This window comes from Pteropus medius, unplaced genomic scaffold (genome assembly GCF_902729225.1).
Source record: "Pteropus medius unplaced genomic scaffold, Ma_sr-lr_union100, whole genome shotgun sequence".
Lineage (NCBI taxonomy): Eukaryota > Metazoa > Chordata > Mammalia > Chiroptera > Pteropodidae > Pteropus > Pteropus medius.
The window spans coordinates 20,127,302-20,190,114 of record NW_024346667.1 but is presented as its reverse complement, the minus strand read 5'-3'; the positions used below and the strand labels follow the sequence as shown (position 1 = coordinate 20,190,114).

The following is a 62,813-nucleotide window of genomic DNA, read 5'->3' as shown; positions in this document are numbered from 1 at the left end:
ACTGGCATCCTTATAGAAGAGGTCATGACACAGGCACACGTAGAGGCAATGCCATGTGAGTACACAGGGAGAAGACAGCCACCTACAAGCCAAGGACAGAGGCCTCAGAAGAAACCAATCTGCCAACAGCTTGATCTTGGACTTCTAGCCTCCAGCACTGTGAGGAAATAAAGTTTTGTTGCTGAAACCCCTCAGTCTATGGTGCTGTGTCGTGGAGCCCGAGTTAATATACCCCGTTTGCAAGCCCTGAGGTGGGGCCACCACCAGGACCTTTGTAGGGGAGAAGAACAGGGCCAGGCCTCTTGCCTCTGCGCCTGTTTCCCTTGGCTGTTCCTAATGGGGGCAGGACCTGCGAATTCCATGGCTGCCAGCTCCATTGCCCAAGGGCAGAGAGCTGGGGAACCACGCCATTACCTCAGACTCCCTGCCTGTGAAAGGCAGGGCTTGCTGGGGGACAGTGGTGGTAAGCCTTGGGGCTGAGGGATGAAGAAAGCACTTATCAGGTTAGCTGCTCTCCCTTCTCCACACTCACTATCCCAAAGCCCTAGAAGGATGTTCAGGGGCTGTGGCCAACACACAGGGTGAGCATCAAGCCCAGGGGACAGAGACCGAAGGCAGACATGAGGGGGGAGTGCTGAGGGACAGCCTGGTGTCACTCTAAATAACTATTTTCCCACTCACCCTCAAGCCCTGTCCCCACAACTTCAGGCAAGGTATGCCCTGCTCCCACCCACAAATGCCCCCTTTCAACTACAGTCGGGCCCAAGTTTCCTCCTTTTGGTGAATGCACTCTGAGCTGGGATGTTCCGGAAGATGGGTTCATGGCTGGGGTTGGGCCTGGGAAGGGACCCCCTTCCTTCCTCTGCTGAGATTTCCCAGAGGCTGGAGCCACACACCAAGCTTTTTTACACCCTGAACTGCTGCCCTTGGATAGAATGCTTCCTCCTCCATCCCAAGCCAGTCGCATCAATTTTATAAATTGCCTTTATTGAAGAAAATAAAATTACATGGAAAGAACTATAGGAATCAGCAAAACTGTTGTATGCCAGTTAATTCAGTCTGCATTGCCACCATCCCGTCTGTTTGAGGTCGATGGTTTTACTGCCTATTTCTTGTCTGAAGGACGCATCTCATTCAATAATTGCTGAGTCTTAACCTTTTTCACACAGTTCTTGGCAAGGGAAATTCATGTTACTGTTTCGATGGTCGCTGAACCGTTTTTTGATCTTTTCCCCTCCTGTCCTTATGAATCAGTGAGAAGGAGCCTCTTCATGTACAATTTGTACGTGATAATGTAACACATTTCTCTGAAACACGGAGAACATTAGGAAATGTTTAATGAGTTCTGATCTGCAGATCTTACCTCCTTGTCCCTCTCAGCCAGCTCATTCTGTTAAAATATGATGTAGGGCATAAAGTTCATTCAACACATAAGACTAAGTGGAGTGGCACTTTGGGGGTTCAGAACAAGTCACCCCCAAGATATGCCTTGTGGTATGTGGCCTGTTTGAGTTAAAGGCAATCGAGACCTTGCAAGCTCAAGAGAAACTTCTGCCCCACCCCTCTAAATTATCTAGAATTTGAATTAGGGTCCTTACCCACAGTGAGATTATCAGAGATAACTTTTCATGACCTATCTACAGGGCAGGGCAAACCTCTAATTATTGAATATCTGCTCATATGGTCCTACAATGACCTTCCTCCATGGTGACCTGAGCTTACATAGCCATCTTCCTTTTCTGTCTTGGAACGTCTCACACACGTGGGGTCTCTGACTCTCTCATGTATGCGGGGTTCCCATAGATAGGTATATAATGAAATTTGGTCATTTCTTTCACTAATCTGTCTCGGGTCTATCTGATTACTAGACCAGCCAAAAGGACCTTGAAGCTAGAGGAGTTTCTTCCTCCCCCACGACACTGTCTAGAATATCCCCTGTTCTCACAGCTTTCTCCATCCGAACCCCGGAAAACTGATAGAGGCAACAACCTAATATCCATCCCCAAATGGCAACAAAGACCACCGTTTTGTACTTTCTCTGGAATTTTCTTACCTTGAGTTGCAAAAACAAAGAATTGTTTGTCTTCCAAATGCTGACACAAGCAAATAATCACACAAGGTCCCCACTGCTGATACATTCTGCCCTTTCAACTTGGCACTTACATCGTGGAAAACGGTGACGAAGTGCGTGAGAAACAGATGTAGGTCCTAACGTAGGAACTTTTACACATGGGAGTTAATTTTAAATTGATTAAAAAGTGAGCGTACAATCTGTGGAATGGGAGAAAATATTTGCAAATCATATATCTTATAAGAGATTAATATCCACACGAACACCTAAAACTCAACAACAACAAAAAACCTGATTTAAAAATGGGCAAGGAAATTGAACCTTTCTCCAAAGAAGATATACAAACAGCCAATAAACATGTAAAAAAGATGTTCGACATCACAAAGCATTAAGGAATTAAAATCAAAACCACAATAAAAATCAAAGCCACTTCCTACCCATTAGGATGGCTATTATAAAAAAAAAAATGACAAATGTTGGTGACGATGTGGAGGCAATGCAAAACGGTGCAGCTACTATGAAAAACAGCACGGTGGTTCCTCAAAAAATTAAGCATAAGGTTACCACAAGACCTAGAAGTTCCACTTCTGAGTATAAACTCTGAAAAACTGGAAGCAGGGACTTGAAGAGATACTTGCACACCCATGTTCACAGCAGCATTATTCACAACAGCCAAAAGGTGGAAGGCACCCGAGTGTCATCGATGGATGAAGACGTGGCATCTACATACAATGGAATATCTAGTCTTAAAAAGAAAGGAAATTCTGACACATGCTACAATATGGATGAGCCTTGAGGATCTTACACTAGGTGAAATAAGCCAGTTACAAAAAGACTACAGTGATTCCACTTATGCAAAGTAGCTGGAGTACTCAAATTCAGAGACAGGAAGCAGAATGGGGGTTGCCCAGGGGTCAATGGGGAAGGAGGATGGGGAGTCGGTGTTTAATGGGGACAGAGTTGCTGTTTGGGAGGATGAAAAGCTTTTGGAGATGGATGGTGGTGATGGTTACAGAGCAACGTGAATGCACTTAATGCCACTGAACTAACTGTACACTTAAAAATAGTTAAAACGGTAAAATTTATGTTATGTATATTTTACCACAAGAAAAAAAAGTGAGCTTACCAGAGTAGGAACATGATTGGTATCCTTTCAAAAGCAGGCACTAGCCTCAAAAACCATATTTAGGTAAACTGCCAAGATGACTCGCCTCGTACCTTACAAACGTGAAAGCTGGGAATGTCTACAGCAGCAGTAAATGCGTCAGCTGTGTCGTTAAAGTAATTTTTATACTTGTGTTTCATGCAGCAGAGACCCACTGAGACCCACCAAGGCTTGGAACGGGGAATAAGCCAGGCGGTTGGCATCCATCTCAGAAGGACATCGAAATCAGGAATTTGAACATTAATTTTTCTATTCAACTATTTATGCTTTCCTTGTCTGATTTCTTCAGCAAACATCTAACGAGCATCTCCCAAATGCCAGGCACGTGCTGTGTGAGGGTCAAGGATGTATCACCTAGACGGGCAGCCTCCAATGCCAAGGCCCCACAGCCTAGCAGGGGGACAATGAGCTGCCGGGTGCAGTGGCCAACGCTCAGGGCACGCTTCTACGATTGCTAAGACGATATTTGGTCGTGTGTGGCAGGAAGCCCCCTCCTTGGTACAGCAGAGCACGGTATTTCCCACCCGATTCCTGTTGCAAAAGCCCCTGAGCTTCTGACCTAGATATTTTAACCACTGTCTGCTGTCACTTTTTCCTCCAGGTGGTACTGGAACACTGGCCTACAGTCACTTTGAGGCCTAAAACCATGGGTTCATTATACCCCAGCAGAGACAAAAACAGCTTTTTGTCCCGTCTAACAGATTCACTTTTATTTTTTTTATTTTGTATTATTTTTCATGCCTACAGCACCTGGTCTTCCTAGGTGGTCTCCCATCCGGGTACTAACCACACCTGACCCTGCTTAGCTTCCAAGATCAGACATCGGGCTTATTCAGGATGACATGGCCGTAGACCAGGGACCGTGGCTCCACTGGGGCGCGAACCCAGGACCTTCTGTGTGTAAAGCAGACGTGCTAACCGCTACACTATGGAACCATGTCCCAGACTCACTTTTAGAAGACATTTCTCCTGGGAACTTCGGACGCTGCCAGGTGACAGCCATTAAGTGCAAGGATAGGACCTGTGAGCGACCTCAGCTCCCGCTGGGTAGTTCCGGGCCCCCGCTGAATGCGGCTAAGAGAGGGAATATGGGTCTGCCATGGCGATTTTTAAAAAGGTGATTTCCCTTAGCAGAGATGAATACATTTGTTATTTACATTTTTTTGTAGTGATGAAATAAGTGTGACATTTTGTAATTAAATCAACATGAACATACTCCCAGTAACTTGCACTTAAAATGGCTTCTGAAAATCTCCCCTGTCCTATTACGGGGAGATTAGCCCTGTGGCCCCACAGTTGCAGCAGGTGACATGTGGTCTGAAGTGCCCCAAAGCGGCCTGGAACACACAGCCCTGGGCATTCCTCATGCTTTCTTGAATAACCGGAAGAACTTTTCTAGTCTAGTGTCCTTTATGACACCAGTCTTGTACGACTGGTTATATTTTTGTTGCAATGCTATGGACTCCATTCACTTAACCTTTATTTGCCGAAAGAGTAGAATTTCTGAGGTGCTTTTGATGGTTTATGGGGATTGCTGGATAGAAGATTTGACACAGAGACAAATGAGTTTGCCCACTCGTGTTTCCTCCCACGGAGGATGCTCTCAGAGTCCCCGTTCCTCTCCCCCATCCCCTCCCTCACAAATTATTTCCGACATATTACAAAACAGTATCAGGCCCCTGACGTTATCCGGCACATGTAGTCATTCCCTCGGGTCACACATTCGCCTTTAAAATGAGCCCTTTAATTCTCTGATCCAAAAGGAAGGTGGTGGAAATTCAAAGCCCTCACAGGCCTTGTGCTAAGACTGACGAGAGATCTTACAGCTACTCCTTCCGCTGTACTTCCTCTGTGCAACATCTTTCTAAGACCCAGCATATATTAACCCACTAGTGCTCACAACCACCTATGAGTTTGGCACTGTTGATAGGTGAGGAAACTGAGGCACATAATTTTAGATAGAGAAAAATTAACCATCAAGGCAAACGGGTTTGCCCACGGGGTCACAGCGGTAAGTGGCAGACTAGGAGCCTAATCTAGGTAGTCTGACTCCAGACTCAGAAAGGAGAAGGTTTTTGGTAGAAGGAGCTTGGCCTCTGGAACCAGAGAGCGTGTGTCTGAATCTAGACCCTTGCCCTGTGACCCTGGGCAAGTTACCTGAACCCCAGTTTTCCCATCTGTTCAATGGGAAGGATGAGAGACAGCGTATGGAAAGCTCCAGGCTCACAAGCGTACTTAATGATGGCCACACGGACATTTCCGGCCTTCCCTTTGCTTTCTGCACGCACATGGACATGCATACCCTTTTCGCCTGGTTATTTACACTCATCACAATTCATAATTCAGCTTGGAGAGACCACCTCCCTGAGCTTTCCCTGCAGAAAGTGTGGCAGAGGAGGTGAGCATATGTCTGCGAGCAAACCTTGCTAGGGGAGCAGGGAGGAAGCGCAGGTGACCCAGCCTGGGGACTGGGTGGAGGAGAGGGCAGGCAGGAACACCGTAGGCCCGAGGACCCATTAGCTCAAGCGGAGGCCAAGGGCCAAGGAGAATCAGCGTGCTGTGTGTGGGGACTCGGGACGGGTGACGCTAGAGGGCAGTTAAAAATCAGGGCGTGATGGGGACAAGCTGGGGAGATGGGCGTCACTCAGGGGGCCAGCAGCACCCTGGAGGCGGGGGGTGGGGGGGGCCGTCAGGAGGCTGCTGCTGGAGAACTCCGGGGGAGCAACAACGGTAGGGGACAAAACCGTGAGATGGCTTCTGGATGTGGCAAGTGGCAGGTGAGGCCAGAGGGAAGTTCTTCGAACAATTACTCTGCCTTGCTCCTAAGAACACAAGCGGCAGTGTCACAATCATCTTAGATTTATTGAGCAAAGCCATTCCAACCTCTGTGGAGATGTTTCAAAATTAACTGCTGATTAAACCATGAATTTGCTTCAAAATTATGAATTGGTTAGTCAAAGAGAAATCACCCCGGCCATCCCATTTTGCCCCCGTCCACAGAACACTAACCATGCTGAGAGATACAGAGATGCATTTATATCCAGGGAATTAATCACGTTATTTTTTCTCTATCTAAAATTATGTCAAATTTGTCTCTTTTATTTAAAGAAAATCACTCTTTGTTGCAAACCCCTTCGGAACAGGCTGCTGGTTCTCAGGGACGCAGGTAAGGCCCCGTCTGGGCACCCAGAGCAGCGGTCCAGCCCACGAAGGTGCTGGCGTGCCTGCTGGGGGCCGGCACGCATCGCCCTAAAGCTTCGAGACCCGCGGCGAGTCCCTGGCATCGGTTTCTAGCCACTCAACGAGGATCCGATTCAATTCGGTGGGCCTGGAAAGGAAATAAAAGGCAATTCGCACTTGTCCGGACCCCTCACTCACATGAAGGCTGAGGGGATGGCGCAAATGGCCACCCCCGGACGCCTTTCCTGAAGGTGAGCAGGAAGCCCTGACCCCACCCCCACCCCCCGCACCGAGGGACCCTCCATCTCCTTACTTCTCCATCTGTGTGAAATGTCCACAATCCTTAATGTGTCCCCTTTTCAGGTGGGGGATCTGGAAGAAAACCCCACCCAGAAAAGTAAATGGCAGTGCAAATGGGCCTGGTTCAGGTTAGTGCAACGTGCAACCGAGGCCCCTGGGAGGGGCGCCTTCCTTTCTGCTCCCCGTAGGTCACACCCCTGAAAAACACTGCATTCTTTAGAAAAGGAAGAACCATTTATTGAGCTCCCTATGTGCTAGGTGCCCTACACACATTGCCATATTTAACTTTGACTATGGGGTAATATGAAGGCTCGGCGAGGTTGGGTAACCTACCCAACGCTGCACAGGCTGACAGAGCTAAGATTTAAATTCAGGGCCGCCTCACACCCATCACGACGACTGTCTCCCTTCAGAATCATTAGGCCTCAGCTTGTTCACTGCCCGGAAAATGCTTGGTCATTTGAGTCTCGCCACGCAGATGTGACTGCGTCCCCTCGCTGACGGTCTGCATGCAGGGCCGTATGGCTTCCCTGAATCCCCACAGTGGGTGACAGCAACAAGCACCGAGGAATGAGAGGGAGAGCAGTGCCGCAGTTAGGGACATGTGCTTTTCTTCCCGACGCAGCCTTGAACGGTGACAAGATGTGGGAAATGCTGGGGAAAAAAACGTGGCCTTCCTCCCAGAGGCAGGAGCTGCCCCTCCCAAGCCCACAAACCTCAGTGAGGTTAGCGGGCAGTTCCAAGGACTGGCCATGCGAAGGACCGGTGTCTCTACAGAATCTTCAGGGGTCAGGAGCAGAGAGATGAGCCCCCGAGGGCTCTCAGAGCTTTCTAGCTCTTCATCGGCTGGATCCAGAGCCTGTGAGGGGCGGCCTCTGCAGCATCCGACTTAATGCACCCTCTCCGCTGTGTCTGATGGTGCTAACAGAGCTACAGCCAAGGGCAGACAGGCTGCTCTCAGCATTTAGCCAGCCCGCGGTCAAGCACTTGCAGGCCTCCCTAGTGGCTACCGACCACACTGTGCAAAGTGAAATTCCCACCTACAGTCTGATGCCCATCGCGCCCCATTCAGTAGCTCTCTGCCCACTGGGTCCACACAGCTCAGCCTGGCCCCACGGGCTCAGCAAGGTCTTCAGCCTTATCAAGCTCCTGCCATTCTCCAAGCATGCACGCTCCTCGCCTCCCGACACCCTGTGTCCTTCGCCCCGTGTTCTCTCTCTCTGCCCTGCAAGGCCAGATGCAATGTGAAGCCCTCTGTGAAGCCCTCGTTCCCAAGCATGCCCTCTTCTTCGCGCCTCTCCCGTGTACGGGATTAGCAGAAGGACAGAGCACTCCCTGAGGGTGCAGATATCACCGCGGTATCTAGCACGGTCCCAATACATTTAAGTGCACAGTAAAAGCCTGTGAAATGAACAGATGAGTGAATGAATGAGTGAATGAATGAGCCTCCATCAGTGCAGGATAAAGGAAGCGTCAGCCACTGTTGCTCCCAAGAGGTGACGGCGATGCTACTGATGAAGCCCCTTGTCAAACAAGTTCTTGAACCAAACATCTCACTGTCGTGCCTCTGAGACCCCGTGCCCTCCCCTGGGAAGCCCCGACGGCCCCAGCACAGCGCCATTCCCTCACCCAGTCCTCCATGTGCTTGGACATCTTGGGAACAAGCACTATGTCCTTCTCTGCGGTTACCATCAAGGCCGGAATCAGGATCTGGGGAGAGGCGACAGGAAGTAGGTACAGCTGGAGAGGGAAGAAATGTCTTGCACCCTTCACGACTCAGGCTTTCCCACCCACCACCCCCCACCCCCACCGGGGCGAGGACCTGCTTCATTTTCACACTGTGTGGCTTCCTTTCCACTAATTCCTTACCTCTCTTCATTCTCCCCCAACACACACACACACACACACACACACACACACACACACACACTTCAGCAGTGCCTGTATCCCAGCTTTGTTTCTGGCATGCACTGTAAAAAGGAGGCATCATTATTACTGGAGATCTGGAATGATGGTGTAAGACAGGAGCAAATATATACATTGGCTGCTGTCTCTGGGTCCTGGCGCAGAGCTCCTGACACCCTTGGAAGTTCCTAAATGACACAAGCACTGGGAGCATCTTTTCTAATATTTGCCTTTGACCCCATTCCGGACATAGGGCTCCTAAAACGCTGGTAAACCCCTAAGTTATAAGACCATTGGGAGCATCTTTTTGTTCCAAATGAGGCGACTTGGCGGGCGGGGTGGGAGGGGTGGGGTGGGTGGGCCTTTGGTATGTTTTCAGGAAGAATTGTATGATTAGAAGTTGATTTCAGCTCACTTTTCCACTTTTTCTGGTAGACAGGGAAGGTTGGATATGTTGGAGGATTTATTGCCACTTACATGAGGAAGTTTGCCAAAATTCATCACTAAAGTGGGGTTTGAGATTGGCTACTACTGGTGAAGGCGTATCTACGAGCCGGGAGTGTGACGCATCGAACTCTGTTGCTGTCAAAGTTTTTCGTCTCTGGGACCCGCAGACTCTCATTTTCTACGATTCTTGATAAGTGGTTGCTCATTCTGTGGTATTTTTTTTTTTTTTTTTTTTTTTTTTTTTTTTTTTTTTTTTTCATCTCCGGCCCTATTCTTACAATTTACCTGGTACGGCAGAAAGCTTGGCGTTTCGGTAGTCGTTTTAACAATAAATATGCATCAAAACCTGAGGTGGAGGTCATAGGAACCTCAGATCTATAGCTGGTTGGTCAGAAGCACAGGTGACAACCTGTACTTGTGACTGGTATCTGAAGTGTGTGTGTGTGTGTGTGTGTGTGTGTGTTGGGGGTAGTCTTGTGGAACTGAGCCCCTACCTGTGGAATCTGACATTATCTCCAGGTAAATAGTATTAGAACAGAGTTAAATTGTAGGACACCAGCTGGTATTACAGAGAATTGCTTGGTGGGGGAAAACCTTCACACGTTTGGTGACCAGAAGTGTCAGAAGTGAAGTGTTTTGTGTGAAGGAGACACAGAGGAGGAAAAGACTGGGTTTTTCTAATGTAGATGGGCTTCGCGGTGTAGGGACCAACACGGGTGTATCTGTGCGCGTGTGAGTGTATAAAGAACGTGCATGCTGGTCCACTCTGTGTGACTCATATTCTTGGAACCAAACGATGGCACCAGAAAGGAGGAAAGATGTCCTTGAATGGAGATCAATATTACTTTTCTCTGCATTAAATGAATGCTTAAAAAGGGCAGCCAGGACCCTACAGTGTATGGATCAGCCACAACCATTATCCATGTGACATCAGAGGCAGCAAGATGGCTTTCCTTTTATCTACTGATGAATGAGGCACTGTGAGGCCAAGGAAGCCTCCATTCATTCTGTTATCACTCTACCATTATAACTGACAGCTCCAGTTTGTCCCTGATTAAGGAGTTTGCACTGTTTTTTATCCATAGGCAGAACTATGTGCTTCTCACTGCACTGCCCCCTCCGAATGATGAAGAAGCGGGGGACGTTCAGAAGTGCTTTTGTTGCCAATGCTCATCCTGAGGCTGCTGTGGGGTGTGTAAACTCTAGATTGTTCCAAGTCAACATGTGACCTGGCAGTGGGAACATGGGAGAAGGTGGGAGGGGAGGACGATCTGGAAGGTAACCGCAGGAGGGGTTCCCAGTCTCAGCGCCATCGACGGGCACCTTCCCAGAGCTTCATTATGTCCCTCCATGCTCTGAGGGGTTTTGCCTATCAAACTGCAGTTTTGTAATTTTTGTCAATCACAGATTAGAGTGATGATAGAGATAATGAGCATTAATTGAACTACTATATGTGCCAGGCACTGTTCTAAGCATTTTACACGCATTAACCCATTTTATCCTTACACAGCTCTATGAAGTAGGCACTATTCTTGTCATTTCCATCTGAGAGAAGTGGCAATAGAGAACAGAGTGGTTAAGTGTCTTGTCTGAGGTCACACAGGGATTAGACCCCAGGCCAACTTGCTGTCCAGCCTGCCCTTAATCACTGTGTTCGATACTGTCTGCCTTCAGACCTGACCCACAAGGTCAGCAACTGATCTGTTTTATTCAGCTGGTATCTCTACAGCCTAGAACAGTGCCTGACATGTAGAGGGCATTCACATTTGAGTAAATCAGTGAGATAACCAGGGTACTGAGTGAGCTGAGGAACGTGAAAATGCAATTTCCCTTGAGTTCTGAACATTTCGAATGTAAACTGTCCCGGGACCTCATTACTCCCCTCACAGACCCAAAGACTGGAAACCATCTTCTGCCTGACAAAGAGAAAACAGATTCAGACTGACTTGGTCAAGGTGACAAAGCTTGAGGCTAAAGCCCCTCCCCATTGAGAACCTAATGCTCCTTCTGAGGATTGGGGGCTCCACGATCCTAGTCGCCCTGGACCTTCCAGACAGATGCGGCAGTCACATGGACAGACCCTGGCTCTGACACTACCCCCTACCATTCCACGAGAAGCAACAGGAAGAGAGGTCACGAGGGCAAACACGAGTGGAGGCACTCCCAAAAGCCCAGAGGGAGAGGACGGAAAGGAGGAAACCAGCAGGTCAGTCTGTCCACCCCTAGCTCTGACCCAAGGGCAAAGTAGTCAGCGAACAGAAAGCCCGAGGGGGCCCATGGTGGGGAGGGGCAACACCGAACCAGCACTCACCTTCCGCTTCGTGCCTTTGCAGCCCCATTTCCAGTTCCTGTCAATGTTTCGATACCAGTTTAGGGGACCTCTAGGCGGGGGCAGATCAGGGAATAAAAATAGGAAAGCTTTTAGTAGATGACTACGCTACAGACCCCAGCAGGAACCAGCTCTGCATTGAATCAGTCTTCCCAGGAGGAGTAAAGTTTCTGCAGGGGAAGGAGCACAGAGCCCAGGAGTCTGGGCCATTGCCTGGCACCATCTCCATGCTTTAATGAGCAAGGCCCAGTGAGCACAGGCCCAGGGCTGGCGGGGAAGGCTGACAGCCTCTGAAGGCGGCTTCTGGGGACACTGAGAACCTAGCTACACAGGACTCTCCACGTTCTCCCAGGGCTGTCCCCTAAGAGGGCGGGGAGCTTGGGTTAGCGCCCTCACCATCCGGAGGCTGCTCCCCTGCCCCAGGAAACCACTGAAAAGGGACATCAGGAGGTGGCATGGAAGCGTCCCCCTGGGCCAGGCAAGCATGGCTCTAGGACTATACCTAGAACATGCTCCCAGTCCTTAGGCAGGGTTGGGGTTGGTGCCCTCAGGCCTCGAGGCTCCCCCAGTGGCTCTAGAAATACCTTGTGGAAATACCTTGGACAAGCCACGTAACCTTTTGGCACGTTTGATTTTCCCTCCTGAACAACAAGGGGGCAGGACTAGATTATCTCTACGTTCCCTTCCAGAGCAAAACTGTCCCCCAATCCAGGACTTGTAAATTGTCTCCCGCTTAAAAAAGAAAAGCTGCAGAACCTTAGGGAAGAATTATAGGTTGTGGTGCAGGAGACGCTGGGGGCTAAAGAGCTGCTGCCACAGGCGTTCATGGCCAAGCCTGCAGCACTGCGGACTTCCAGGGCTGAGCCGATAAAGGCAGTGCTCACTGCTTGGCTCTTTCTGCGCCCCTGGGTTTGAGTGAAGGATGGAGATGTAAAGAGAGAGGCATAAGGGAGAGGAGGAGAATGGAAACGTGAAGAAACCATGAGCTTCCAAGATTTGCAATATTTAAATAGTTGAAGGGTTATGAAGAAAAGGAGCTGTTGGAGCAATGGTTTGTGGTCCCAGAGTAGGGGCTCTGAACGCCAGTAAAAAAAATCGATCTGAGAAAAGGGAATGAAGTGCTGACACAGGCTACAAAATGGGTGAACCTTGAGAACATTAAGCTAAGTGGAAAGAGCCGGGCACAGAGCACCACATACTGTATTCCACTTATGTGAAAGGTCCAGAACGGGCAGATCCACGACGATGGAAAGCAGAGTGACGACTGCCTGGGATTAGCGGAGGGGTGAGGGGAAGTGGAGGGGGTGACTGCTGAAGGAAACGGAGTTTCTTTGGGGAGCGATGAATACGTTCTAAAATGGGACGTGGTGATGAATGCACACAGCTTCATAAATGAACTAAAACCCAGTGAAGTGTACACTTTCAGCGGCTGAATTCCATGGTCTGTGAGTTAGAGCACCACAAAGCTGTTATTAAAAAAAGGAATAGACCTCAGAGGTCTATGACTGTCCTGGAAATGTACGCGATTGTGAATTTCTGTGTTTCTTGTGCTTTTCTAAAGAAAGTACTCAGAGCTGTCATCCAATTCTCGCAGGGATCATAACTAAAAAATGTTAAAAAAAAACCCAAACATCTGCCCTGTGGGGGGTGGGGGCCCACAAGCATAAGGCAGAGCGAGGTGAGCTGACAGACCAGAGCAGACAGCATTGTGAGGTGGTGAGCCTCCTGACACTGCAGGCTTTTAAGCACAGGCTGGCCACGCACCCGTGGGAGCCACGGTGGAGGGGAACTGGGCCTCGCCCCAAGAATGTGAAAGCCCCTCCTTGCTGACCATCTCTCTCCTGAGTCTGGGGCACCACTGTGTTTACCTGAAACCAGACTTCTTGAACTGCTGCACGTAGAACTGGATGTCCTCCTCCGTCACCATCCTGCTGAGGCTGGGCTCTTCTGGGGTTCTCACGAAGAGTCCTCCTGCAAAAAGCCACTTGTTTCCTCCCCCACCCCCGGGCCGGGCGTCCCAACAGCTAATGCTGGCATTCTCAATCGAGGTGAAGCTCCTAATTGCCTCTGACGTCCCCATGCTCCTTCATTCCTTATCTCTTTTCCACAATGAGCCCATCTCCACTTAAGCTCCAAGTCTGTGCTGGCTCTGTCATTCTAGACCCCAATGGTATCTCCGACACACAGGCCTCAACTTCCAGGACAAACTCTAGGACTGACCGTACCCATCCTCTCCTTCGAAAACTTACAGCTCAGTTTCACGATGACACCTCTCTTTGCCTGTCCTTCAGGCCCTGCCAGCTTTCCAGCTCTCCCTCTCCCTTAGACTCAACTTCTAAATAGTTTAATGAACTATGTCCCTGTTTAGATATCTCCACTGAGGTCCTTGGAATTTTCACAGGTGCATGTTCTGAGTTTCCTCTGAGCCTGGAAGAAAATGCAGGACGGAGCACACATGCGATTGCCCTCTGCACGTCCACGGACCCTCCGTGGCGTCCTCGGAGTGGAACCCTATCTTGTTTTCAGGGGTGTACATTGTGTCCTGGCAGTCCCCAGTCCCATGGAGGGTGACCTCCTGACGATGACTGGCAGCCCAGGAACCACTGCCATTTCACAGGAGACAGCCCCAAGGCCTGTGAACACTGGTGCTTGAACAGAGCTAGCTCACCATTTTCAGGCTCTCGAAGCCTTGGAGGTACTGGAGCTGGGCGATGCAGACTTTTGTGAGACATATCATAGGGGCATGTGATCAGGGTGCCTCCCTGTGATGAAGCAACCTGAGCCTCCCTGGAGGCTGGAGCTCCTGGCTCTCTGCTGTCTCAGTGGGAGCCTGGCCTTCTCCCTCCCTGCATGACTGCCGTCTGCCTTCCCAAGAGACCATGGGCTCTCTGAGTCCGTTTCCTGTGTTTGGGTATCTGCCCCTGTCTCACACCAAATGTGTATTCAAAATATCTGAGAAATGAAGGAGTGAAGAGTGACTGTGCAAACGAGTGAAGGAATCGAGGGAGGAAGGGGGAGAGGGAAAGGAGAGGGGGTCTAGCCCAGTGAGAGGAGCATGGCCTTGGGGCAATACTTTGGCTACTTTGGACAAGTTCCTTAACTCTCTGAGCCCCATTTCCTTCATCTGTAGAACAGAGATAATAATGGGGTTTTTTAGGGATGTCATGAGGATTATAAATGATATAGCTAAAGGGGGCTAGGCCAGCATTTGATGCACACAGTAGGTGCTCAAACAAGTGGTAGTGATCACTGTTATTAATAAAATACAAATGAATAATGGCAAGGCCCCAGTGTTGGGCAAAAGCAAGTTCTGTGGGAGCACTGCTGATCTCGGAGCCGTGGGCTGAGCTCCAATCTGTTCTCGGCTCAGCTCTGACTCCTTACTTGTATCCCACCCAGGAGGGAGAACAAAGGTCGTCTCAGTGAGATGGAACCGGAATGACCAGAACATGGAATCAAGAGAGAGGAGAGTCCAGTGGACTATGACAGAGACCTGGCTTAGGGTCAAGTCCGACTCCCACTCTGCCTGCACCAGGTGGCCTGCGTCTGTTCCTATCATGGGTCTCGATCCTTATCAGTAGAGGGTAGGACTGCCCGACAAGCTCTAAGTTTCTTTCAAGCTCCAACTGTTTAAGATCTGAAACCCAGAGGTCCCTGGAGGAAAGGAAGCCAGGCTGTGTGCTCAGCCCAGGGCTTGGGTAAGTGCTATTCGCCTGTGAGGATGCTGTATTAAGCAAGTCATAGTTCAGAGCTGGCAAGTGGCTACTTCTGCCTACTTCTACTATAGCAGTCAGATGCAGAAACACTCATTTAACATTCAGCTGGTTTCTGCCACGGCCCTCCTGTCTCCCTTCCCTCCGAAGAATGTCTCTTACCCATCTCACGGACATTGCTCAAGGAGAGAATAATCTGTAGAGGGAAAAGTTAGAAATGATGTCATGGGTGGAACAGGTCATCTGAAAATCCTATCACATCAAAAGATCTACACATGCCATCAGACTATACAAACATGCTAAACTCCCAAGAGTGGTAGGTAGGTCTTCAGGGGTCACAGCAGAGGCAGCTAACAACCAAAGCTCTGGGCCAAGGCTGCCCGTCTTTCGTAGACAGGTGGTCATTTAAGAGCTTGGGTGTATTAACCAACTGGAACAAGAGATGAAACCTTGGGTCTGGATGAGAAGATAAAAATGAGACCCTTCCCACCCCTCCACAGTAAATCCAGTAAATCTGTGGTCCTCAGTTAAAGGATAGACCAGAAAAAATCCACCCATCATGACAAAGAGATGTCAAAGGAGTTGGTCCATTCAGTTTGGTACTAAGAGGAAACCAAAAAAACTCACTTAGAAATTCATAGCTACAAGCCTGCCTTCACGAGTGTTCGGATTTGAATTTACACTATTTGCATGATCCGGAAACCCCCAAGATACAAAATAAACAACAACAATGAAGTGAGCCATAGCTGGTAACACCACTAGAACGCCTGGCAAAGCAGCAAGTGCTAAACCACAAGAGGTCATTTCCTTAATCCCAAGTGAAGCAGATCAGTGCAAAGTCAGTGCTGCTGAAGATGAGCTCACAAACCAAAATCACAAAACTCTTTCTATCTCTCTCCCTTCCGTTCACCGCCACCCCCTCCACCCAGGTCCCATTGCAAGACAAAAACAGCAAGCATAGCAAACAGTAAAATAATGCTCTCCAAGAATATCTAATAATAGAACTTGCACTGAGGGCAGGGGGAGAGAGAAAGAGAAAGAAAAAAAGAAAGAGAAAGAGAGAGAGAGAATGTGAAAGGAAAATGAGTATGCTTAAAATGATTAAAGACATAAAAGAACTGAAAAACAAGAACAGGAAATCAGAATGATTTGAAAAAGTACCAAATACAACTTTCATAAATAAAAAAACTGTTCACTGAAATTAAAAAAAAAAACAAAAAAAACTTCAAGAATGAGTTAAACTGCAGATTAGACATCGTTAAAAGACCAATAAGAGGGTAGGCCTGAGGCCGATTTCTCATAAGCAATGGACAGAAGCTTCTAAAAGGAAAAAAATTGTCAACCTAGAATTCCATACTCAAACTAGTCTTCAAGATTGAAAGCAAAATAAAGGTATTTTCAGGCCCTCGAAATTATGAGTTTATGACTGACGGACTCAAGAGAACTACAAAGGAAGTTCCTTCAGGAAGAAAGCAACTGAACTCAGTGCGAAAGAGTGAGATGCTAGAAATGATCAGCAGAGGCACTAGCAAACATGGGGAAAAAATCTAAGCAGGCACCGAGTCAACAAAACAGCAGTGACAGTGACTGTTGACACCCAGGACAGGAAGGTGGAGGTTATGGGAATAAAGCCTTTTAAGGCTTTCTTGAACAACTTTGATTGTTCAAGAAAAAGGTTAGAGATAGCAACTGGTTTTCAACTTTGATAAACAATTATGCACATTAAAATGGTAATGTAATAAAGGTGTAATTTCTAAACCATTGCTAGTATAATCATTCTTTGATTCTGGTTTCAAAGCCCTACTGGGGTGTGGCAGTGAGGGTGTGACCTTTCTCCACTAATGAGGAGACCAGCAGAGTGAAGACTCTGTCACCCTGACTACAGAAGTCCTAGAAAAAGGCCAACTTGCTCATTCCCAGATCCCTGACACCCCCGTTTCCCTGCCCCCCATTCTCCTAGGGAAGCTATCTGGAGAACTTCACATCTTTACAGCCCTCTCACCCCACATGCCTCCCCCCTCTCCCCCTCCTGCCCCATGCCCCTCACCTCACCTCATCACTCGCTCTAAAGAAGGTTTTGAAAGTCCGACTCAGGTTTCCTTCCAGTTCGGCCTCAGCTACTCCCTGAAACAATCAAGAAAGCGAAATGACGGACTCTGCAGAAATCCTGGACACTGTACCTCTCCCAATCTGACCGAAAGCAAGAAAGCCCCCAACCTCTGTCCCATCCAGCCTGAGATTCATTAGAAGTGCATGCATTTAAATTTTTTTACTGAAACGCACATTTAAAAAAAAGGGGGGGGGTTCAAATAAAATATAGGATGCTTGCAGTGGTCCCCCCGGGAGGTGGGTTTGTGGATGTTGCTTTATTTCCTTTTCTGTTCTTTTCTGTTTGCAAAATTTCTATGATGAGAACATATTACTTGTAATGATCCCATTAAGGGAATGGGAGAGGGCTGTACAGGACTCTGGGAAGCGGAGGAAGCCAAGTGGAAAAGCCAAAAGCTCTTCCATTCACTCATTTTGCTGTGGTAACTTTGAAACCAACTCCTTTGATTTGGGGCTAAATTATTAGACCATCAGACTGCCCGTGGATTGTCTACCTATGAACAGGGCAGCAAGGCTTCCCTGTTGGGACACATGTTCTCTGTGCTGACAAATTCTCTGCCTCATGGGAGTGTCACTACATTTAATTGCCACATCTGTACATGGTTCTTTGGCCATTTCCAGGAAAACTGGGCTAAGAAATGCTAACGTACAAAAGAGAAGTCCTGGGGGTGGGGCGAGGGCTGGATGTGAACTGAAGCAAAGTTCCTGAGTTACTGATGCATTCTGTGGGCTGCGGAAGATTCTGGAAACACAGGGTCTCGATTCCTCATCTCTCAACCCCTCTCCCTTCTTACCCAAACCTCCCATCCAGGGGCATTTCCAGACACTAGGGACAGGGGCCAGGTAGCAACGGGCTTTAAGATCCATTGGTAAATCCTAATCTACTGGCTCAGGTCTCCTGGGTCCATGATTTTCAGGGCAGAAAAGAAAAATTTTAATCCAATCTGTATTTTCTAGGAACTGAAAGCTGTGGACCTGAAAGCTGTCACAGATACAGTGTGAAAAAAGACAGTCAGCTGTTCCTGAGGCACGGATCCACCAGGACAACTGCTCCTAAATAATAAAGGTCCTTCCCCAATACAGCCCCTTGAAGGGACCAGCGTTATGGGAAGGAACTGAGCATGAGTATGGCAGTGTGTCTTAGTCCGTTCAGGCTGCTATAAGAGAACCATAAATTGTGTAGCTTATAAACACAGACATTTGTTTCTGATAGTCTAGAGGCTGGAAGTCTAATATCAAGGAAGGCACTAGCAGATTCCGTGTCTGGTAAGAGCCCACCTCCTGGTTCACAGATGGCATCTTCTGGTTATGTCCTCACATGGTGGAAGTGGGGAGGGAGCTTTCTGGGGTCTCTTTAATAAGGGCACTAATTCCATTTATGAGAGTTCCACCCTCAAGTCTCAATCATCTCCCAAAGGCCCCACACCTCCTAACATCATCACACATGGCGGGTTAGGATTTCAACTCGGACTTTTTTCTTTTTTGGTGGACGGACACAAACATTCGGTCAATAGCAAAGTGTCAAGCTACTATTTTCTCCTCCTTTCCAACTGCTCACCTGAATATACCCAGGTAACAGCTAAACCGAACTGCAGGGTGTTTTCTGAATGGGTACCCTACTTTCCCACCTCCCTGGTTTAACGTTTTGCAACTTCCGCCAAGAACACCTACTCCCCTCAGTTTGGCCTGCGACGCCCATCCCAAACGCTGCGTGAAGGCCTGCCTTCCGCGGTAACGTGACTTCTCCGATCCCGCAGAGGCTTTAAGGTGCTCTCCTCCGAGCATCCTGAGAGCGGAGATGCATCCGCTCCAAGCATCTGTGACTGCTCCTGGGCGGAGCCGAGGCCTTCTCCTCTGGTAACGCTCCCAGAGCGGTCTGTAAAGCGTTCTCGTGACAAGCAGCCCTCCGACCTTGCCACGTTAGGGGTCCCCCTATCACACCTCACTGCACATCACGAGCACTCTGGATCCATGAGATGGCAGCACGGCAGGAAAGCACACACCGTCAGGCAGTGCTGGATCTACGGTTTGAGATTTCTGAGGAAAGCGACGTTGGTGTGTTAATTACGATCTCCTCGCATTTGTAAGATTCGATTAGGATGGAGAATGAATGGTGGCCCTCTGCTAGGTGATGAAATGTCTAGGCACGAAATAGCCACGGAAGGACGTGCATTTTCTGTGATCGATGAAAGCCCGGGTCAGCCCTGCACGTCGCCATGGGTCATCGCTTTTATTTATTGAGCGGCCCCCATCCCATAAACCACGGCTGTGCATGAGCTCAGGGGTGCGTTTCAGTGTGTGGAGGAATCTCCACAGACCCAGAGGTCTGGACAGGGCTTCAGCCCTCAAATGGTCCTTAAAAGAGCAAACGGATGCCAAAGGGGTCAATAAAAAAATCAAAGGGAGCAAAAAACTAAACAAGTTTCTCTACCCCACGAAAGTACATCAGGCCAACAGGGAGAATGAGGACACGGGTGAGGGCCAGAAAGGAGAGAAGATAACATTTGTACCCTGGTTGTGTGCCCTGGTCATACCATCTGACTCTCTGTAATTTATAAAAGGTGATACCCTATTTTTAAGGCCTATGGACTAAAGACAAGTTTCCCGTCTGTCCAGCTAGATGAGGCTCCTCCCTTTGTGCTCCTGAGTACAGGACTTAAAGAATGGACTCAGGAATCCAACAAGCACTGTCTCAAGAGCCAGTACTGACAGCTATTAACTGGGCAACTTAATCTTCCAGAGCCTTAGTTTCCTCATCCATGAAATGAGTTTTGTTTTCTTACAATCTCTGACTCGTGGGAAGGATGCCAATAAATGGTTATTATTATCATCATTATTATGATCTCTATCATTAAAGTTATCGAATTGCATCAGAATTGTCTACTTTTGGATGTGGTCTCCTCACCAGCCTGTGAATTCCTTAGGGACACACAGTCTATCTCATTCATCGTTTTATCTCCACTGCCATAGCATGGTAATAGCAGGCACCCAACAGCAGCTAGATGGATGGGAAAGAGAGAGAGAAGAGAGGGAAAAAGCAAAGGAATGTGAGATAAAGACTTTGGTGGAAGTGTCTTCTAAGTGACCACATAAGTTGTGGCTTTTATTTTTCTGCCCTCCAACTGCAAGCTCCTTTTAACCGAAGTAATTCACCTCCAGCTTGAGGTGGAACTGACCAGCAACCCACAGAACATGTCAAATGCAGGCATCAGCTCTACTGTTACCCAAAAGCTATTACCTGGGGTAGGCAAACTGGAGAAAGCTCTAGGTTCTAAAAGAAGCTCCTAGAATTCCATGAATTTGGAATTCCATGGGCCTGGAGCTTTGTCTCATGGTACTCCGAGGCTGTTTTAGGGATAAAGATTTCCTAACAGTCAACTGAAAAGTGGTACGAATGACTTAAAGAATAAGAAAACAACCTTGGAGAATTCACCAGACTCTCTTGGCCTCTCTCACTAACTAGTCCTATTTTTCTCCCCCCACATTTATCTTAAACTTGAAATCACAGATGCTTGAAGCTCGAAGGAAACTTCTAATTCTTTCCTGTCTTCCATATCAGTATCTCCAGCTTCACCCTTACTCCTGAGACATATTTCCAACCGTCTGATAAACATGTGCATGTGGACATCTTGTCACACTCCCAATGTGATTACTACAATTAATTTTAAAAACCAATCAATGAAATGTAGTGTTTGATGAAATATATTTTTCATGCATGGCCCAGCACATAACACCTCACCACAGTGGCCCCCCAAAAAATATGTCCAAGACCATACCCGTGAATGTGGCCTTATCTGGAAATAGGGTCTTTGTAGATGTAATTAAGTTAGGATCTCAAGATGAGGAATGGAGTTATAAGGCAAGGAGTGCCAAGGGTTTTGGGCGACCGCCAGAAGCTAGGAGAAAGGTGTGGGATGGATTCTCCCTCAGAAACCCCAGAGGGAACCAAACCTGACAACATCTCCACTTCAGACTTTCAGCCTCCAGAAGTGTGAGAGAATTCAATTTCTGTTGTTTTAAGTTTGTTACAATAGCCCTAGGAAAATAACCCACCACCTCGAGGAGGCTCTCGATTTGAGGGGTAGGCAGAGTGAGGGGTAGGCAAAGAGGGAATGGGCTAAGAGTCTGCATAACCTCTGGGCTCCATGGGGCCCACTAGGCAGCAGGGTGACAAGTTTGCTGACCACAGTGTGGGGGGCCGCAGGTTCCCAGGACAAAGCACCCAGATTTGTCCTACTGCCTCCCCCCGTTTAATCTCGTTGCATGTATTCAACTCACTGTCAGAGGAGCCCCAGAAGGGTAGGGTACTATAGAGAAGACCAAGTTTGCCTAGAGTTTATACCCCAGTGCCAGCGGGGGTACAGCTCTCAATCAATTCATTTGCATGGGAGGCTCCTGCAGCTAGGAGGGCCACAGCAGGCTGCCTCCTCCAACTCGACCTCCTCTGAGAGGCATCCCTGCTCTTCACCATCCCAGTGGAGCTTCCTTCTTGTTCTTTCCCAGATGTATTAGAGGTCTGCTTCTGAAGATGCACTTAATTGGGTCTATTGTTTCATGGCTAAGACAGTGGAGACAGTCACTCAAATCAAACGGCAGCTCTCACAAAGCATGAGCTCGGGCAGCTTCTATCCCTCTACAGCTACGACCACAAGACTCTGTCTCAAAGAGAAGACGGGCCATCCTTCTAATCGGTGGATTGGGGCCAGCAACTCCGCTTCCTGTTCTGTCTACCTGGATAACAATCACTTGAATTCCTCTGAAACTTTGAGGCAGAGTTCTCTCAAAATAGGCCAGAAAACATGGCTGGGGTAGTTGTCCCAGGGATGAAGATGCCGATGACAAAAGAAAACTAGACTGTCTGTTGCTGTCAGGCCTCAGACGCCGACGCCACTTGCCCTGTGCCGACTCTTCTCTCTTCACAACAGCACTGGGCTGGGAAGGCCACGGTGCAGCGGAGACGCAGAGGCTGAGACGTGACCTTGTGCAAAGTCAGGTGGGTTATACATGGCCAGGCTGGAAATGAGAACTCCAGACTTCCAGCTCCTCAGTATTTGGTTCTCTTCACTATAACATAACATTATTTTTGTTTAAGAAAATAAAAATAAAATGCCCAAACCAGGATGGTTAACGATTGATGAGTAAGGTAGCACGCAGTGGTACTTTCTTTTCAATGTATTATGCAGCTGTGAAAAATCATCAAAATCATGTTCTGCATAGAGAATTGGTTAAATTCTCTATGCAGAACAAGCTTCATAATACAGACGGACCATTTTTCCATCAGTACATATAGATCTACCTCGTTAAACAACGAGGTAGATCTATATGTACTGATGGAAAAATCAGTCTAAGATCTATTAAATAAAAAAGCAGAGTGATTCAATTTATATTAAAAATTACATATACTCATGTACACATGCATACGCACACACTTACTTAAAATCGTATTTGAAAAACATATCTGGGAAATACCAAACTATTTATTCATAGTGTCTAGTTCTAGGTGAGGGAAGGGGAATTTAATTTTTATTTTACACAACTCAGCGTTGTTTTTAAATAGCAAGCATAAATAACCTAAACATAAATGATTTAAGTCACCAGCTGTGCCTGTAGCCTGAGGCTAGTGTGTTGGGGTGGGGGGCAGATCAAGGAAGACTCAACGCATGAAGGAGAAAGAAGAAAATCACTTGTGGATGTTGGGGTACCATTCCACCAGGAGGAACCCCCTCTCTTGACTACTACCTAGAATTTTCTTTCCCTGCATCTCTCTATTCCCTTGTTTCTCAGCTGATTAAATACTCAAAAGTAGGTTTCGGTGCTTGAATGCTTGAGATCTGCCTCTAGCTTGTTATATGGTTTCAGACACATTCGAGCACACAAAAGTGCAACCTATACACCCCCTCCAATAAAAATACATACATACATACATATATATATAATATATACACACATATACATACGCACACACACACATATGTATATGTATATATATACTACCAAGGAGATGTAAAGAGGAACAGTTTGGGGAGGTGGAAGAGGGCAGGGTTAACAGGACACACTAGACATGTTCTGATTTGGGGGCACATGGACTATGAGATATCCTCAGGCTAAGTGAGGATTTGAAGAATCTTAAGATTTAAAGAATGGAACAGATCTCATGGAAATTACTCAGCCAGATCTTTGTCTTGGCTGACAGAAGCTGCCTCCTCCTCTCTAACTATACAAAAGCAAAGCCTATTATCCCTTCTCTGAAAAGAAAATAACCCCACACCTTTAAATATAGGTTTCCACCTGACTTTGCAAATTCTTGGGACAAGACAGTTGACACTTGGACTAAGGGTTCAAAGAGCTGGGGTGGGGGTGGGGCAGGGGCTCGGGCTGGGGCTGAATGTAAACCTGGAGTTTGTCTAAGCCACACCCTGCAGTGCTCAGCAAGCAGGAGCAAGAGGTGGGAGGGCTAGGCGCACCTACACAGAAGCCTTCCTTAGGCTGAACAGGTCTGCAATGACCTTGAGCGCTCAGGCTCAGGGATGATTCCTGGCTGGAGAGCTGTGGGCTGAGTTGGGAGGAAAAAGGCAGGAAGGAGGGGCTGGCCCCCAATACCCACCCTTGATGCTATTACGTGTTTGAAGACCATCCAACCAGACTATCCTTTTTCAGGTGAGGAAACTGAGGCCAGAGACAGGAAGGGCCTTGCCCTGTTACTGAGCAGGCAGCAGACATGCTGGCAGGACCCCCGTGAATGGTTTCTTCTTAAGACCCCAACTTGGCTGCTGGATTCACCCCAGGTGGGTTCCTGGATTCCTTTTAGTGGACAGATCTAACATTTCCCTGCAAGAGGCTCTGTTCTTAAGCACAAAACCATCCCCAAACTCTTCTTGCAGATTTTAAACCCAGCTGCTACAAGAGAATAATAGAGGTACCCATTTCCCCACAATGACTATGTCAACCTTTGAAACCTTCCAACTATGGCTGCAATTAGTGAGAGTCCTTCCCCTGAGGTCACTTGTTCAGTCAGGACTTTGAACTATCCTGGTTTGCTCCTCCCCACTCTGCTGGGATGAGAAGCGCACACAGAATAAAGTCCAAGCTCTCTCCCAGGGGGCACATGGGCTCTGAAGTCAACATCCTGACCCAGTGACACACCTCGGGCCAGTTAGCGAGCCTGTCAGAACCTCAGCTTGCTCAGCTGACATGAGGAAGAGACACCATAGTGCTGTTGTGAATAGAACTAACTGGCACATTGCACACACAAAAAGCGGTAGTTGCAACCCAAGTGTCCGTCCACGGATGAATGAATACAAGGAAATTGGTCTACATGTACAGTGGAATATTATTTGGCCTTAAAGAGGAAGGAAGTTCTGACACATGCTACACCGTGAACGAATCCTGAGGACATGATGCTAAGTGAAATGAACCAGACATAAAAGGACAGATATTGTACGATTCCACTTACATGAGATACCTAGAGTAGTCAAATTCGTAGAGACAGAAGGACAATGTGGTACCAGGGGCTGGGGGGAGGGAGAATAGGGAATTCGTGTTTAATGGGTACAGAGTTTCAGTTCTGCAAGATGAGAAGCGTTCTAGAGATGGATGATGGTGATGGTTGCACAACAATGAGAATGTATTTAGTGCCACTAAACTGCACACTTAAAATGGTAAATTTACATTATGTGTATTTTACAATTTAAAAAAATAATTAAAAATTATTTTAATGAGCTAAATTCCATTGATAAATACTCTACATGTAGTTCGATCAAAACACAATATATAGTGAAACTATTACTTCCCCTTTCTAGCTCCTACAATTACATTAATACAACTTAAAAAAAAAAGTAGTATTTCTCAAAGTGTATGCTATATCCTTCTCACTCTCACGCTCTCATAAGCACTGTGGAGTTTTCCAGAGGTTCTACATGTGCTGTTCCCACAGACTGAATGCAGAGGCCGCCAAGAGAACCAACCAGCTTTCTCCGTTAAGCCAGACATTAAAAGAGTTTGAAAAATGTTTAACAATACTACTCTCACTAAATTTTTTAAGAAAAATAAAGTTTTCTAAAATAAAAATGTTATTTACATTAACATAGGCACATTACTGTTTATTTTTTAAATGAATTAATAAATATTTTAGAATTTCAACTTCTAGTACAGCAAATATCAATAGGAATAGACATAACCCACATTAACTAAAACTCTTTGAAGTCCTTAATAATTTTTAAGAGTGTAAAGGGGGCCTAGGACCAGAAAGTCTGAAGACCCCTGCAATAGAGGGAACCTATATTAGCGAGACAGTCAACTCCCCCCATGATCTGCTCCAGCAATCCTTGACTAGAGCCAGCTGACCAGAGGTCTCTAACTCACTGACAAGGATGGCTGTCCACCCAGCGCTGTCTGGAAAATGGCTGGGTTAGCCCCTCCCCCAAGGCTACAGTCACAGTTCTCAAAGTGTGGATCCAGGACCAGCAGCAGCAGCATCACCTCAGCTTGTTAGAAATTTGAATTCCTCAAAAACCTACTGTATCAGGACTCTTGGGCTGATGAAAGTTAGGGACTCTTTCTTTGGAAAAATTTGTGCATACACTAAATTCTGTGGACAATTTCAAGACGTTCCAGACCTTCTGAAACTCGTCTTGAGGATCGCTGACTACTTCGATAGAACTCTCTCTCATCTCCCACATTTATCCCTGGGTTAAGCGAGTTTTATATGCAACTTCGGCCATTTGTCCCTCAGGCCAGAAAGGTCTTCTCTCTCATATCCACCCACCCAAATACTACTCATCTTCCCGGGTGCAGTTCAAACGCTCTCTCTTTTGGTAAAAATTAACTGTGTTTTCTTGTGGGCTCCCAGAGCACGTTGTACCTCCATTATAATCCTTTACACCCTCTTATTCTCCAGGTATGTGTTATCTGCCTGTCTCCCCAGAAATCATTTAAACCCTCAGAAATTTTTACTCATTTCTAGATTCTCTCGTGAAACTGGCATATAATAGAAGGTACATACGTATTTGCTATAAGAACTAGTGCAGAGTAATTCTTCCCAAGTAACACTAATTAAAACATTCCTGATGTTTAAACATATTTGTAATGCCCAACCCCTCACACACATCGCAGGGCACCTCTGTTTTGCAGCAGATAGGAGTCTTCTTACAAATGTTAAATTCAAAAGAATGAGAAAGAGAAAAAGGAAAAGGAAAATAAGGTGGGAGAGAAAGCAGATGCATGAAACCCCACACCCTCTCTCTCCCTCTGGATTGTCCACATGGGGCACCCAAAGGTTGGGGCAGAGTGTTGAGGGCCTGTTGAAACTTATACACAGGGCATGGGGGATAGGTTAGAGGAGAAGGTAGAAGGGTGAGGAGCGACTAAGAATGGGCATTTGAGGTGTTAGAGGGCCTTGTGGTGAGGGGCCCGCTGGGTGGGGAGCTCTGAGCATACTGAGGCCAGTGGGAGGGGGTTGGACTGCTGGGGTGGGGGCCAAGCAGAGCCAGAGATTGAGAAAGGGTCAGATAAGAGGTGAGAGGGACCCAAACACTAGCTCCCTAATTTTGTGTGGGACTCTGTTCCCTCCTCAATTCCCAAAGGCCAAGGCAGCTGCCACTCAAGAGCCTAGACCCACCACTTTGCTCCCCTTTCCCACAGCAGATACTTCTCCAGTGTGAGCTGGGTATGGAAGAAGCAAACACCTGAGAAAGGGTGACAGGCAGTACGCCACACCTTAGACTGGATGGGATCCTCTTTCCTACTTCAGCTGACAGAATTTTCATGGGGCCATCTGTGACGGGTGGGGTGACAAACCCACAGCGATTCTCTACTGCTTCTGACATCAACTATAAACTCAGAGCTTACTTTCCAGGCCTTGCACAAGGGTACTTACCTCCCTCCCATCCCACTCACCCAGGTATCATTCCAAACAGGTCAGTTTCTGAAGTCTCCACCCTTCACCCCCACTGTCCCATTCCTGTTGCCATGCTCCTGTTTCTTTCACAAGGGACACTGTCCCTCTGTTGTGGGCTGAATGGTGTCTTCCCCAAATTCCTATGAAGTCCTAACCTCCACTACCTCAGAATGTAATGGTATTTGAAGACGGGGTCTTTAAAGAGGTCATTAAAATGAGGTCTTTAGGGTGAATCTGAATCCACTGTAACTCGTGTCCTCATAAGAGGAAATCTGGACAGAGACACACACACAGAGGAAATGCCATGTGAGAACACAGCGAGAAAGGGGCCATCTAGAAACTGAGGAGAGAGACTTCAGAAGAAACCAACCATGTAGACACCTTAATCTCGAACCTCTGTTAGATAATACATTTTGTTGTTTAAGCCACCAGTCCATGGTACTTTACTATGGCAACCCTACCTGACTAATATGTCATCTAAACCATAACCATCCTTCAAGATCAAGACTACTTCAAACTAATTAAAGACATTTCGATTTAATTAAAGCCAGAGGAAGCTCACTGCTTTCCACACTCTAGACTGTGGAGCAGTAGGGCCCGGCTTCAGTGAGGAGCACCTTTTTCATCATCTTACTGGAGGCTTCTGGTGTCCTACTGCACGAATCAAGTTCCTGCCTGAATCAAAAAGCTCCTCTTCTGAGGTGCCATTTTATCAGTTCTTAGAAAACAGTTCTTAGAAAAGAGTTACTCGCTGAATTGAAAGTGGGGTGTTTGTGACCATCCCTGGAAAGGGTCCCGACTTGGGATGCAGAATGGCAAGTGGGTGGGGGGCAGTGAGAGATGTGGGAAGATGCTCTTATGCTCTTTATTAATTAATCCAATCCATTCTTCTCTCTTCGGAGTGATAAGGAAACTTCCTTTATCCTCTCGCAGGAATTAACCGGACGTAGCTGGACACTAGGGCCCAGAGCCCACAAATGAAGGAGGAGCAGGGGCCCTCACGAAGCAGTTGGGGGTGGCAGGCCAGATGACACTGACTCACGATATCACTCTCAGTGAATCCCAGTAAAGTGTAGCAGTGACACCCCATCGCACACATCACCTGAGCTCCAGGGGCCATCTAGGGTTTTGTGGTACATGGGGTGACACTAGTAACCCCCCGCATCTCTCTAAGCACATCTGGGGCTGGGTATAGGGCTTTTAGGCTCTGATGCTCCCTGTAATCACAAACCTTACTTCTCAGGAAGCCAAGATACCAGGTTCCTGGCAAGAGGTCAGAAGCTGTCCCAGAACGACATGGATTCCGCCAGCCTCTCAGCCAGACCACTAAGAGGGGACAGCTCCAAACTAGTGCTCAGGCCCCTACTCCGCAGTTTCAGAGAAGCGAGAGGACCCATTATGCCATCGTCCCCACTCCCATTCCTCAGAAATGTGTCATCACATGGAAAAGACCATCTGAACCCCAGAACCAGATTCACCTGAGCCCATTTGTGAAATCATTTCTGACGAATGCCACAGAAAATTAAAGGGGACAGAGATAAATCAAACCAATGGGAGAAGGAGAGAGAAGGAGGAAAGGAGAGCAATACCTTGCTGGGGTCATTGTTCTCTGGGCCTCAAACTTACCGGTTCTTGGAAGTAGAGCTGGTAATCAAAAACAGGATTGGCTTTGATGGTCTCCATTAGGGACCTGTTGGGGTTTGCCGGTATGTAGGGGGTATTCAAACTGGCCACTGCCCTATGGAAAGAAGAGGCACTGAGACACAGACGCAGTAAGAAGACAGTCTGCAAGAACCAGAAAAGACCTTATCTCAGTAGAAAGCCAAAACCAAGGATCCAAAGAAATATTCCACGTCAAAGGTAGACTGTGCTTTCTTTCATTATCTGGCTAGAAAGGCGAAGATCAGCATTGCTAACAATATTCTTAAATAACAGGATGCTGCTTGGCTTCCTCCCGCCCTCCCAGGAATGCAGCAGGAGGGCGGCTTTGACGAGAGCAGATGCAGAAGGAGCAACCACCACCAGAACTAATGAAAACAGGGTGGAAACAGACAACGAGAAGAGGAATGGGAAACCAGAGCATGCTAGAGTGTCTCAGATCCGATGTTATTCTTCACTTGGCTGATGTTAAATACTTTAAATTTTTCACAGGAGAGCTAGGTTAAGTTTAATAAAACAACAATAAGGTGTTTCACCTTTCTCAAGGTCGACACCTTAGCTCGTCACTATATTTCCTTTTGTTCCCTTCAAGAAGCATCTAATATGCTCTGGAGAGTAACTTTCTGGTGAACTCAGTTCCTAAGAACTGAGCTCTTAATTTGCCTTTGACAGAGAGGACACAGAGAAAAACTAAAGAAATCATAAAGACAAGAGTGTGACCAACTTTTAAATATTTTAGGAAATGTTTGATTCCTCTTAGTCTTTTATACCAGCCTACCATCTGAGCTAGGGTTGAGGTGAACCAAGTTTTCTGGTGTTTCTGTTCTTATAAACTTAGCCAAATAAAAGTAATTTAGTTAAGGAATACAGAAGGCTATTAGGGATGATGTTTGTTTAATTTGCTAAGATCCCAGGCTGAAGTGGGAGGTCAGACAGGCTTTAACTTTGATTGCCAGCTCAAATGGGGTGTGGCTGCAAAGCCACCTGACTCTCTGGGTTCACAGCCCATCATCTGAAAGCTCCCGCTGGTGCCCTGAAGTGCCATTCTAACCTGACATCTGTACAGCATTTTGCAGGCTGTACAGTCGGGTGGGTGTGACCATCACCACTTTGTGGTTGAGGAAACCAAAGCCTAATGGGTGAACTGATTTGTCACACAGCCAGTTCAGGACAAAACTGAAAGCCACATTTTCTGACTCCCTATCCAGGACTAAGGTCTGTCCTGGTGCTTAATACTATGAACCCGAATTCCTTGCTGCCTCACCCACTCCCCTTGAAGTCTATCATCATTCCCCTGCATGCCCGCTGAATACTCTGGTCCTGAATTATTTGTCCCATTACCAGTAACTGGGACAGGTCTCACTTCCTAAGACATTAGCTCATTAAGCCCTCCTTCTTAATGTGTCAGTGGACCCTAAGAAGCTAAGTAGGCACCTTCCCAGATGATCTATGTGTTTTCTAGAAGTTTTCTGGGATTCAAGACCTGAGGAAGGATTCCAGTGGGAATTCAGTCCCAGTCCTACCCAAATTCTTGATGCCCACAGCCAAATTACCTCACTCTCTCAGGGTAGAAGAGAGCCATGTTCCACACCAGCATGCCTCCCCAGTCGTGGCCAATGAACACTGCTTGGGAGATGCCCTGGCAGAGGAAAGAGACGGGAGTGGCTGTGGGCAGGTTTCTGGGGTAGGCGCTGGGAGCCCAGGCCTTGTGTTCTCCTAGGCCCGACCCTCAGCGGCAACCCCTCTCGTCCCCTCCACTGACCACGCCCCTCCAGACATCCCCCCGCCCCGGAAGCCCCATCCTCACACACCGGCCCCGTATGCCTTCTACACATGTGACTGGCCCTTTAAATTTTGTTAGAAGATGGAGGCCGCTGGCCATGAATTCCTTCTCCCTTCTCTATTTTCCTTCAAATCAAAATTTGTTTCACCTTTTCCCCTCTCTTTTGTTTTAAAGTTGGTATGACTTACCTCCCCATAGTACATGTTCATCTTTCATTATGATTATGATTACGATTTCATTATGAGTGATTATGATTCTAATCCCCACTCTTTTGGGATCTTCCTTCCCTTAACTAACCACTAAAACCTCAAAGTCATATTTAATCTCTCCCTCTGCACCTTCCTTTCTTCTGCTGCTACTAAAAATGACAACAGCTCCTTTTCATTGAGCTGCTACTGTGTCTCAGGCGCTGTGCTAAGTGTTTATATCCATTATCTGGAATTGTCCCAATAACATCTAATACACGGTTTACAAATAAGAAGACAGGCTCAGAGCAGCTAGGTGACTTGTCCAAGGCTGCACAGATAGTAAATGGAGGAGCCACAATTCAGATCCAGGTCTCCCCAACTTAAAATCAGGCTCTTCCTTCTCCCCGACCCTGCTGGCCTCGTTCAGTCACAGCAAGGCCTTTCAGATCCTCTCCTGCCTCACCGCCATCTTGAAAAGTGGTTCCCTACCACACTGTTCCCTACCACACTGTTCCCTACCACACTCCTGTCCCCTGTGTGTTCCCAACTTCTCAAGATGTCTACACCAGAGGCCTCCCTAACAACCTCCTTACATCACTGTAGTCTGGTTTCTTCCCTGCTACCCCTGAGCCATGGAAACGTCCTTCCTAAAGGCTAATCATCACCACTAAGAGTTTTTTTTCCTCTTGGTTCTCACTCTTCTGACTGTTCTACAGCAGTAGACATTTCCTTCGGCACCTTCTTCCCTTGGCTCCTGTGATGCTATGCTTTCCAGACTCATTTCACTGAGTCTACTCCCTCCTCCATCTCTTCTGTGAGACCATTTCACGGCTCGGCCCTCAGGCCTGCCCTCAGGAAACTCGTTAACTCCAGTGACTTCAACCACCCCCTCCTGTGGAGGGTGACCACCTCCTCTGCAGCTGACCCAGCCTCCTTCCTATGTGTCCCAGTAATGACGGAGCCAGGGATAGACACCTGACCCAGCTGGCCAGCAGCTGCAGAGGCTCTCAGTAATCAGAAGATGTTCTCAGCCAGTTGGAAAATTTCTGGATTGGAGGTCGTTATAGTGTCAAGACTGGGGTGGCCACACTGAGCCATGTCCTCTTTGATGACCCCAAAAGTTCCAACACCAATTCCATGGCACCGAGAACAGCGGAGGGCAGGGCCATGCCCTCTTCACCTCGTTTATGCGAGCCTGGCACTGAGCCTGGCTGTTGAACTGGAATTCCTTAGTCAACTCGGATTCTTCCCTAGACTCACAACCAATTAACAGGTGATAAATCCCACTGCTTTTGTTTGTTTGTTTGCTGATTTTAAATCCCGCTGCCTTGAGGTTCTCTCTTAGCTCCCCCTTCCCCTCTCCACCGTCCCTGTCCCTGTCCTGGCTTCGCCCTCTCCACCTCAGTCCATGCTGCATTGCTTTCGCTCTGCACCGTGAAGTGACTGCGGACTGGGAGGAGGCTGTCTGTCCCCAGTTGCAATCTCTGGAATAGTACGTGTGCTCTGCAAAAGCATATTCACAGGTCACTGTCGTCAACTGGAGTCTGACATTCCGAACAACATTAAATGAAGGCATTCGATTTTAAATATTTCAAAAGAAATGTAAGCTTTAAAAAGTTGTGAAATATTAGCCCTACAGGGTATTTTCCAAACATCTTGACTCAAGCCAACAGAGGTATCCTATTCCCTGGAAGACACTTTTCATAAAAACAAAAAACAAAACAAAGTTGTCTACACTGTTTTCCATATACTTTGCCATCTCCATTTTTGTGATTCCTTCCAACCAACCACCCCGCCTCCCAGTGCCCCAAAGTGGGCCTCTCCCTGCCCTCGCCATTCCCCTAGAGGTTCTGACAGCTGATACCCTCAAAGGCTGACATTTTGTCTGTAATTACTAGGCCCAAACAGAGTTCTCCAAAGAGATTAGTTCAACATTATTACTTACCAACTTATCCAGGAAGGTTACCATATCCTAAGAAAGAAAGCACACACACAAAAAAATCAGAAATTGTATGCCTCTATCTCAGCTTCAAGATTAGAATTACTGTGTCTGCTTTTGTTATGGACCGAATTGTGTCTCCCTACAATTCATATGTTAAAGTCTTAACCCTTAAGACCTTCAGGATGTGACTACCTTTGAAGATAGGGTCACTGAAGAGGTGATTAAGTTAAAACTGAGGTTATTAGGATGGGCCCTAATCCAATATGACTGGAGTCCTTATAAGAAAAGGTGATTTGGACACAGAAGAAAGATCACGTGAAGGCACAAGGAGAAGATGGTCATCCTCATGCCTCATCTAGAAGCCTCAGATGAAACTGTGCTGACACAGTTATCTGAAGTCTAGCCTCCAGAATGGCGAGAGAATAAGTCTCTGTTGTTTTAGACACTCTAGTCTTTGATACTTTGTTATGGCAGCCCAAGCAAACTAATATAAGCGCTAATGAGGAACTTAGCAGAGGGTTTCCCAGAAATGCCCAAACATGCCTACCAAGTGGCAGCACCCACGGGGTTTTCAATGAGGACCTAAGAACCAAAGGACTGTCTGATGTAAGAGAGAGTCCTCTAGTATCTTGGTCTTCAAAGGATGTGGGGTGCAGAATTATGGTCCAGCTACAGCGACTGGAGTGGCCGCTGCTTTTCAGCAACTTCCAGATGCTGCTTAGAGGCCAGAGTGGAGTAAAGGTCAGTAATTCCAGGGCAGCCAGAGTCTTGTACTGTTTCCAGGGCCATCCAAAATGTCATTTCTAATAAGAAATGGCCTTATTCTAACAGGTGCCTGCAAGATCTTGGTCTCGGGAAACAATTTCCAGAAAGAAGGGCCTGGATCCACGGACATTCTCGGGGGCCTGTTCACATAATTACCTATTGGAAAACTCGCTGCTAGTGCCTTTGCCATATGGCCAGGCAAGAAGAGCGAAATGACACCTGGGCACATCACAGTCCCCTCATCCTTCCAGTAAGAAGCACCTGCTCTTCCACTCCTTCCCTCCCTAATACCTCCATCACCAACACAGGGCCTAATGAGCTCCCTCACTTATAACATCTATTCTCCAGTTAAAATTCACTCAGAGCCAGTTATGGGCCTGATGCTACAGTTTAAGTGCTGCACAAGGAAAGGGACAATTGGGTATAGACAAGCCTCCCAACATTAATAAACTTTAGAAGATAACATTTTTGCAATGTAGCATTTCAACATTCCTCATTTGGAATCTTAAGACTACAAACATACAGAGAACAGGTTTATGGTTCCTTAAAGATACCCATTTTAAAACAAATAACAGTTGTATGATTAACTGGCACACAAATTTGGGAAACTATGGTTGACAAAAAGAGTTTTCATTATATTTGGGAGATGTCACTGGGAAAAAAAGCTGTTGTGGGCACTTGAGGGCAAGAAGCATTAAGGATCTTCATTTAGATTTTTAGGTTTAAAGACAATATGAAGTTGCTTTAAATAAAATTTTACATTAAAGATATTGTATTGACGATTTTTTAAAATAACAGCTTTATTAAGCTATGACCCTTATACCATAAAAGTCACCCCTTTAAAGTGTACCATTCAGTGGTTTTTAGTGTATCCAGAGTTGTGAAAACATCTTCGCTTTCTAGTTACAGAAGATTTTCATCACATCAAAAAGAAGCCCTGTACCTACTAACAGTCGTGTCTCACTCCCCATTCCTCCTTGCCCTTAGCAACTGCTAACTTAATTTCTGTCTCTATGGATTTGCCTAGTCTGGATATTTTAACTTAATTTCTGTCTCTATGGTTTACCTAGTCTGGATATTTCATACAAATGGAATTATACGATATGTGGTCTTTCGTGACTGGCTTATCTTAGCATAATGTTTTCAAGATTCATTCATACATCTTTATTGCTGAATAATATTTCATTACATGGATACACCACATTTGGTTTATCCATTCATCAGTTGATGGATATTTGTGTTGTTTCTACTTTTTGGTTATTGTGAATAATGCTGCTGTGAACATTCAAGTGCCGGTTTTTTAGGGGCACATTTTTCAGTTCTCTTGGGTAAATACCTAGTAGCCGACATACCAATGATTTTTTAAAAGGTGGAGTCAGGGTATAGGTGCATCACATTTTACCTTCTTTTAGTAAAAGAACTTTCTTCAGGAGAGCAGTTATCTCAAACGACCCAATTTATCTGTTTCAAGAACAGATTTTGACAGAAATCCAGGTTAGGGGACGTTGGAGCGATGCGGAGAGGATCCCGCAGGGTCACTAGTGAGACCTTGGCAGGGTTGAGGGGAGATATGAGCAAAGTCAGAAGGAGCAGAATAGAAGAGGCAAACTGAGTTTGGAAACTCAGGAGGGAAAAACAACCCTAACTGGAAACCAAGCTTTCACCCATGCTCCCCTTACGAGACGCCGAAGCCTGTGTGTGGCGCCAGATGTGGGTAGCCCCAGGCAGAGCTCTGACTCTGAGATGGAGGTTTTTTGTAATTTTAGTGTAACAAGCAGCATTGTCAGTTTTCTGTCTGTTTCTTCACCTTGGTCCCTCCAGCCTTTGCTTTTGCTCTAAGGAGGTTTGAGTCACAGTTTCTCTTCACCCTGATTAGCCTCAGCCTCCCTGCTGCAAGCTCTGAGTTGAGGGTCCCCCTCCCTAGTGGTGTCTTTGCCTGTCTTAGAATAAGAACGCCATTAGTCACCAAGCCACACACTAATCCCTAGGTCTGGCCAACAACATCTTTACCAAAATAAAATGATTTTTAAAATTCCCAGGTGGAAAGGCAATATGTTGGAGTGGTTAAGAGGAGGGATGTGAGGCCTATTACAGGGGTTAAACCTGGTTCTACTAGGTGTTGACCTTGGGTCATTACTTTGCCTCCCCGTGACTCTGTTTCCTCTTCCATCGAATGCTCAGAGCAGTACTTGATACCCAGTAAATGTTGGCCATCACTTTCAAACGGCATTTCAATTTACAGTAAGAATTTATACTCAAATGCTGTGACATCCTGCTTTCCTAGAATTTAAATGAACACTCACACTTCTGACTTTTATCAGTAAAAATACTAGGATGGAAAAGATGTTACAGATCTTACCCAAAGATCTTTCTTACCTTGCATAGCACTTCCATGGAGTATTCCTCTATTTCTGCAATAAAAAAAATAATAAATTTAATTCACATGATTAAAAATTACTAACGAACTAAAAGGGTCTTTGCGTCAAAAAAATATATAATCATTGAATTCTCAGACTAGGATACTCCCTGCTTTATTTTTGTTTTTGTCGCCTGTGTTTTGGTGTTAGATCTATGAATCATTGCTAAGACCAATGTTATAAAGCTTTTCCCCTACGTTCTCCTCTAAGAGTTACAGTTTCAGGTCTTACATTTAAGCCTTTAACCCATTTTGAGTTGACTTTTATGTATAGTATAAGGTAAGGGTCCAATTTTATTCTTTTCCATGTGAATATGCAGTTTTCTCAGTATTATTTGTTGAAAAGACTATCCTTTCCCTATTCTTTGTTCTTGGCACCCTAGTCAAAGATCTGTTGACTGTATATGTGTGAATTGATTTCTGGGCTCTCTGTTCTGTTCCATTGGTGTATATGTCTAGCTTTATGCCAGTACCATACAGTTCTGATTATTGTAGCTTTGAAATATATTTTGAAATCAGAAAGTATTAGTCTTCCAGCTCTGTTCTTTCTCAAAATTGATTTGACTATAAAAAGTTTTTGTTGTTGTTGTTAATCCACAACAAACTGTCGAATTGTATTTCTTATTTTCATAAAAAGATACCAATGGGATTTTGATAGTGATTATATTGAACCTGAAGTTCATTTGGGGTAGTAATGACATTTTAACAATAATAACAATTTCAGAAAGAAAAAAAGAAAAAAGAAAGAAAGGAAAACTGAGAAAACAGAAGAAAAATTATCAAAGAAATAATTCGAGAGAATTTCAAAGAGCCGAAAGATAAATGTACCCAGTAAAGGAGATGAAAAAAGACCCATATTATAGCACAGTATCATAAAATTTTAGAACACAAATGATAAAGAAAAGATCCTAAAAGCGTCAAGGGTAAGGAAAAAAACCACCTAAACGTCACATAGAAAGCCTTGTGGATCAAAACGGCAGGGGACTTCTCAATAGCAACAAGGGAAGCTGGAAAATAGTTGGACAAAGCTTCAAAATTTTAAGAGAAAATAATTTGTTACTTAAAATCTATTAACAAATGATATGAAATCTGTACAGAAATGATCTGAACTATATTTTGAACTGTATGTGTATATATTCCAAATATTATGCTTGGCTTTAGAATTCATGTTATACAATTCATGTTCAACAACAGTTAGCAGGTAAATTATGTTTTTCTTATAAAGAGTTATAATTAGGGTATAATCATAGGTCCCAGTTTGTTCAGGACAGTTTCAGTTTATGTGTGTTATTATTAAACAGTGTCTCTTTTAATAGTGTTCTAATTTGAATGATAAAAATTATATCACTAAGTTATGCCTAGGGGATTCAGGGAAGATTGTAGTATAAATGAATAATAATAAACATTTTAATAATTAAATTAAATAAAAACAAACCCTTAGATGCCTTTCCTGGATGTTTGGACTAAAGGCTATTGTTTTGTCTAAAATGCTTCTGCATCATTCCAAAGTAATAAGCAGCTGCTGAGATGAGACAATGGCATTTAGGGAATAATTATGGAGGCACTCTCTTGCTGTGACAGGCTGAGTGGCCTGATTGGTGGCCACCCGAGTTACCAAGAGCCCTAGTCCATGTCAGCTGCCTTCAAACTCAGCACAACAGGCTTTATGTAAATATGGGGGAAGCAGCTCAGAAAAAGGACGTTGGGCAGCTGGCTTGGCTTGCTCAGTCACTACTGCTAACAGTATCGTAGGGACTTGGAGGAACCAGGAGCTCTGCTGCACACCTGGCTACTTCACATCCCTGCCTCCATACCTGAGAGAACCTCAGGTATGGGGCTCAGGATCCCTCTGAAACTGATAAAAACAATGGACTCCCCTCCCCAAGGAAAATGCTCATAAAGCCACATGTGATCTCAGGGGTTCATAGGCCCCCTGACACCCATCCTTAGATAGACTCCCACTGGGATCTACAGATGCTAGGTTAAGAATCTGGCCTATGAATTACCATATGACCTAGCAATTCTACTTCTGGGTATATACTCTCCCAAAAAACTGAAATTTAAAGAGATATTTGTATACCCATGTTCATAGCAACATTATTAACAATAGCCAAAAGGCAGAGGTAACCCAAGTGTCCATTGATGGATGAATGAATAAACAAATGTGGCATATCCATACAATGGAATACTATTCATCTTTAAAAAAGAAATTCTGACACATGCTACAACATGGATGGACCACAAAAGGATAATACTTTTTGATTCACTTACATGAGGTACCTAGAGTAGTCAAATTCATAGAGACAGAAAGAAGAGAGTGTTTGCCAGGGGCTGGGGGAAGGAAGATTGGGGAGCTATTGTTTAATGGGTACAGAGTTTCAGTTCTGCCAGATGGAAAAAGTTCTAGAGATGGATGATACATCCTACGCTCTACATCCCCACCAACCAACAGGAGACACCCCCAGGGCACAGGCCATTGGATTTCTTGTATTCACTGAGTATGAGGAACATCTGGGACCGGCATCTGGGACCCAAACTGCATGACAGAGGACATTGCTGGAAAGGGGAGGGGCGAAGTAAGACCTCTTGAAGGACTGCCTGCTCTGCCCTGGGACCAGGGGATGACGGTGCAGTTAGAGAGCTGGGACAGTTGGAAAGCACGATCAGGAGAGGACAGCTGTAAGAGAGCTAACCCACCAGGAGGCGCAGACGACTCTCCATAGCCTTTCATGTCCACTGCTAGTACCCGGAAACCAGCCTGGGCAAGAGCAGGGATCTAGAAAACAAACAGTGCATACACACTCCAGTGTGGTCTCGTTAGTGTTTGGCTGACACTCCCTCTTTGGTTCCTCTATCCCACTATTCTTGCAAACGGTTCAATCCAAAGTGCCCCATGGCACTATCTGGTGTCTCCTCTATGGGACTGGAGCACGCCCACCTGGATAGGGCTGCCAGGGATGGTGGTAGGGTTTGTTTACTGCATCAAATGCCACATCTAAGAAAGCACCTTTCCTAACATAGAACTTAATTTCTATAATCATTACAAAGACTTCTCACAAGTGGCATAGAGTATCTTGAAGAAGTCTGCCTTTTCTTAATCTGCAGAGGTAGCATATGGGCTAGCATAGCTCTGAGGTCTGGAGCAAGTTCTGGCCCCATTTCTGAAGTATCATGGTCATACTTTGGAGATGACGCTCCACTGTAAGGGTGCAGCTTCTTAATGACATTCAGGCTAGGCCACACCATCTAGACTTTCCCCTCACTTCACCTTGACCAGGCTGTACCTTCTCCCAGCTCCCCTTACCTGGTACCGCCAAGAGAACCAGCTCTCAGGAAATCCATGGCAGAGGCACACAGCAGGGCCGGAGCCCAGCTCCACAAAATGCAGACGCACCCCAGGCTGTAAAAGAGAGAGGTGAGCGGGAAGTGACCACAGCGCCAGGCTGGGCAGAATCAGGCCCCTCTTCTGTGGACCATCTGGGCCATTTCAGTATTTTGCTAGATCTTGCATACAGCCCAGCTTTCTCAGCCCGAGACTCCAATGTGAGAAGATGTCTGAGAAGAGACGACTGGCTAAACTGTGCAATAAAAACAGGTGGCTTTCACTGTGACAGAAGAAGCCTGAAAAGATTATAATGTTGGAAAACAAAACAGAACAAAATAAGTTTGCATCCATCCTATCAGAGTTTCTGGTGCGGTTTGTCATGTTTTCAATATTGAAAACTGGAGGCCGATTTTGTGCAGAGCAAAATATTTATGCTAACATGCAGAATACTAGAATTGTTTTGTAAAAGCTGTTTATCTTTTGAATATAACTTTCTTCTCAAGCTTTGCTACACGTCTTGCCCTTTCTGGGCTTCATGGATGCAGCAGAGGCTGCTAGGGCTCAACATCTGCTCTTCTCCCTGGCACAAGGTGGCATTTTCCAGACCTCCCCCTATTCCTTGCAGCGGGTATGGCCATTTGACTAGGTTCTGGCCAATGGCACATAAGCAGAAGAAATGTGTGCTACATCACAGGGTTCCCACAGCTGGTCCTCCTTCTCTTTCCCTGTGTGCATCTGAATGGACTGGGCCTTGAGGACGGTGGAACTAGCAGAAAGGAGCCCGGGTGCCTGAATGACTGCATGGAGAAAGCCCACTCCTAACCCACACTGGGTGGTGCTGCAGCAGGAAACAGACATGGCATTAAGCTGGGTTTGTTCATGAGAGCACTAAGCCTCTGCTGACCATTTCAGTCGGGTCTAAGCAAAAGAACTAAAGCAATATAGTCAAAGGGCTCTATTTTTCCCAAAAATACATATCTCTAATTTTCTAATGGAAATGAATGAGAAAAATAAGCTTCACATTACAGAAATTCACACGGAACAATTCTATTTAGCTGCATTTCAGACTTCTCCAAGTTGGTGTTGCAAATTGCAAGTTGCAGCCATGATTCCCAACAAGCTGTCTTGCTCAAGAAAACATTAGGCTGACATTCCAAAAACCGTTTCACAGACTATGATATTTTTATAAGAATATGTTTCATTGTCTTCCCCTTAGTACTTGGTAAAAGGAAGGAATTCAACTTTAAATTCCATACTCTTTATACTGAAAAACATTACAGTGCTGATGTCCAATCCAATAATCCTTGTCTGCCTCCGGTCTAAATGGATCCCAACTAAAAGGCTTGCTCCGCTGCTTCATATTTGACTCAGCAGAGCTCAGAAAACACATGAGCTTTCCCATCCTTTAAATGACACGTTAACAAAATTGCAGTAAAGTCAGAAAATGGGAAAGATCTATTACCAACCCAGTCTGGGTAACGTTAGCACCCAGTGAAAATGGATGCAACAGCACCCCCAGAGCCTGGGCTCAGCTGGGGCTCCCCAGAGGTCACTGCCCTAGCTCTTGAATTTGGGGTAGAGGATGAGGGGGTGTCAAATCAGTTCTGATCGCCCTCCTTCATGGTCAGATGAGGAACCTATTGGAATTGGCTGAAGATGCAAGGATCAAGAGGATTACAAAAATAACCCTGTCCAGGGAGTTGAAGACACAAGCCCCAGGCAAAGAGCCCTTCACTCCTCATCGATACATAGCTAAGGTCCAAAAGGATGTTCACCCCTTCAGAAGCACCCAGGGTGACAGGAGGAGCTGCACTGGCACTGACTGGAGTTTTAGTAGCAGAGAAGCCCTTTCTTACTACCCCTCTCCCACTCATTCTTTGACGCCCACTTTACCAAGTTGGCTGAGCCCCGCTGCTGGCATTTATGGTTGCTGCCTCTCCCTGCCCAGAGCCCGTTCTGAGCGCTCTGGGCACTGCTGTCAGGCATGGACCTCACCCTGTGATGGAACCACAGGGGCTGCGAATGTTTATCTCAGGGGAGCATAAAATCCCTCCGGTCTTCATCTCTGTTTTTCTCTCTGTGCCCAGCCAATAACAGATGCTCAGTAAATATCTGTGGGGTTATCCTCCAGGACAGCAGGCCGCCCCACTGTCTCCACACTGCAGAGCTCTCCGCTTCGTCAGCCTGTGGCTACCTGAGGTACTTCAATGAATTCTTACAAGAATTCATTGTAGAGGGACAACATGGGTTTGAACTGCGCGTGTAAGTGGACTCATGAAGTTCAAACCCTTGTTGTTCAAGAGTCAACTTTTTCCATCTGTGACTGGGAATTCACAGACGTGAAGGGCCGACTGCAGTCAAGTTTTTGCGGAGTCAAAAGTTATACGCGAATTTTCTACTGTGCACCCCTAATCTCTGCATTGTTCAAGGGTCAACTATATTATCATCATCTCATTATAAAGCTGTGAACACTGAGATTCAGAATGATAAGAAATAAATCTAAATTTGCTGACATAGCGAGTGCCAAAGCCAGGACTCCGGCTGGTTCTGTCCGATTCTATCTGGCTCCAGAGCGACTGTTGGGCTTTGTCTTGCTTGTGAGCTGACCCGCAGCTTTAGGTCTCTTCTCATTTGAATGGGGCCAATGACAAATAAAAAAAGATCCCAAAGTGAATCCATGAAGACTGCACTATATCCCAACAAGGTCAGAAATTGGGGGCTTTCGGCACCTGGCCTTGACCTCGCCACAACCCTGACCACTGGGCATTTTAACGACCATTTCACTCTCTTTATCCTGATCCAGGTTCCTCGAGGACAGGTCTATCTTATTTCTCCTGCATCTCTCACATCTGACCTGTGCCCGACACAAAGGATGTGCTTAATAAGAACTTGTTGGATGAACAAATGTTCTCCCCAGAACATGGAGGTGCAGTGGCACCCCTGGCCTACCCAAGGTCCCATGTGGCCTGCTGTCTCTTGGGAGTCTGACGACATTGGTCACACTACTCTGCATATCCACAGGCATGCTCCATGTATTCCATTGATTTTGGAGGAATGATACCTATGGGAAATACGATTTCCCCATAAATGGTAAACGTTCAAGTACCTTTGATACTTAAACGTCTCTGTGAGTGACTTTAGGTGATCTGATTACAGAGTGCTCAGCTGACTGAAAGAGTGCTTACTTACCTTGATTGGCACATACCCATGGCTCACGTCACTTGGATTGCATGGAGTTGGGAGAGGGGCTGCAGTTTCGAGAAGCTGAAAAGTAGGAGAGGTTCAGTGAGAGAGGCGGCTGCAGCTCCCATCCATGAGAAGTTCCCAGAATGAGTTTACAAAACCCCAGAGTGCTGGCACCAGAAGAGGGCCCACAGATCACCTCTGCCGTGGTCATTTCAGTCTTATCGGTGACTGACAGACCCATCGTCCTCTCCTCTCCGGCACACAGCTAGACTTAATTTCCTCACCTTCTTTTTAGTTCTTTGGAGTCCCGTGACTGAGTTCTGACCAATGAAATGTCGGTCTGGCCCATGAAACGCCCCCCCCACACGATCCTCTACATTCTCTTTTTTCCCACTTTCCAGCTGAGTGTCTGGTGTGACCTCGGAAACCACAAGTGGAACATGGTGGTTCCTCCATCGGCCTGGGTCCCCGAATGGCTGCATGAAGCAGAGTCCCTGGCCACCACAAGCTGAAATTTACATAACAAGAAATAAACTCCACTTCTCTAGAACACTGAGATTTGGAGCTTTAATCACTGTAATTCTTCTCTACAGCAGTTCCTCGAGTGCTCGCCCAGGCTCAGGATGGACACTGCCAGGAAGGCAAAGTTCGCAGAGCAGCCATCCCATCACCACATGGCTCTGTTGAAGGGTTTCTCCTTCAAGTTGGCCAAAATCAAACTCTCTGCGCCCTTGTATTAGTCTGCTAGCGCTGCCACAACAATGTACCACAGACTGGGGAACTGAAACAAAAGTTTACTTCCTCACAATTCTAGAAGCTAGAAGTCCTCGACCAAGGTGTTGGAAGGGTTGGCTCCTCTTGAGGCCTCTCTCCTTGGCTCTTAGATGGCTACCTACTTAATGTCCTCACATGGCCTTTCTCTGTGTGTGTCTGTGTCCTAAGTGCCTCTTCTCATTGGGACACCGGTCAGATTGGGTCAGGGCCCACCCACATGACCTTATTTTACCTTAATTACCTCTTTAAAAGCCCCATCTACAAATATAGACACATTCTGAGGTCCTGGGGGTTAGGGCTTCAACATGGGAATTTGGTGGGGAGTGGCCACGATCCAGTTCATAGCCTTCTGCCTGCAGGTCCCAGTTCTTTCCTCTGGAGTCCCAGGAGTTCAGATAACCATCTTTATATGACATTTAGGTAAACACAAAAATTCCTGAACAAAGTGTCCTTTAGGGGCTTCTGTAACCTACTAATATCAGTTTCCTCGAGACAGAAATGACAAAGGACAGGATGCTGAGCACATGTCAGTGAACACATTCATACGGAGCAACATGTTAGTGACTCCCACTGCTCGATTTCTCATTTTTAGTTCCAAAGGCGCGACCTATGGAAGATGTAGCTCTCCACAGCCACGCGGTATTCTGACCTCCAAAATGGGAGAAGTAAACTATGAAACCCACCTTCCTTTCAAATGTGGGGGAGTCTGGGTAGGTGTCCTCAGAGTGGGAGACCAAGGCAAGCCCGCCACAGCTGTGGTGTCTGGAGAGGACGCGGGGTGTGGCGGGAGGGATGAGGGCAGGCAGCTTGGTGCCTGCTGACGGCAATGAGCCTTGTCGGGCCGGAGGGTGGCAAGACACTGACCAAGGGCCAGTGTCCCTTGGGGCCCTTCTTCTAATGTGTCCCCAAGTTCTCTGGTCACATATCGGGGATGTGCCACTGCTTCTAGGGGTGGAGAAGATAGGGGTTTCCTACTCTAGTGGTTCTCTTATGTGTTTGTATAATTTACAAAGCCCGCTCATGACTTGAGTCCCACAGTTTTTTTGAGAGATAAGAGACACATCTCCCCTGTTTAAAAAGGATGGATTTTCATTTTTCCTTATATCATCCCCTTTAGGAGCACCCAAAGTTAGAGCGCCCCTGAGGAGAAAATAGGTGAGACATGGCTTACTTTCCCAATTTTACAGGGCAGGTATCTGTAGCTCAGATGTGATGAGGGAACAATCCTAGTAACTGGGACAAACATGTGGTTACTCTGACTCCACGTCTGGGTGCTTTCTTCTCTGCTGGATGAGACTTCCAGACTCACAGAAGGACACATGGAGGTTGGCAAGATGCTTGAAGGTCATGAAGTCATTAGACATACATTTTTATTCATTAAAGACAAATATTCAATTGTTCTGAGCTAAATTGTGTCCCTTTTTGTTGAAGATCTAACCTTGCAGGACCTCAGAATGCAATTGTATTGGGAGATAAGGTCTTCAAAGAGGCGATTGAGGTGAAATGAGATCATTAGACTGCAACAATTGGAGTCGAAATCCAATCTGACTGGTGTCCTTATAAGAAGAGGAGATTAGGACACATGCAGGGAAGAACCATGTGAAGAAAGAGCAAGGAGGTGGCCATCTATAAGCCAAGAGAGAGGCCTCAGGAAAACAACTCTGCCGACACCTTAATCTTAGACTTCTAGACTTCTAGTGAAACTGCTGTCTCGCCCGCCCAGTCTATGTTACTTATGGCAGCCCTAGGAAACTAATACAGTTCCCTTTGGGACACCGGTTGTGAGGCCTCTGATGTCTTCTAGATCGGTCAAGTGTATGGACTCCCTCGATCCTTCTCTCCCATGACACTGACAACCCTGAGCAAAGCACAGCATTACTGCAAAAGATCTGCATAACTGTCACTCCCCAACTCAACGGGATACGTGATCTTAAGTAAGCTCAAAAGAAGGAAAGGCGGCTGGCTTAGCTCCTGGGGAGCAAGCTAATTCCCAGACAGCCCCCAGGGGCATCATTAAGGACATCCTGTTCACCTTAATGTGAGGGACATGTTTTCCTTAAAAGCCTTCCTTCCATCAGCCATTGCCAAAAGGATGTGAACCAAGAGGAAGCAAACAACTACACCTGCTTTCCAATGGCACGACAGGCAGACCAGGTAAAGGCTGCACTCCCTACCCTGACTAGAGCAGACCTAGCAGCTGACTTCTCAATATTTACCCTAAAAAGTAAAGTTGGGTGGCTTTGAAAGTCCCACTCTTGTCTCGGTGCCTCTGACTCTGACTAGTATAGATTTTTGCTCTATACTTCATTTCTCTGTTCATTGACTACAGAGAAAAAACAAAGATGTTCTTCAAGGATGTCACGCTGACTGCACGATGGGTAATAAACTCCTACCCAAGAGGTCCACACCTGGGAACCATGCTGGGAGCAAGGGACTCCCGCAACACCGGGTTCTCCTCTCACTTGTTTTGTTTTTCGTACCTAAACACAGATGAGTGACAGGAAATCGGACTCGGCACAGACGTACAGTTACCTGCACCCTGGTTACTCGCTCCAGTTCTCGCAGGGCAGCGTCAGTGTCAGAGACGAGGATGGGGACCATTCCCAAGTCAGAGGCTGGCTTCAGATTAGTCCCGACGGAATCCACGAAAACAACCTGAATCCAAATAGCATGGATACTGGTATCGCTGACCAAAGCAAACCTCGTGCATGAGGGACGACACCAGAAAGAAACGCATTAAAATGTAAACATTGGTTATTTCACAATGATGAAATTAAGAATTTTTCTCTCCATGTAACTGTACACTCTTAAAATTAAATATATTATATAAACATCATATACACACAGATGTAAGTGTTCCCACGTACACCTATTGGTTTCAGCCTGTATTCTGAAACTGTGAGAAGGTTAAGGAAGAATATAAAATTATCAGGATAAAAAAATATAAAAATACATCTAGAAAAATCAATATGTATGACTCAAACAAAAAAAAAGTCTAGAAAAAAACTATAATAAGGGCAGATAAGAAAACACATTATAGAGCTATAAAAGGTTTAAAAAATGGCACTAGAAAAGAAATAGACATATAAATAGAAATAAACACAGAAAGTGAGTCGAGGAATAGACCCAAATACAAATGACAATCTAGTTTCTGATAAAAGTGTCCTGTCTAACCTGTGAGAAAAAGATTGATTAATTATTTTAACTAAGAGAAAAAGTGGATCCTTCCTTCATATTTACCCCAAAATAATGCCCAAATGGATCAAAGTTTCAAATTTTAATAGAAATAAAGGGAAAAAAGATCCTTAGAGGTGTAGAAGAAAGCATAGGTGCATTTATTTATTATCTTGGATTAGGGCAAGCCTAGACTTCTAAGCAACTCAGCCAACCCAAAAGCCATAAATGAAAAGATATTTATCTATATGCATTATAAAATTTAGAGTGCTGTTTTAATGCTTAATCCAGGGGCTAAAAAGAGCAGAAACAAAGTTTAAGAGGAGAAAGACAGGGCCCCGGTATTCTTGAGCCTGGCAAGGATTCCCAGTGATGGAGCTCAGGGTTTCAGCTGGCCAGCCATGGGAGAGGCGGGACCATACAGAAGGGTCAGAAATGTCAGGGAAAGGAATTTAATCCTGGTCCAATCGCCTTTTTGCAGGTCAGAGTAGGGGAACACAAAGAACGTTTTAGAATAGATCATCTAGAGACAGTATGAAACCAGAATTTAGAGGTACAAGGGGCCCTAGAAGACTGCTGCAATATTGGGGCCCATTTCTGCTCACCCTTTGTTGGGATAACCTTGACTAGACTCGTGGTCTTAGGAAAGTGTCTCAGGGTCTGCATGTTTTGACAGGTAACCCGAGGCACCTGGTCTAGAAGCTTTCAACAGTATCTGTTTTGATCAAAGTCCTGTTAAGAGCCACAGAGAAGGGTCAGATGCTCACCTCTGGTAGAACTTTCTAGGCTGAAGGGGTGGGTAAAAGTCCTTTAGAAGTTCTGCCCTGAGAGAAGTGGAACCTGCCACTGGACCTGCCATGGTCCTGCCAGGGCCAGACGTCCCCCACCTGCTCACTCCTTCCCAATTTTTCTTGATTGCAGTATCTCTACAACATTCTTTTCCACTGAAAGGAAGCGTCTACGTACCTCATTGGGGCTGGCTTTCAAGGTGTCCAGCATGAACCTGTAGATCCGAGGATCAGGCTTGGCCATTCCTATCTGACATGACTCTATCAGGAAGTCAAAGTGTGGCCTCAGTTCACACATCAGCTGGGCCAGGCTGCCTCTCTGGGTGCTGTCATCCAGATAGTTGTTGGTGAGGATGCAAGTTGTAAATCCTGAGTGAGAAGTCGCCAGTGAACGAAACAGCTACAGAACTTTGCTCTGAGATGCTCTGTTATCCCACGGGGAACCCCAAAGATGGGACCAAGTGGGGTTCTGCTCACTTACATCAATCTCCCACTGCTTAGCTTCTAAACTCACAAGCTGGAAAAGAATCGTCTTTACCCTTAAGCACCTCCTGACGCAGAGACACAAAATGAGCTGACTGTGCACATTTAAGGGCTTTCAGAAGCCCAGATAGAGACACTGCATCCCTTAATTCCTTACAATTGTAGAGCAAGAGGTTGTGACATTCGTTCGCTCATTTGATCCTTGCCACGTTTGGGGTAGACAAGTCAGATCTTACCATCCCACTTGCGCAGATGAGCAAACCAGAAGCTCAGACAAATGATGAACTGCCCATGCATACAGTGAAGGCAGAGCCAAGCTAGACCCAGAATCCTGCCTTCAGACTGGCACTCCAGTACTCCTTCTAGTCTGGTATTGCAAACTCTGCTCCAGTGTATTTTAAAACACCAGTTTTGGCTGTCAAAGACTGAATTCCCGTTTCAACTACAGAAATGTAAACAGATGGCATTATCCCTTGGCCTTCTCTGTCTAACCAGAGAGGGCCAGAACCAGGAGGTGCTGGAAACGAGACACAGAGGAGCTGATGAGGTGACCCTGTCCATGTAATATAAGTGAGAAATATGGACATGAAATGGCTTAGCCACAGTCAAGTAAGTCTACTGATAAGTGGGTGGAATGATTTCAAATATGCTTGTGAAGAAGAGCTGGGCTCTGACACTAAATAAATAGCCCATAGGAAGAACATGAATTCCTGTAGTAGAAAATTTAACACCATCTGAATCCATTTCAGCCAGCTCATAGCTCATCACTCTGATGACCAGAGGTTGAGAAAATCATAGTTGTGTAAAAAGGCCTTGTTTTTCAGTCACTGTGACAAGAAGTTGGGTCATTTGGGTCATTACAAGTGTCATTGAAATTTTGCTCTCAAGGTAGTCTCTGGCATAAATTGCTTTATTAAATAAAATTCACTCATTTTTCCAGCTATTCTGATAGTAGTGTTTTTTCCATTTGGTAAAACTTACTTTGGGGCTATGTTTTAAGAACAGCTTTCCAACAAGGCCCAGAAGATCTGTGATTTCAAAACACCCTTAGATGTATTCTGACCTAATTCTCCCAAGAGTTCTGGTGTGGCTGGGTCAGAAAATGGCCAGTAATGGATCCTCACCCTTCTTTCTGAGAGCAGGAGCTGCCCATAGCATGGGGTGGTTGATCTTTCTTGCTGACATCGCCTTGCCAAAGATTTGATTTACAGAGGAATTCTCAGGGAGGCAGATTCCAGAGTCCTTGGAGTATTTCCTGAAGTCTTCATCCAGGAGCGACGCCCACTGTAAAAGTAAAATGTCGAGGGACTGTCAGTTGGTACCACCACTTGGAAAAGCTTCTGATAGTATTTACTAAATGTGAACACAGGCATTCTCTGTGGCTCAGCGATTCCCCTCCTGCACACGTATCCAGTGGAAATGTCTATGGAAGTTCACCAAAACATGTACGACCATGTTCCCAGCAGCATTGTTCCTAAGAGCCCGTCACTGGAAAATACTCAAATGCTTATGTTATGAACTGAATTGTGCCCTCCCTCCAATTCTTGTTGCAGTCTTAACCCCAGGACCTCAAACGTGACTGTCCTTGGAGATAGGGTCTTTAAAGAGGGGATTAAGGTAATGAGGTCATGGTTGGGCCCTAATCCATTCTGACTGTTGTCCTTATAAACACAGGAAATTAGGACATGGACACATGCAAAGGAAAGACTGTGGGGACACAGGGAGAAGAGGGCCATCTACAAGCCAAAGAGAGAGGCCCCAGAAGAAACCAACCCTGTGCATACTTTGATCTTGGGCTTCCAGCCTCCACAGCCATACTATACATAGTCCCCTAGCCCTTTCCTCCCATTCTTTCTTGAACATACTCTAATTGGCCTTCCACCTCCACATTCCAGAGACTACTCTCCTCAAGGTTACCAATGACGTCCTCATTGCGTTGCTGTATCTAACTGGTATTTGACAGTTGATCACACTCTTTATCTGAAATTTGATAACTTCTTGATTTTAGGACTCCATACTCTCTTGATTTTCCTCTTATCAATGGAGATACATTCTTCACCTCCGATTGCTGGGTCCTCCTCATGAACTTTACCTTTAACATTAAGAGTACTCAGGATGCTGGCCCCTTCTCTTCGCCATTTATACTCCCTTTCTCCATGATCATTTTGAGTCCAATAGTGTTAAAAAATACCATCTATATACTGTGGGGGGGAAAAATACACACACACACACACACACATTTTCAGCCTGAACCTCTTCCTTGAACCCCGGGTTGTATATCCAGCTGCCTATTCCACACTCTATTTGGATATCAATAGGCATTTCAAATTAAAATATCCCAAATCAAGTACCTGATTTCCCAGCTCCCACAGCAGTCATCCCTCTTCCAATTAACAGCAACTCATACTTCCAGTTTGCTTTGGCCAGAAACCTGAGTCATCCTTAACTTCTCTATCACGCCTTACACTCAATCCATCAGGAAAACCCACTGGATCTATCATCAAAATATTCCCAGAATTTGACCGCTTTTTACCACCTCTATTCATATCACCTTCGTCTAAGCCACCATCGTCTCTCTCCTGGAATTTCCAATAACTTCCTTAATAGTCTTTGTATAACGATCCTTGCTCTCTTGGTCTATTCACACAGCAGCCAGAGTGAGGTTTTAAAATGTAAGTCAGATAACAACACTTTGCTGCTCAAATCCTCACGATGCCTTTCCATCTCACTTAGGGGGTGGGGTGAGCAGAATGGATAGAGATTAGAGTATATTCAGACAATGAAATACGCATTTCATTTCCATTTACATAATGTACAAAATAGGCAGATGCGATCTATAGGTTCGAGTCTGGATGGTAGTTGCTCCTGGAGGGGTAGTGTGTAGAAAGAGCATAGCTGGGTGCCTACAGTGCTGACAATGTTTCATTCTTTGATCAGGGTGCTGGCGACATGAGTGTATATTCAATTTGTGAAAATTCATCAAGCTGTACACTTGGTGTACTCTTTGTTTGTAAGGCACACATAAATGAAAAGGTAAAAGATGACATTTATTTCTAAGATACAACTTTTTAAAAGATAAATGGAACCGAAGTAGCCTTAATCATAGCGTAATTTGGTTTTCAGACCTCTTCTTCTAAGCAGTTTGTGTTTCCTAGAAACTATACACAGACTGAAGAAGTCTGAATGGGTATAAGATTTTCATAGCAATTACTAGAAATCCCCTCTATAATTCCCATGTTCATTGAAAATACATAATAGTTCCTTCTTTCCTTACCTTCCAACAATATTACTGCAGCTTTTTTATTGATTCGAGCTTCAGTAACATTTATTCCCAATAGCATCATTCCGGTTTTCATTCACCAGTTGCCACAATGTGTGTGTGTGTGTGTGTGTGTGAAAGGTAGCGTTTTAAAATGACTGTAATTCCTTATACTCCCCACTCTAAGACCACACTTACTATCACAGAAAAGGTGGGCTCTTGCTTCCTATTATAGTAGGCCCCAAGTTCTCTGACAGATCCATAGGTGTTTTTAATTCATAAAATTTAAAAAAAATATACAGTTTTATCTGCGTGCTTATAGAGTAGATTCTCTTTCTTCTTCGAGGCACTAACTAAAATCCAAATGGTTTTCAATCTTGATTACTTTATTAAATAATAATGAGATTGTAGTAACAATAGTACTATTATTTTTGAACATTTACTTTGTGGCAGGCACCGTGCTAAGCATTTGTCAAGCTTTATAACAACCCATGAAATAGATAGTATTATCACTTTCATTTTACAGATGACAAAACTGAAACTTTGAGAGGTTAAGCAACTTGCTGTAGCCAGTCTGTAAGTAGGAGCTATGATTCAAATCCTGATCTCTGACCCCAAAGTCTACCCACTAATATAGTTACCAATTAACAGCCGCACCCTCTTCCCACCTCCATCCCCCACCCCGCCAGCCCTGTCTGAAAACAGCTACTCTAATGATGACTACCATGGGAAAAAAAACAAAAACAAAAACAAAACAAAACAAAACAAAAAACAGAAAATAATATAGGTTGGCAAGGATGTGAAAAAATTGGAACTTTTGTGCACTGTTGGGGGAATGTAAAATGGTACAGCCACTATGGGAAACAATATGGTAGATTCTCAAAAAAATTAAAAATTGCGCTATCATACAACCCAGCAGCTTCATTTCTGGATATATACCCAGAAGAATTGATAGCAAATTCTCGAACAAATATTTGTATGCCCCTGTTCATAGCAGCATTTTTCACAATAACCGAAATGTGGAAGCAACCCAAGTGTCTATTAATAGATGAATGGATAAACAAAATGTTGTGTATGAATTAAAAGAAAGACAGGTGGAACCTAAGTAGCCTTCATCATAGGCTACAAGAAGGAAATCTTGTCACATGCTACACCATGGATGACCTTGAAGACATTATGCTAAATAAATAAGCCAGTTACACAAAGATACATATTGCATAATTCCACTTAAATAAGGTACTATAATAGCTAAATACATAGAAACAGAAAGTTCGATAGTGGTTATGGGGCGGGGAGTGGTGAGCAGAGAGTTACTGTTTAATGAGTATAAAATTTCAGTTTTTCAAGATGAAAAGAGTTCTGGAGATGGAATGGTGGTGATGGTTATACAATGTGAATATATTCAACATTGAATCATATACTTAAAAATAATCAAGATGGTCATTTTTATGGTATGTGTTTTACCACAGTTTACATTAAAAAAAAAGCTACTATAGCTGTTGCAATTCTCTGGCATAGATCTTCAAAAGTTTGGAAATTTCCCAGTCATTGGAGCATGTCCCTCTGCTTGGTCCAAAAAGACAACATACCAGTCTGAAATGTCTCTTTGTCTCCAGGCCTACAGTCTAGCCTTGTGAGTTAAGTACCATAGGGGTAAATGGGTAAAGCAGACACGGCTCTACCCTTTGAGGAATATGGTCAATGCAGGAGGTGGGCATTTTGGCACAGAATGTCTTCTTATGGGGGTCAATGAGGTGTCTCCTTACCTGGGAAAATGTGATCTCTCCCGTCATGAGGCGGACACTGGAACCATCTGGGCCTCCTCTCTTGAAAGCCTCACTCAGAAAGCCTCTGGAAGGCACAGAGAAGCAACATTATGAACGTTCCAGTGACTTCATCACAGTGGCATATAAGGGATGGACACTATTTATACCCATGGACAAACTGCTATAGAAAGGCATTCTGCCATGGATGGGGACATGCAATGTTCAAGCTGGGATCTGTGCCCACAAGGAGGAATGCAGCTAGGGACATGAGACCATAAATTAAATATAAATACGCTCATAAGCGAAGTAGCTCATGGGGGTTCACCCAGCAGCGACTATTCAACTGGAGGTGCTTCCGGCTTTGCCGCATAAGGGACAAAATCAAGACTGAACATGAGGTCTGTACTGCCTTCAGCTCCTCTGCACAAAGCATTGCTCCAAGGGACTTAAACGCATTCTTAAAAAAAAAAAAAGAGAGAGAATTTTTTTTCCTTGTTTTGATTCTGCATCGGTGGTTTCTTAGAGACAATAGAATGTATTATTTTACTTTAAAGAAGGCTTTAAAGGAATTCTTAAGTATGCAAAAACTTAGGCCATCTGAGCAAAAGCTTAATTTAGTTCATCTGCTAGAAAACATAATTTGGATCTAGTTTTTCTTTTGAGTTTTGTGTTATGCCTGGAATAAAAAAATTAGTGTTTTAAAATGAAAGCTATGAAATCTTTGTGTTTATCTGTATGTTTGTTTGTCTATGAATATATGTTATAGATATGGCATATTTCTACCATTGGATGGTATTGATTGATTTGTAATTTCAAAATTAGGTTATAAAGGAGCCCTGTTCAATTGGCCTAAAACAAATGTGCACTCATACAAATTGAAGAAATAACAGAAACTAACCCAATTGCTTTTCAAGTACACATCATCTGGGATTAATCTTTAGCAAATAAAAGCTAGCTTAAGGATGTTTAATTAAGGAGGACATGCAGTTGTCCACCATTCTGCTGGCTTTGAGGCTAGCAGACCAGATGGAAAACCAGGATAATAAGTTTGGAGACCTCAGTGTGTCGCTTCACAAGGCTGGACAGGCACGAGATGCCTCAGATTGAAATCCAGACATTTGTGATGACGCCTGATTAGGATATGGCTATTAAAGATGACTGCGTATAGAACAGAAGATACGTGTGCTTAGTAAAGTAGGTATGAGGGATGAAAATACATTTTTGTTGAAGAAAAAGAATATAATCTGAGTAAAAAGAGTCCAAGAGTAAAACGATTGTTCTAGAATAAGAAAGAAAAAGATAGAACAAAAGCTGAAAGGTCTAAGAAACTTGAAGGTTTATGTATGTTGCAGAAGGTTCATGAAGAATGAATCTTGAAAAAAAAAATCTTATTTGTGGTCAAACTATCCAAGATTGAAATGGACTTATCTTAGAGTACGTTAACACAGAATTGGAATTTGAATTTCTTGAACGGACAAAAGTTTTCCTATACGGTTGGTATACTCTCATTAGAAAATTATAAAGGGAAAGTGAAGATTTTACACTTTATTAAATTATTTCCTCTGCTTTGTATCATCAGGTCTTTGATTTCTTAGGTAAATCAAATCTTCTTAATACTAAAAAAGCTAAATTTTGCTTCTAACCATTTAACTTTCTGTAATTGCTTGCGAGTTCTTTAATTGTCAACATGAACAAAAGGGGGAAATAAACTAATTAGGCCTATTTAAGTTTTGGAAAGTGGATTTCAATCCAATTTGCCCCACCTTCAAGAATAAAAATGTATTAATGATGATTTGTATGTATTTTCTTTGGGTAGAAGCATGCCTATGTCAAAGGGCTACAGCCACAGCAGTTTTAAAAAACTTCTGGAAGAGATTTTTTTCCTACTTGGAAAAGCCTCACAGAGCTCCATAGCGACTCTGCAAGACAAATTATATACCAGGTGAGCAAAACTTGGCCGGTATCACAGGCTTTCCTCTGGTTCCCCAGTCCTCTGGTTTTATAAAACAAAACGACGAAGTAGTTCAAATTCAATTGGTAAAATTTATTGAATCTTAACCTGCGTTGGCCTAACACCCTTCCCTTGGTATTGCTTAATCTGAGATCTATCCCCTTCGGTAAACATAGATTGTCTCTTTTTAAAAACTGTTACCAGAAGACCTAAGAGGCTAGATGAAGGAATGTGCAAACCTGCCTTGTTAAGGAATTCTTCTAACTTATTGCAAAGACCTTATAAAGGCCCTTGAAATTAATACAAGCTCGTAGAGCAATCTTTTCACAGTGTAATTCTGGGAGATGAAGACATCGAATATCATGGCCTACGACCTGAGATATGATCCACTGAAAAGAATATCTGCACTAGGACTCCCTCCAGCCTGGCTGGAATATTGTTAACTAAACCCTGCATCGCAAAGTTAAAAGGTATTGACATATGAATTTATGTTTTTCATTTAAAAAATGCCTCATCACCTGATTGAACACCCCAGCCTAGAGGAGACCTCAAATGAGAGTTTTCCAAGACAACTGCTCAGACAAAAAGCAGATGGCACTCAAAGCAGATGGCTTGTCTCAGGATCTGGGACTGGGCCAGTAAAGTCAACCCTTGCTATGCATAATTATTATGTTTATTTCATAGTTACTATAACATTTATTTCTTGGGTATTTTAACCACCTTCACCCTCTCACGACAAGCCGGTCACCTTCCCTACGTTTTAAATTGTATGTTCTAGTTTTTCCTTATCATAAACATTCAACTATACAGTACCTCCTCATTTTTGTCATTTTAACTCTTTTAAATGGACAACTTTGGCATAGAGGTATTATGATACAATGCTTTCAAACTTTAGCCTCCTCCTGGAATCTATCTGAATGCTGGATGACCATCCAGTGCCTGCCTTGGATGATCCCATAGTTATTCTGTTAGTAGTTTCTTGACTGTCCCTACCTTTACTTTGATTTTACAAAACCATCTCCTCCTGAGACTTAACAGGATAAGCTATTAAAAGGGGTTGCACCTTTCCCCTGTGTCTACTTAAACGCGCCCTGTCCATCGAGCACTCTACACGCATACACTCTCTCTCCTGGTGGGACCCCACTGCCTCCTACAACTGAGTTAGTTTCTAGCCACCCCTTATCCCATTGCTACCTACCTTAAATGCCTTAAATCTAGCTGCACCTCTGTCAACCCTGACCGCCGTAGAACACCCCTCTGTAAAGCTACTGCCCTATTCAGCCCGCTTTCCCTCTCTATCGTCGAAGGTGACATTCCAGTAATTTCATTCACCACCTAAGGGGGAAATAATTAGTTATTAAGGAAAAATTGTAATCTCACATTTCCCTTGCAGAAGAATTTGTTTTGGACCTGTATGCAATGTCCTTTGTTTCTGACCAGTCGATGAAGCCAAAGTTGAATATCCTGGTAGAATGAAGTGCTGCTAATTTTATGAAAAGTACATTATTTTAAATGTGAATCATTTCTTTTATCTTGCTGGAAGGGTTTTAACCCCTATACTGATATCTGATCAGTTATTCAAGTGGAAAGGACCTATAATTTAACCGAGGTGATTTAGAGCAACAAAGTAAAAACTGATGGCTAAGGAACCCTGTTGTATACGATCTTTATAAATATTTTAGAATGTGTACTGTCCTTTTGCCAATACTTTAAGTTGTGTCTTTTCTTACTTTGCTCTTTGGGCTAATTGCATGAAATGGAGTTCAGTGTTTTGAAGATTACTTCCTTTTGTGAGTTTCTTCCACCTTATGCCAATGTTTAAAAACTGAAATGCATTTTCAGTGATGCCAGAGAGAATAAGTCCAACATTTTAATTTTAAAGATTAATGATTCTGTAAATTATGTTCTGGAGTTAAAGTGTGCCATGTGATGGATTGGTGGTGTTGTTGTTGTTTCTGAGGTAGAAAGAAAAATCTTTCTGGATACCACCCACCAAATGGTACTCATGCCCACAACATTTCAGTAGATGCTACAGAGGGTACAGGAAAGAAATGAGACCTGGTCCTACTCACTAAGAAATTGTAAAATGATAGAAAAATATCAAGCTGTTATCTGACAATTAGGGAACAATCAGATTCATTAGCAGCTGGTCTTAACTTCTCAATCACTGATCCAGGAAATGTTTCAACCACAGACTTTCTGGCAAAAAGGTTTATTGGACAATACCAGCAATGTTCTAGAACCTAGCAAATTCAACTCACTGGGTCCTTTAGAGCAAAAGTCCCCAGTCTCTGGGCCTCAAACTGATACCTGTCCAAGGCCTCTTAGGAACCAGGCCACACAGCAGGAGATGGGAGAGCGTAGCAGCTTCATCTGTATTTGCAGCCGCTCCCCAGCGCTAGCATCACTGTCTCAGCTCCACCTCAGATCATCAGACATTAGATTCTCATAGGAGCACTGGTCCCTGGTGCCAAACAGTTTGGGGATCACTGCTTTAGAGCACCTACCTTAGCCTAAACTGCAATAAAACTAATATCAGATTCATGGCAATGGGTAAAAATAATTGAGAAATCGAATTGCTTCCTTTCCACCTCTGAAAGTATTATGATGTTTTGGAAGGGGAGGAGTATTTAATCTCTCTCTCCTAACAGGGTAATATTTAGGTGAAATCAAGTTAACATTAAGATGAATATGCAGAAATTTGCGGACATTGGGCCTTCACCCTTAGAAATTTGAGCCGTTTACTTAATTGGTATAATTTGCTATGCATTAGTACTATGTTTATAAAGATTTTGTTCTATTAACCATTACAATTTCACTCATAATCTCACCTGGAATTAATAATCCCAGGGATATTTAGACATTTTTCTTCCATTTTCTACATGTAGTTTTTTCCAAAGTTGAAACCATGTTGTATAAATAGTTTTACCGTCTGGTGGGTCTGATCTTTTTCACTCATTTTTTTTTTTTCTCCCTCTTTAATTCCCCCACACCTTCCACCCCTGACCTAGGGATGTTGCCGTTTCCCCTTAAGAACTGGATCTCTGAAGGCCGGGCGTCTCCCCCACACGCTCACGGCGCACCCGGGGCCTGGCGCACCCCGGGTATGGTCCGTGGCTCCACCTGCGGTGCAAACCCAGATTTTTTTCACTTATTATAACACGTATTTTCTGATGTTACTGAACTCTTATCCTGAACATCACGTTTACTGGTGATGCTTCCTAGTTTACCAGTTCCCAGTGAATGGGGCTGTTTCACTAGTTTGCTGTTATAATAAGTAAATCTACAAAGGACAGAAATTTTTTCTCTTCAAAATCTCAGCGCTCCTCTTTAAGACCCATTTCATCACATAAGATTAGGCTGGCAGCAGCCAGTTCAGCGAGTAATTCCTCTCTCTTGGGAAAAGGTTTCACTACCGAGGGCAATTTTGGAGTCCTTGGCGAAGTGTAATTAGCATTTAGAAAGACAATGTATCTACCAACACAGACTGGTATTTTAGTGCACGGTAATTGTTTTAACCTTTAGCAGGGCTCTCAAACCACAACAATCTGAAACCAGGGCTGGAAGTCCCGAAAGGCAGCTTCTCAGCAGGGATCCTACCTTCGACCGCACCGACCCACCCGCGCAGGCCCGGCGCCGGGTCGCCTTACCCGGGCACCGCTAACTCCTCCTCGGCACGGCGGAGGGCGCCGGAAGCCGATGGCAGCACCAGGACCCCGTCCAGCTCGAACACGACCGCACGCAGCACCATGGCGGCCTTCGCCTCCGCCTCCCACAGAGGTAACAAGTCGGGGCGCGGGATTGGGGCTGCTGGGAGAGGGGATATCGCAGGCCGAGTCCGCCCCGCCTGCCTCCGCCCCCGTGCCTCGCCCGCCTCCGCCTCCGCCTCCCGCCTCCGCCTCTCCGCCCGCCTCTCCGCCTCCGCCCCTGCCTCCTGCCCTAGAGTTGGTCACGCCCCCTCGGGGCCTCCGCCCCGCCCCTGGCCACCCCTGGCCACGTTGCGGGTCTTAGTCGCGCTCTTGCGAGTCGCTTCCCACCCGGACTCCTTCGGTGTACCTGCAGCCGCACGGATTCCATCTCCACCGTCTCCCGGCGCCTGGACCTAGAGCTAGAATCGCATCTCTAGATGAAACTCCTTCCGTCGCCTAAAATGAGAGTCTAAAGTACCCCACCGCTCCCACAGTGGCTCCTTGAAGGGGCCGACCTAGCTGTCCTGACCGGCTGACCGATTAATTCTAACTTACTAGAATTTCACCAGTTTGGCCAGGCCTGGAGAGAAGGAGAGAAGGGAGAGGTCTGAGAAAGAGCGAGGGGCCAAGGACTGTGTGTGTGTGTGTGTGTGTGTGTGTGTGTGTGTGTGTGTGTGTGTTGCTGGAAGCTTTGGAAGCTTCTTTGAATATTGGGATCCTCCTAGGTTCTCTATGATTGGCAAATCCAGTAAACTAATAGCTTCGTTGACTTTCTTTTGTAGATTTGCTGTGTATATTTACAGATCTCTCACTATTCTGACCATGTTCCTCTAGCCACACTCTTCTTTCTTAAGGCAAAATGCATTCTAGAATAAAATGCACTATTCCAGTTATGGTATGCCAACCCAGAACACATCCATTCCAATCTCTTTTGGATCAAGGCTTAGAAGAAATAAATCTGGACTATTTATGACTACTGTTGCATATTCTACTTGAACTAATGCTGCCTAAAGATGTGCAAGCTTTGTTTCAAATCACAGATTCCACACTATTGGCTCATTTGTCTTTCTGAAAAACCAAAACGTTCTGCTTAGGAGTGTCTGAGTGGTGTTTATGTAAGGGATGTTGGCCTCCTCGCTCCTTTGCAGTGTAGCTCTGTGAATTAAAACATGCTTTTGGCCTAGCGTTCCAACTTGCAGAGAGCACAGCTCAGGACATAGACATTGGAGATCTCCTTCTTGAATTTGTCATCTGTGAATTTAACCAAGAGATTCTCTCCTATTTAGCTAGAAGAATGTTGTGAGTGATTGTTAGATACCTTACTGAAGTAAACAGATAATTAATCTACAACATTCTTACCAAACAGCAATCTGATCAATAAGAGAAATGACTCTATTAGGGGCGATTTTATTCTGGTGAACCATAACCATGCTTACTCCTCTTGCTTCATAACCTCTTCTAGCATCATGCCTGAAACAGTTATCAGTGTTTTCCGAGATCCACTCCTAGAAGCAGGAAGTAGTCAAAAATGACAAATATTGCAGAGAGAACTGAAAACAAAATTTGATTTTATACTTGGGTGACACTGGTGACCCGTTTCAGAATACTTTCAGTGGAGTTTTTGGAAGTAGAAGCTAGATTACCTTGAGTTTGAAAACTAAGAGGTAAAGAAGTGAATACAGTGAACTCTCAAGAACTTGGTTAACTCAAAAGTAAAATTGTGGCTAACAAAGAAAAGCAAATACAGCAGGGGTTGTATAGTATGAAATCTCCTAAATTGAAATCCCCAAATTAGACTTTCTTTTGGTCTCCACACTGGCATATCCAACGTCCTAGTCAACATCTTCTCTTGAATGTCTAATAGGTGTCTCGAACTCCTCATGGCTGAAACAGAACTCTTGCTACATTTCCACCTCCCCAGAGACCCACAGCATTAATCTTGCCTCATCAGACTGCACCGCTGTCCACCCCACAACCCCACCACCCTTCTCAAGGCTGCTCTCTCCTAATCTCTCGGAAGACTGTATGACAGATCCCTTTCTCTCCTCAGTCTCCAGTGCTTTCTCTTCCATTCTCACTCTCAGCCAGTGTCTATGCTTCCTATTTCACTAAGAAAATTGGAGCAATCGGAAAACTTCCACAAACTCCCAGCCCTTTGTTGACCCAGCTACCTGTACTTGTGGCTACTTCTTCTCCACCTTCTCTCTAGCTACACTGATCAGCTGCCTTTGCTCCAATCTAAGGCCAGCTCTTCCACTGAGGCATTAGATTTGGGACCATTGTAGGCACAGGGAAAATTCCCATTCCCCTATCATCAGTGTTCTCCTCTACTGGATCATCCCATTCAGATGCCAACTGTTAAGATCTGAATGTTTCTGTCCCTGCCCTCCCACCCCCCCAATTCATATGTTGAAGGCCTAATCCCGAATGTGATAATATGTGGAGATGGGGCCTTCGAGAGGTAAATAGAATTAAATGAAGTCAGGAGGGCGGATCCCTTAAGATGGGGTTAGTATTATTACGCAAAGAGACACCAGAGAGTTTACTCTCTTGCCTGTGCGTGCACAAAGAAGAGGTTATGTGAGCACACAACAAAATTATGGCCACCTACAAGCCAAGAGAAGAGGCCTCAGAATGAAACTTACCTTGCCAACACCTTGATCTTGGATTTCCCAGGCTCCAGAGCTGTGAGAAATAAATTTAAGCCACCCAATCTATGGTATTTTGTTATGGCAGCTCACACACTAAGACACCAACAGTCTGTAACTTTACTCATTAAAAAAATAAATCTAGCGAGCCCACATTTCCTTCCAGCCACTGTCTCAATCCTCTCTTTTAAAGCAAAAGTTGGTCAAAGAATTGTTGATACTCATTGTCTCTAAGCCCTATTGATCGATTTTCCCTTGAACTTATTTGAATCATGCTTCGGTCTTTAACCTCCACACCCTTTGAAAGTCCTCTTGCCAACACCACAAAAAACCTCTAAATTGCTAAATACATAGGCCATTCTAAGCTCTCATTGCACCTGGCTTAGCAGCAGCATTCAGCCAGTTGCTCATTCTTTTTCCTTAGACACTGTCTGTACTCGGCTCCTGAGACTCCTCTTGCTTGGTTTGCCTCATTGCCCACTGGCTGCTCCTGCTTGTCCCTTGCCGGTTCCTCATCATTTTTCTGATCTCGAAATTAAAGTCAGTCCTTGGGTCTCTTCTTTATCTATAATTACTCCCTGGGTTTTATCAAACAGTCTTCTCTTCCCTAAACTATATCTCCTGCAGTCTTCCTCACATGTAACCCTCTGGCCACAGCTAGCTGCATGCAGGCAAGTGGGAAGCTTGCTGAGGGAGTCCAAGCAGGTGGCTGTGTGCAGGCTACGTGGGGCTCTGGTTTCCATCTCAGAAGTGCTGCAGAAAGGTGATTGATTGCCAGGTGAGGCTGCCAGGTCCCACTGCCTGTGCCAGACATTGCAGGAAACCTCTTTCTTATCCTCCTGCAATGTCACTTAGCACTCTCTACTGAGAAAGCTTAGCATCGTGCACACTTTCAAAGAGAAATGCTTAAAGAAATATATACTCTGAATGTAGTTTCGGAGATGAGAGGCAATGCATGGATAACTGACTGGTTGGTTAAAATCCAAGCTCAAATTTTGATCCCGTGATTTGCTGAATTATTGCATCAGTTTAATTCACAGCACTGAGTGGGGAGAAGTGAGACTCAAAGAACTGGGTGGGGTCGCATAATAAGTACCAGGGAGCCTCCCTTGTCAGGGAAAGATGTTTCTCTACCTGATGAGCTTGTTCCTGGCTTGGCTGAAATTCCTACAGCAACATCACCTGAAGGGTTTATCATGCAAAAAGTAAGTCAATTTTCTTCATTCCTAACCTTGCCTCACTGCCTCTAGACTTGAACCAGGGTCAGGTCCCCACATGCCCCAGCAGGCAGATGAACCTGGGAAGAGACACAAACACACCTTAAACTGCAACATTCAGCTCATTTATGTCCACAGTCTGGTGAAGATGCATAGAAATCCATTCTTGAGGTACTAGACAAGGAACAAAAAGTTGAAATAAGATATGGATGACTGACAGGGGTGTGCTTTTGAGAGATTTTGGTTTGGTTTACAAGTTTGGACAGCTGAGGGTGCGTATTAATCAGGGTTCTCCAGGAAATATACAGATATATATGAGAGGAGAGTTATTATAGGTATTGGCTCACATGGTTATGGAGGCTGAGAAGTTCGATGATCTGCAGTCTGCAAGCTAGAGAGCCAGGAAAGACAGTGGTGAAATTCTCTCGGAGTCTGAAGGCCTGAGCACTGGGGCTAGGGGCTGAAGGTGGATGTCTTGGTCTGAGTCCAAAAGCCCTAGAACCGGAGCACTGGTGTCCGAAGGCAGGGAAAAATGGAGGTCCCAGCTCAAGCAGAAGGAGTGAATTTGTCCTTCTTCCACCTTTTTGTTCTATTCAGGCCCTCAACAGATTGGATGGTGCCCACCCACATTGATGAGAATGATCTTCTTTACTGAGTTTACTGATTCAAATAGTAATCAATTCCCG

At 45.2% G+C, this 62,813-nt stretch overlaps 2 protein-coding genes across 2 annotated transcripts in view; one reads left to right on the top strand and one right to left on the bottom strand.

Moving 5' to 3' along the window:
* Positions 1-6,079: 6,079 nt before the first annotated feature.
* On the bottom strand, positions 6,080-58,417 carry EPHX2 (epoxide hydrolase 2). Its single transcript, XM_039876182.1, has 19 exons — positions 58,224-58,417; positions 52,623-52,707; positions 48,722-48,881; positions 47,293-47,483; positions 45,685-45,807; positions 42,382-42,456; positions 39,172-39,267; positions 38,565-38,643; positions 35,828-35,862; positions 32,690-32,716; positions 30,327-30,412; positions 28,741-28,852; positions 17,163-17,234; positions 15,273-15,306; positions 13,266-13,368; positions 11,380-11,449; positions 8,346-8,426; positions 6,730-6,788; positions 6,080-6,564 (listed from the first exon to the last, which is right to left on the bottom strand). The coding sequence occupies exons 1-19, from the start codon at positions 58,322-58,324 to the stop codon at positions 6,486-6,488; spliced, it is 1,668 nt and encodes a 555-aa protein (XP_039732116.1). The 5' UTR covers positions 58,325-58,417; the 3' UTR covers positions 6,080-6,485.
* Positions 58,418-62,092: 3,675 nt separating this feature from the next.
* CHRNA2 (cholinergic receptor nicotinic alpha 2 subunit) overlaps positions 62,093-62,813 on the top strand; it is a 23,970-nt gene continuing 23,249 nt past the window's right edge. The window contains exon 1 of the mRNA XM_039876175.1: positions 62,093-62,115. The gene's annotated coding sequence lies outside the window, so the exon portion shown is untranslated. The remainder of the gene's footprint in view (positions 62,116-62,813) is intronic.

Bases quoted from the DNA above. Each gene is read 5' to 3' on its own strand.
- EPHX2 (XM_039876182.1), bottom strand. From the start codon at position 58,324: ATGGTGCTGCGTGCGGTCGTGTTCGAGCTGGACGGGGTCCTGGTGCTG. The intron at 48,882-52,622 runs GTAAGGAGACAC...TTACTTTTACAG, and splicing joins GAGAGATCACATTTTCCCAG to TGGGCGTCGCTCCTGGATGA. The intron at 45,808-47,292 runs GTACGTAGACGC...ATTTGGATTCAG, and splicing joins TGAAAGCCAGCCCCAATGAG to GTTGTTTTCGTGGATTCCGT.